We start from the raw sequence: 69581 nt of genomic DNA on the forward strand, positions 1-69581 counted from the left end.
ACTATCACCTTGCCAAGTGCTTTTCTGCTACCAGTCTTGGGGACCTGACTTTTCCTGCTTCCCCTTCTTTTGCAGGATACTTCCCTTACCCCACACAGGCAACAAAACACACAGGGCTGTAACACAGCCATCTAATAAGAGAGTGAGAAAAATCTAAAGGTACAAAACATACTAAAAATGGTATACCTCTGTGATATTTTGTAATCCTGTGATAGCAACAAGCAGCTCCTTCCAGGCTCTCCCTGGGTTATCCCACATGACCAGGCTCCTTCTCGAGCGCCATCCCTCTGGGCTACCCTCTCTCCTGGAGCATCCCTTTGCCACCTTCAGTCCAAGGGGGAGCTTGGGAGGCAATCCCTCTGACCCCCATTTCAGAAGGAACGTCTACTCTGGGCCCACGCACACCACTCAGGTCCCTGGTCATGTGTTCTCCTTCTCGTTACTTCTTCCTTCATTTGTCCCTCGCCTCCACTGCTTTCCTCCCTTCATCCAGGCCTTTGATCCTCCTCCCCCAACCAAGCTTTAGCTCTGACAGCTTCCTCTCCTCTGAGCCTCACATCACCCCATCTTTCTGGGGAGCCTCTGACTTGAGAAGGCAACTAACTTCCTATTGAACTTGGGAAGCTGTATTGCTCCCAAGTAATAGGGGTGCAGTGGAGATGGTGCCCCCAAATATCATGGTCAGAGCATTTGTCTTCCTTATATCACCCCCAGGGAAGGGGTGCTGTGGGCCACAAATTCCAAATCCCCTCAAGTTAATTGAACTTGGGGTTAAGCTGCTTCCCCCTGTTTCTTTTTCCAGCTCTTCCCACAAGGCTGATTCCTATCTTTACTGGGCAAGGATTCTTGTTATTTCAAGTGATCACGGACCCTTGGGGCACCTGGGTGGCTCAGTTGGTTAAGCATCCTGCTCTTGATTTCAGCTCAGGTCATGATCTCACAGTTTGTGGGATTGAGCCCCATGTCGGGCTCCATGCTAACAGTGCAGAGCCTGCTTGGGATTCTCTATCTCCCGCTCTCTCTCTGCCCTTCCCTTGCTTGTGTTCTCTTTCAAAATAAATAAATAAACTTAAAAAAAATCATCACAGATCTTTAAAAAGAGTTTTTTTTTAAGTTTATTTATTTTGAGAGACAGAGAGAACATGAGTGGAGAGGCTCAGAGAGAGAGAGAGAGAGAGAGAGGTAGAGAGAGAGAGAATCCCAAGCAGGTGTCACACCATCAGTACAGAGCCCAACTTGGAGCTCGAACCCAAGAACTGCGACGTCATGACCTGAGCCGAAATCACGAGTCAGATGCTCAACCAGCTGAGCCACCCAGGTGCTTGTCAAATTATCACAGACTCTAAAACTCTTTGAAAAAGAAATTGAAACAGAGAAATGGGATTTTACCTTTATGCTTGAAAGGACAAGAGAGTCCCAAAGGTCTAACAAACAAACAAACAAACATCAATCTCCCAAGTATTTATGCCTTTGAAAACCGAAGAGGTTAATTTAAATATTGTTTTCAGAGTAATAAGTTATCAACGGCCAACCAGAGTTGCAGACTTTTAAGATTTATAGATTACATTGTATTGGTCATATAGCAATCATCGCTGATGGCTGAATGTCTTAAAAGATTCCTTTGCACAAATTACACTTCCAAAGATGATATAAATATAACATAGAACAGAATTGCATGTTTTCACACCAGTGGGACTGAATGTTCTTGATTTACCACCTTATCAGAATCAACTCTATGAGGCAGAATCGTGTCTGATTTTCTGCAACTCTAGGATAAGAGGGAATATAGTCTTCTCATCTTGCCGAGATTTATTTTGTTAGTATTTGTGGGGCTTGCTTTTTAAAACCAGGCATCAGAATTTCATTTTAGGGTATTTAGAGGGTAAAAAAGGCAGGCCTGAGAAGCTTAAAATGTACAAAAGAGAAAGTTGACAAATGGAATATGAAATACTTTCTGGTTTTCATCTACAATTGGAAGACAGGTCCATCTTACTCCAGGACAAGTGAGAAGGTTTGGCCCAAGTGAGGGCTGTGGCCTGGAGAAGCAGGAGGAACAGAAGATCACTGGAAATACAGTAATTCCCAGAATGACTGTTAAAAAAAATCTCTAGAGTAGACACAACTTACTACCTGGCTCAGGAATGGCTAAAATATTGGAGAGAGTTTTTGCCCAAATTGAGGCTTGATATCTCTGAGATTGAGAAGACCTCTTATCCACCAACACCCAGACTTGACTTGAAGGAGAAGCTGAAGGAAAGTTCTGTGGGGACGATGCCAGGTGTTCACTTTTAAAAGCTTCTCTATTTCAAAGACTATTTCTATTTCTTTATGCTCCTGGTTCTCTGTTAATCACTCCCCAGACTGTGGTTGTCTCTCTCTGTGCCCTTTCTTTCCATACCGGGTGCTCTGGGGAGAAGAGCAATGGCCATGTGGAGGCCCCAGGATGCCACCTCACAGTGGAGAAATGAAGACTCTGGTGGAAGTGAGTAGAATTCACCTCCATGGACTCCTCCTCAGATCCTTCTTTCCACCTGGCCTTGAAGAGGAAATTTTGAGATACAGCCGCTGTCTGAGGTCCTGCCTTTTCATTGGATGTCAGAGTACGTAAGGCAGCTGACTGTGGCCTGCTTGGCCCATGGGCAGGAAACATGATGGGCCTTGGATGTCCAGATTGGGTCACTTGGTGCCAATTGCAGCAGGAGGCAAATGGAGCCGCAGAAGAGGAAGCCTTCTACTGCCCTCTGCAGGTAAAAATCTGGGACCTGCAGCAACTGCCCATGAATAAGAGGGACTATGGCATGAGCCCCAAGAGACCTCCTCTGGGAGGAAGGGGACCATGGCATGAGTCCGCAGGGATCTGCCCTGGAAGGAAGGGGTGCCCAGCCAGCCGCTGGATCATAAGGCTTACGGGCTGGGTACTGTGTTCTTTGTCTCTGACGTTCTTTTGGTCATGCTTCACTATACCAGTCCTTCCTCATACACCCATCTAACCACCTATCAGCCCTAACAATACTGGCCACTTTAGCACTTGTTTTCACCCGCCCTGATTCACTTTATTGCCTCTAAGAAATTCTTAGAGGCAAGAGTGTTCTTACCTCCCCATGATGGTCATCAGCAACCTGAGTGAGTCTGATAGGCCTAATAAGATTGTTAGTGCTTTACCCACCAGGGTATTAACTCTCTCTCTCTCTCTCTCTCTCTCTTTGTAGCTTTGGTGGACCAACTTTATCCAATCTTCCAGAACACTCTTTAGGGTCACCCATTGGGAGAGCATATGTCCCCGTTTGGTTGGAACAGTCCCAGTTTACACTGGTTGTCCTGGTGTAATTATTAATAGCACCCTCCTTCTCTTTCAAAGGAGTCCTGGTTTGGACAATAAGCTATATCGTCATCCTTGTGCAATAGTGCTTTGCAGCTACTTCAGTATGCTGCATGAGACCTTCCTCTCTCCAGCCCCACTCACTGTCACTTGTCACTGTGGTCACTACCCCAGGCTGAGCTCTGGGTACCTGAAGCACTTTCTGGCAGCTCCACGCCCACTGCATCGGTCAGCATGTTTTCATGAGCAACACAATACTCTCCTGGAATAACATGTGGGAAATGTGCTCAGTAACATATCTCTGCTCTCTTCTTCTCCACCAAAATCAGAGCCTTCCTTTTTTTTTTTTTTAATACTTAAAAAAATGTCATCTTAATGTACTCAGGCCTGAAAGGTGTTTGTGGATGGGTTTGTCCCAAAGTTCTGAGGTCTGTCTACTAGCCTCTAAGAACTCATCATGAGAAAGAGGCTGGGAATATCCCCCAAAGGACTCTTCTATTTCCACCCTGCCAAGGTGGCTGGAAGGAAGGGCGGGGGGGGGGGGGGGAGTCCTCAAAACAGAAAAAAAAAAAAAGATCATGGAAGAGATTTTCAATGTGTTTGGAGTGAGGTCCAATGTGGTGAAGTAGTGTTGTGCTTCATTCTGCCTGTCGGGGGCAGTATAAGCTGCCCTGTCCAAAACAGTCATCGGAGAGTGGGGGTTTGAGGCTGAAGCCTTCCACCCACAGATTACTCAGTGAAATAATTCATTTGGAATTTGGGAATTGTTGTAGAAGGAATTCTTCATATGGATGGGAGAATATCAGGCCTAAGAAGAACTTACCATTCAGGGGTGCCTGGGTGGCTCAGTCAGTTAAGCATCCAACTCTTGGTTTTGGCTCAAGTCATGAGCTCATGATTTGTGAGTTCAAACCCCTTGTTGGGCTCTGAGCTGACAGCATGGAGACTGCTTGGGATTCTCTCTCTCTCCCTCCCTTTCTGTCCCTCCCCTGCTTCTGCTTAAAATAAACAAAAAATAAACAAAAAAAAAAAAAAAGAACTTACCATTCAGACCCTGAGACATGCACATGTAAACACGTTCATTTATTCAACCCATATTTCTTGAATGTCTGCTATGTGCCAGGTGTAAGTATGTGGAATGTATGGAAACTCTTACATTCCATTTGGTCCTACATTGTACACACACACACACACACACACACACACACACACACCATTTCATAGAAGACTCCATTGTTTCTTCCATTTTGCAAGCAGTAATGTGAATCCTCACAAATGTAGTAAGTTATAGACCCAAACAGGGTATATTCTGGATCTTTGGCTTTCCCAGGTTGGAAAGTTTCAGGAGAACTATGGTTCATGGTTCTGAAAGGGATGACAGAAGGGAGATGGCCAAGTCATACACAATTTCCCAGACACAGTCCTGGTATCAGTCTACCTGTCTTCCATACCCAACACCTACCACACCTGGGAACAATCTCCCATATCCATATTTTGAGGAGTAGGCCCCTCTGGCCAGGATTTCTCCCCATCCCTGGGAGCACTGACACCTGCCCTCTTATATAATAACCCTTAGGATCACATGGAACATCTGAGAAGCCAGAGACACATCCATAGGAGTGAACAGCGGTCCTAGTCTATGACCCATCTGGTGGGAAGAAATCAGATAAGGCTGCAGCCAGAGCTGGGAGTCCACCCTCGTTTCCCTTCAGAGCATCATTCCCTATTCTCTTTGATAGTCTGTGATGGGTAGGATTGTACTGTGCCCCTAAGCTTGCACTCCATTCTAAGAGGGGCACATACCAGAGTCCCTAGGTTAGCCCATCAGAGAAGACTTTCTTGAGATGATCTGGAGGAAAGGAAGAGAAGAGCCTTAGAAGAAAACTCCGGGGCACATCAGATGACCAACTGTTCAGACTTGCCTGGAACTGAGGGCTTTCCTGGGATGGGGGCCTTTCAGTTTTAACACTAGGCAAGTTCTGAGGGAACCGGGATAATTTCCACTAACGGACAGGGGTTCAAGTGCTGGGTGGAGGCTGGGTGGGAAAGAGGCAGGGAGCTAAGAGTGTTAGGAGGCAGTGGCCACACTGCAGCTGATGCCTGGAGTGGTCTTGAGCCCAGAAGTGGTCCCTGTTTTGAAAAATCTGACACTTTGACTATAAAGGCTTGCCTTGGTCCCATATAGGTGGTGTGGCTGCAGTGAGCATTGGGGTCAGAGGACAAAGCCTCCAGGGATGTGGGACTGGAGAAGGGGCCTGATGGTTCTCTGTGCAGCTGGTTGATGCAGGCCCATGTGGAGCTGGGATTGGGTAGCTATGCCCCCATCCTGCTTTCAGGACCATCTCTCCTGCACTGGGACCCCCTCTCTGGCTGGAAGAGAGAGATAGAAGTGATGTTGCTCTGCAGGTTGTAGCCTGGCAGGAGGAGCAGAAGTGGCTACCAAGCAATTATGGCATTAACACAGGTACAGGGGCTCTTCAGGGCTGGTGCCATGTGGGATGCTCCCTTGTTCACATCTGGGAGTAGGGACACAGAGAGAATGCCAGGAGTTGACGACTTGGGCTCAGGAGCCTTGGGGAGGGGAACATGTCTGAGGGAAAGCTAGCACTATTTTCTTAATTTTGTCATCATGAGACACTTTTGCTTCCCTTACTCTCTCTAGGGGCACAGGTGTTGGGACTGGCTGTGGGGCTATAGCCCTGAGCCTTTGAACCACCTCCCTGAGCTTCTGGTTCGACAATGTGTTGTTCTCTCATTTTGTGATGTCTGGCTCATAATCAGGTTGTCAGCTACTTGAGTGACTCAGAGATTTCTACCTTCGTATCCCTAAACAATGAGTGCATGGGTCAGACTCCAGGCAGCTTAGCTAAGACAGAAAGAATTCAACTTAAATTTGAACTACTCCTCTGTCAAGAAAGCCTGCAGTTTGAGTTAAGCCAAATTAACTGCCTACTTGAAAAAAAAAATCAATACTCTTTGGAAGAACATCACAGAATCCACAGTCTTTATAATGTATTATCGCCATGTCCAGGATACAATCCAAAATTACTCCAAATATGAAGAACCAGGAAAACACAAACCACACTCAAGAGAAAAGACAACAGAGAGCATTTCCCAGGATGACCCAGATGTTGGAATCAGTACACAGGCTTTTGGCACCCAAAGATGCAAAGAGGAATATGCTCATGGTACAGAAAAAAAAAAAAAAAAATAGGAAACATAAGCAAAGAAACAGAAACTTTAAAGAAGAACCAAGTGTAAATTTTAGAATTGAAAGATGCAATACTCTATGAAATTAAAGAAAAATCATTGGAGGGGCTTAACAGAAGAATGGAGATGGCAGAAGAAAGAGTCAATGACCTTGCAGATAGATACATAGAAATGATCCAATCTGAAGATCAGAAGAAAAAACTCAGAAACTCAGGGACCGGTGGGACAAAAACAAAAACAAAAACAAAAACAAAAAAACCCCTCTACTATATGTGTTCTTGAGTACCAAAAGGAGAGGAAAGAACGAGGCAGAAAAAAGTATTCAAAGAAATATGCTGGAAATTCCCAACTCTGGTGAAAAAAACAAACAAACAAACATTTTTAGATCCAAGAAGCTTGGTAAACTCAAAGCAGAATGGAAAATTAAAAACACACAAAAGGCACATCTAGGCAGGTCATAGTAAAACTGCTAAAAACCAAAGGTAAAGAGAAAATCTTGAACACACCCAGAGCAAAAAAAAAAACAAAAACAAAAACAAACAAACAAAAAAAACAAAAACAAAAACAAACAAACAAACAAAAAACTAAAAAAAAACCCCAAAAAACCCCAAAAACAAAAAACCACACTGCACACAGAGAACAACATTTTCAATGCCCCTGTTTTCCCATCAAAAACAACGCAGACTGGAAGTGAGTGGAGCAACATCTTTAAAATTCTGGAAGAGGGGCGCCTGGGTGGCTCGGTCGGTTAAGCGTCCGACTTCGGCTCAGGTCATGATCTCATAGTCCGTGAGTTCGAGCCCCACGTCGGGTTCTGTGCTGACGGCTCAGAGCCTGGAGCCTGTTTCGGATTCTGTGTTTCCCTCTCTCTCTGCCCCTCCCCTGTTCATGCTCTGTCTCTCTCTGTCTCAAAGATAAATAAACGTTAAAAAAATTAAAAAAAAAATAAAATTCTGGAAGAAAAAAAAATCGTCAACTCAGAATTGCCTTTCCGATGAAAATCTTCCAGAATGAAGATGAAATAAAACCATTCTCAGATAAAAGAAATCTTGGAGACTTTGTCATCAGCAGACCTACAGGATGAGAAATACAAGAGACAGAGAGAGAGAGAGAGAGAGAGAGAGCGCAAGCGAGAGCACCTGGGGCAGAAGGGAAAGGAATCCAGGTGGAAGAGGAAGCTGCAAGTTGCGATAAAGAGAAATGGTAAGTTTGTAGCTAAATATAAAATCTATGTTTTATTCTTAAGTTAAAAATGTATATACCTGTTGAAAGCAAAAATTATAGCATTGTATCATGGGTTTTATAGCATATGTAGATGTAACATACATGAAAACCATAGCATAATGGAGAGAGTTGGACTACAGTTCTTCATGCAGTATTAATTCTAAGGAGATGAAAAAGCTAAGGATGTGGAGAAGAAATTCTCTCTGGGGCAGTGGCTCTCTACTCTACCTGTGGTCTGGCAAGCCCTGGGGGTCCCTGAGATCCTTTCAGGGTGGTTGTGAGGTCAAAATTATTTTCATAATAATTCTAAGATATTATTTGCTTTTTTCTCATGAGAGTGCCATGGAGTTAGCAGAGGCCACGTGAGGTGTGGAGACATCATCTCCTGACAACTAAAGGAAGATGTATTTGTGTATCCTTGTGTTTTACAATGTTCTCTGTTTTGAATTGCTCAAAACAGATATAAACAATATATCTGGACAAGAATTTTGAATAACAGTTATAAGACTAATAGTTGGGCTTGAAAAAAGCATAGAAGACACCAGAGAATCTCTTGCTGCAGAAATCAAGGAACTAAGAAATAGTGACGATAAATTAAAAACTGCTATAACTGAGATGCAAAATAAACTAGATACAGTGACAGAGAGGATGGAGGAAGCAGAGGAGAGAATAAGCGAAATAGAAGAAAAAATGATGGAAAATAATGAAGCTGAAAAAAAGAGGGAAAGGAAACTACTAGATCACAAGAGGAGAATTAGAGAACTAAGTGATTCCATGAAATGAAACAACATCCATATCATAGGAATTCCAGAAGAAGAGTGATAGAAAGGGGCGGAAGGCTTATTTGAACAAATTATAGCTGAGAAATTCCTTATTCTGGGGAAGGAAACAGGCATCCAAGTCCAAGAGACACAGAGAACTCCGTTTAAAATCAACAATAACGGGTCAACACCATGACATATCATAGTGAAACTGGAAAAATACAAAGATAAAGAGAGAGTTCTGAAAGCAGCTACAGACAAATGGTCCTCAACCTACAAGGGTAGACACATAAGGTTAGTAGCAGACCTGTTTACTGAAACTTGGCAAGCCAGAGGGGGTGGCAGGAAATATTCAATATGCGGAATAGGAAAAATATGCAGCCAAGAATCCCTTATCCAGCAAGGCTGTCGTTCAGAATAGAAAGAGAGATAGACTTTCTCAGACAAACGAAAACTAAAGGAGTTCATGACCACTAAACCAGTCCTGCAGGAGATCCCAATGGGGACTCTGAGTGGAAAGCAGCACTTTGTAGTGGAAAGACTACAAAGGACCAGAGATATCACCATAAGCACGAAACCTACAGATAACACAATGACACTAAATCCATACCTTTCAGTAATCACTCTGAATGTAAGTGGACTAAATATCCCAATCAAAAGACATAGGGTATCAGAATGGATAAAAAACCAAGAACCATCTATATTCTGCCACAAGAGACTCATTTTCAACCAGAGGACACCTGCAGATTAAAAGTGAGGGGATGGAGAACCATCTATCATGCTAATGGACATCAAAAGAAAGCCAGAGCAGCCATACTTTTATCGGAAAACTAGATTTAAAAAAAAAGACTAGGGGTACCTGGGTGGCTCAGTTGGTTAAGCATCCAACTTTGGTTCAGGTCATGAGCTCGTGGTTCGTGGGTTTGAGCTCCATATCGGGCTCTGTGCTGACAGCTTGGAGCCTGGAGCCTGTTTCAGATTCTGTGTCGTCTTCTCTCACTCTGCCCCTCCCCTGTTCATGCTCTCTCTCTCTCTCTCAAAAAATAAATAAATAAACTAAAAAAATTAAAACTACAACCAGAGATGAAGAAGGGCATTATAAAATAATTAAGGGGTCTATCCATCAAAAAGAGCTAACAATAGTAAATATTTATGCCCCCAACGTGAAACACTCAAATATATAAATCAATTAATCACAAACATAAGCAAACTTATTGATAATAAATTGTAATTGTAGGAGACTTTAATACTCCACTTACAACAATGGACAGATTATCTAGGCAGAGAATAAGTAAGGAAATAACAGCTCTGAATGACACATTGGAGTAGATGTACTTAACAGATATATTCAGAACGTTTCATCCTAAAGCAGCAGAATACAATTCTTCTCAAGGGCACATGGAACATTGTCCAAAATAGATCACATTTTGGGTCACAAAACAGCCTTCAACAGGTACAAAAAGATTGAGATCATGCCATGCATATTCTCAGATCACAATGCTATGAACCTTGAAATCAACCACAAGAAAAAATGGAGGTTAAAGAACATCCTACTAAAGAATGAATGTGTTAACCAGGAAATTAAAGAATAAATTTAAAAATACATGGAAGCAAATGAAAATGAAAACACGACAGTCAAAAGAAAAGGAGCAGCAAAATAAAGCCTAAAGCCAGTAGAAGAAGGGAAATAATAAAGACTAGAGCAGAAATAATACAGAATCCCAAAAAAACAGTAGAACAGATCAATGAAACTAAGAGCTTGTTTTTTGAAAGAATAAACAAAATTGATAACCCCCTAGCCAGACTTTGCAAAAAGAAGAGAGAGAACCCAAATAGATAAAATCACAAATGAAAGAGGAGAGATCATAACCAATAACACAGAAATACCAACAATTATTAGAGAATACTATGAAAAATTATATGCCAATAAACTGGACAATCTGGAAGAAATGGAAAAATTCCTAGACACTCACACACTACCAAAATTCAAATGTGAAGAAATAGAAAATTTGAACAGATCCATAATTAGCAAAGAAATTGAATCAGTTATTAAAAATATCTCGACAAATAAGAGTCCTGGGCCAGACGACTTCCCAGGGGAATTCTACCAGACATTTAAAGCATAGTGAATACTTATCCTTCTCAAATGGTTCCAAAAATAGAAATGGAAGGAAAGCTTCCAAACTCATCCTAGGAAGCCAGCATTACCTTGATTCCAAAACCAGACAGAGACCCCACTAAAAAGGAGAATTACAGGCCAATATCCCTGATGAATCTGGATGCAAAAAGTCTCAACAAGATACTAGCAAAATGAATTCAACAGTACATTAAAAGAATTATTCACCATGATCAAGTGACATTCATTCCTGGACTGTAGGGTTGGTTCGATATTCACAAATCAATCAGTGTGATACATCACATTAATAGAAGAAAGGATAAGAACCATATGATCCTGTCAATTGATGCAGAAAAAGCATTTGACAAAATACAGCATCCTTTCTTAATAAAAACCCCCAAGAAGGTTGGGATAGAAGGAACATCCCTTAACATCATAAAAGCCATATATGAAAGGCCCACAGCTAATATCATCCTCAATAGGGAAAAACTGAGAGCTTTCCCCCTAAGATCAGGAACATGACAGGGATGTCCACTCTCATCACTGCTGTTCAACATAGTGTTGGAAGTCCTAGCCTCAGCAATCAGACAACAAAATGAAATAAAAGGCACCCAAATTGGTAAAGAAGAAGTCAAACTTTCACTCTTCACAGACGATATGATACTCCACAGGGAAAACCCCAAAAATTGCTAGAACAGATACATGAATTCAGCAAAGTCGCAGGATATAAAATCAATGTACAGAAATTGTTTGCATTTCTATATACCAATAATGAAGCAACAGAAAGAGATATCAAGGAATTGATCCCATGTACAATTGCACTCAAACCCATAAAATACCTAGGAATAAACCTACCAAAGAAGTAAAAGACCACCTGTATGCTGAAAACTATAGAAAGCTTATGAAAGAAATTGAAGAAGACACAAAGAAATGGAAAAACATTCCATGCTCATGGATTGGAAAAGAACAAATGTTGTTAAAATGTCGATACTACCCAAAGTAATCTACACATTTAAGACAATCCCGATCAATATAACTCCAGCATTTTTCACAGAGCTAGAACAAACAATCCTAAAATTTGTATGGAACTGCAAAAGATCCCAAATAGTTAAAGTAATGTTGAAAAAGAAAACCAAAGCTGGAGGCATCACAATCTCGGACTTTAACCTGTACTGCAAAGCTGTAATCAAGACAGTATGGTATTGGCACAAAAACAGACACATAGACCAATGGAACAGAATAGAGAACCCAGAAATGGATCCACAAATATATGGCCAACTAATCTTTGACAAAGCAGGAAAAAGTATCCAATGGAAAAAAAGACAGTCTCTTTAGCAAATGGTGCTGGGAGAATGGGACAGCAACATGCAGAAGAATGAACCTGGACCACTTTCTTACACCATACACAAAATTAAACTCAAAATGGATAAAAGACCTAAATGTAAGACAGGAAACCATCAAAATCCTACAGGAGAAAACAGGCAGCAACCTCTTGACCTAGGCCACAGCAACTTCATACTTGACATGGCTCCAAAGGCAAGGGAAATAAAAGCAAAAATGAACTATTGGGATAAAAAGCATCTGCACAGTAAAGGAAACTTTGAACAAAGCTAAAAGGCAACTGATGGAATGGGAGAAGATATTTGCAAATGACATATTGGATAAAGGGTTAGTATCCAAAATCTCTAAAGAACTTACCAAACTCAGCACCCACCCCCAAAAAAACCCCAAATAATCCAGCGAAGAAATGGGCAGAAGATATGAATATATATTTTTCCAAAGAAAACATCCAGATGGCTAGCAGACACATGAAAAAATGTTCAACATCACACATCATCAGGGAAATACAAATCAAAACCACAATGAGATACCACCTCACACCAGTCAGAATGGCTAAAATTAACAACTCAGGAAACAACAGACATTGGAGAGGATGCAGAGAAAGAGGAACCCTTTGGGACTGTTGGTGGGAAGGCAAATGGTGCAGCCACTCTGGAAAACAGTATGGAGATTCCTCCAAAAGTTAAGAATAGAACTACCCTATGACCCAGCAAGTGCACTACTAGGAATTTATCCAAAGGAGACAAAAATGCTGATTCGAAGGGACACATGTACCCCCATGTTTATAGAAGCTCTATCAATAATAGCCAAGTTATGGAAAGAGCCCAAAATGTCCATCAACTGATGAATGGATTAAGAAGATGTGGTGCATATACACAATGGAATACTATTTGGCGATGACAAAAAATGAAATCTTGCTATTTGCAGCAACGTGGATGGAACTGGAGAGTATTATGCTAAGCGAAATAAGTCAGTCAGAGAAAGACAGATATCATATGATTTCATATTTCATGCATATGTGGAATTTGAGAAACTCAACAGATGAACATAGGGGAAAGGAGGGAAAAATAAGATAAAAAGAGACAAGACGCCTGGGTGGCTCAGTCAGTTAAGCGTCTGACTTCAGCTCAGGTCATGATCTCGCAGCCTGTGAGTTTGAGCCCCACATTGGGCACTGTGCTGACAGCTCAGAGCCTGGAACTTGCTTAGAGTTCCGTGTCTCCCTTTCTCTCTGCCCCTCCCCTGCTTGTGCTGTCTCTCTCTGTCTCTCTCTCTCTCTCTCAAAAATAAATAAGCATTAAAAGAAAACAGAGAGGGAGGCAAACCACAAGACTCTTAAATACAGAGAAAAAACAGAGTTGATTGGGGTTGGGGTGGGGGTGGGTTAAATGGATGACAAGCATTAAGGTGGGCACTTGTTGGGATGAGCGCTGGGTGTCATATGTAAGAGATGAACCACTGGGTTCTATTTCTGAAGCCAAGACTACACTGTATGTTAACTAACTTGAAAATAAATTAATAAAAAAAAGTTCTGTTTTAAATTCTTTAAAATTAAAAAAAAAATGTTTATTTTTGAGAGAGAGACAGAGACAAGCAGGGAGGGGGCAGAGAGAGAGGGAGACACAGAATCCTAAGCAGGTTCTGTGAGCTGTCAGTACAGAGCCTGACTCATAAACTGCGAGATCATGACCTGAGCCGAAATCAGACGCTTAACCGACTGAGCCACCCAGGTGCCCCTGTTTTAATTTCTAATACAGTGACTATGAATAGCTATAACCTACATAAACAAAAGTCCTTTGGGGTTCTCAATTTTTAAGGGGATAAAGTTTAAGAGGAACTTCTCTAAACCAACCCCTAAAACTGCTCTACAATAAATACAATACAACGAATACAATATATTATCACACACTATAATAGTTTTTTAAAAAGAAAGACACAGAGGTATAGCTGAAAGGTCAATCTATCAATTAAATTGAAATTGGATTCTGAACTGGCTTACTTTGCAGGACTTGTTTCTAACAGGGTGACCTATTAGAAATTGTTTTGGTTGGTCTGGGACCAAGCGGTTTCCTGGGATGCAGGACTTTCAAAACTAAAACTGGTTCAGCCCCATGCAAATTGGGACAATTGGTTATTTCTAGCCCTTCAATCAGCTACTTTGTCCCCCTTTCCCTTGGCCAAACGTGAGTCTCTGAAGAGCAAAACCACATCTGTGCTATGTGTAGGCCCCTGACAGGTAAGAGGATAGAGGAAGGAAGGGAAGCAAGCTACAAAAGTATAAGCACACCATGTTCACAAAAGTAGGAAACACTCACAAGAACAAGCTAACATAACTGTGGCCATCTTAGAGTAGAGGGATGTGGATAGTTTAAGAAATGTTTCTCTGTGTAGTGAAATTTCTGTTACATTATTGAACCACTTTAATAATTACAGAATAAATGTATTTAGAGTTATAGCTGTAACCAGATGGCTCTTTCTAGGCCAGGCAAAATTAGAAGGGTGAGGCCATGGATCCTGAAGATGATGCTAGACCCTGGCTCTGGGGGCATCTTTAATCCGTGTGATTAATGAAGAAGGACTTTCTGTCCTTGGATACAAACTCAGGCCAGGCACAGATCCTTTCAACCTTGGGGGGGCTTCTGTCTAAGCACAGGTTGATATCCTGTAGTCTCAACACCTTCCTGCATCTCTGTCTCACTTATATCTTCTGAACCTGCTTCTGGGTCCATTGAATTTTGTTTCTCCTTAACTGAGGAGGGCAAAGTGCAGAAGCAGAGTGGGGCGCAATCTGCAAAGTTGTGAAAGGATTCGAGAGAAAGCAGAGGGAATACATGGTGTGAGTGCAGGAGTGCGGGAGTCCATTTTCAGTTTGGAGTTGTAGTTTTAAGTTTTGAAATTCCTGTTCGTGATGCCACCTGCTGTCCAGCATTGGGAAGGGCCTGTGAGGAATAGTGCTGGGTTTTCCAGACCAGGGAGGATTTCCTGCAGCCTTCATTAGACCCTAGAATTTAGAGAGGAGTTTGCTCTCTCTTGGAATCCAAACAGCCATGGGAGACCCTGGGCTGAGAGAGTGGGGGAAGTTTCCTGTCTTTAGACACCTTGCCCTGGGCTAGGACACGTTGGGCCTTTTATGCCCCACATCAGGTAAGGAGAGAGATACAGGAAAGAGGTGGAGAGCAGAGGGAGTGAAAGAGGCCTGAGTCAGTTGCGCTGGGATCCTGGGCTTCTATCCTTAATGGACACTAGAGATGTGGACAGAGATTTAGGGGATGAGAGTGACTCTATCAAGAGTTGGGTCTGTCCTGCAAGCTCCACTATCCCCAAGTCATCTCAGGTATGCAAGTTAGGACATTGATATCCATAGGTTAGGGATATTTGGGCAGAGGCTAAATCAATGCCAAAGGAGTGCCAGCCACCTCTGTTGGCCCTCCAGTCTACCTTCCCTACTCTGCCAGCTATCTGTCTATGGCATCTTGCTCCTCCCCAGCTTAAAACCTTTTAACGACTGCACCCTCTGATGCACAAGATGGAGCCCAAGCTACTTGGCCATCATGGCAGATTCTTCATTGGTAATTGGGCTCTGCTTGCCTTATTCCATGCAGTTTCCTCCTCTCATATGCATTCCAGCCTCACTGGTGATCTTGCTATTTCTTAAACAACACCTTGCATTTGCACATGTGACTCTTTGGCCAATTCTGTGTTTTTCAGTCATCAGAGACCAAAAGGTAGCATAACACAGTGGCTAGAGGAGTGGGCTCCTAAACCAGACTCGCCAGGTTCAAATCCAGGCACTGCCTCTTAGAAGCTTTGTGACCAGAAGCAGCTCATGCACTTTCTCCTTGCCCATAAAGATCCTCACCTATAGAAGAAAGGTGAAGACAGTGGTACCCACTTCCATAGGGGTGTTGTGAGGATTAAGTGAGCTAATCATTTAATTTCTTTGGAGAGTGCCCAGCCTTTGGTAAACCCTCAATAAATATCACTACTTGTTTAGAAAGGCAGAATAGCAAAATGGTTAGGCCAGTGGTTTTCAACCAAAAGCAATTTTGCTCCCCAGGAGATGTTTGAAAATATCTAGAAATTTTTGGTTTTCACAGCTGCAGGGATGCTACATCACCTCCCATAACAAAAAACTATCTGGCCTGAAATGTCAACAGTGCTGAGGTTGAGAAAGTCTGGGTTAGGTGGCCAGGTTATTCTGGAACCAATTTGTTTGGGTTCAAATCCTGGCTCTGCCTTTGATATGTGACCTTTGGCAAATTACTAAGGAACTCTGTGTTCGTCAGTTTTTGTGATGGTGAGCTTTATGTGTCAACTTGACCAGGCCAAGGGATGCCCAGATAGCTAGTTAAACATTATTTCTTGGTGTGTACATGAGGTGTTTCCAGAAGATATTAACGTTTCAATTGGTAGACTGACTAAAGCAGATGGGCCTCCCCACTGTGGTAGGCATCTTCCAATCCATTGAGGACATGAACACAACAAAAAGCAGAGGAAGGGAGGATTAGTTGGGACACTGGTCTTCTGCCCTTGGACTGGGATTTACACCATCAGCTCCCCTACTTCTCAGGCTTTCAGACTGGGACTACAATTACACCATCATCATCCCTGGATTTCTAGCTTGCAGCTGGCAGATTGTGAGGCTTCTCAGCCTCTATAATCGCTTGAGCCAATACCTTATAATTAATCTCTGGAGAATCCTGACAATATGGTTTCCTTACCTGTAAAGTAAGGATAACAATATGTCATAGGATTCTTGGGAGGAGTAAATGAGTTGAGAGGTGAATGTCTGGCATGCAGTAATCATGCCATGGATGCCATCCATTATATGATGCCTTCTCTCCTCATGTGTCCCCTCCTCTGGGAAGCCCTCTTTGACTCGGGGTTAGATTACTTTCCTGTGCTTATCAGCACATTAGCACTTATCTTCATATATGACAATCACCTGTTCGCTTGGCTATCTTTCTTCTAAGACTGTGAGCTCCTTGAGGGAGGGCTGGTTCTATAGGTTTCAATATCCACAGAACTGAGCATGATGCCTGGTACATGTATCCATAGGATGAATTCATGGGATGAGGTAAAGAAGAAGAGTATGGATGAGGTATTGGAGTTTTCAAGGAAGGTGCCCAGGGAGGAAGAGAGCATGTGAGTAGAGAAAGCAGGCGTATGAATACAAGATGCCCTTGAGAGGGCTTGGCTGGTCCTAACCTGGGCGACCTGGCTTCTACCTGCTCTGATCTTCACTAAGTAATGGGGCTTCTGGCAGTGGTGGTAGATCTGGGCCTGGTGAGTGTCCTGCATCTGTTGGGTGAAAGCAGAAGTTATTATATGGCAGGCTCAGGGGCTGCCCATAGCCTATGATTGCTGGGGAGAGTATAGCAGAGCAGAGAGCCATTAAAACACCTTCCCTGGTGTCCCTCTCTTTCTAGCCATCAGATTTGGCTACACCTGGTGGCCTCTGCACAGAGCCTTCTGCTATCTATGTTTCTCCATTTCACCCTCTTTTTCAACAAAGAAATCTTTGGCTCTGGTATTGCTGTGCTGGCCTCGGAAGGCTGGGGAAGACCCCAAAGATTTCTTACTCTGTGAGGGATAGCTTACCACGCAGGCGTGGCTCTCCATTGCATTGTATGTCTGGACAGCAACTTCCCCTCATTACTGCTGGTATTCAGGACCCTGATGCTCTGCCATCATAGAATTTGTCAATTAGCTTCCTGCCAGTAAAGATCTGATGCTATCTGAGATAATCTCCCTGCCCCTGGATATGCACTCTCTCTATTGACATGAGGTTTATTGAGTTGTATTCTGCTGCATTTGTCCTATTAAAGCCACAAGGTAAACTTATACGTCTGTGAAAGTGGGGGGGGGGTGGTATTATTTGAAGATTTGGACATTCTTTTTAACAATTACCTAGGGAAAAGGTGGGTTCTCAGAAAGTACTCCGGCAGGTGGGCCTAAGAGAAGAAGGAAAGGGGGCACCTGCCTATCTCTGAACTTCACTTTCTTTAGACTTCTAGGGGGACACTGAGATGTGGGTCCCTGGTGCTGGACACGCAGATGGTGTCTGGGCTTAGGGCTAGGATGGAAGGGCCTATAACGCCCTTGGGTGTACAGCCATATCTTTTTGTGGCTGGACAGGTTTATACTGCCCTAAGTCACTCATCTACATCCTTTTGCCAGCTTGGCAAATACTAAGGCTATGGTGCTAGGAGGAGGGTCATTTGTGTGTAAATTCAAAGCTGATAATATGTGTTGGTTACCGGTTGTATAATAAGTCACTCTTACATTTGGCTGTTTAAAACAGCGAATATGTATCACTTCACACAGTTTCTGAAGGTGAGAAGCAGCTTAGATGAGTGATTTTGGCTAAGTCTCTCACAAGGCTTCAATCAAGGTGTTGGCCATGGCTGCATTCATCTGAAGGCTTGACTGGGGCTGGAGGGTCTGCTTCCAGGATGGCTCCCTTACAGGACTATGGGCAGGAGGCCTCAGTTCCTTCCATGTGACCCTCTTCACAGGACCCTTCCCTGATACAGTGTAGGAGGAGAATGCACAAGGAAGGGAATGCCAAGAAGTGGGGATCATTGGGGGCCACCTTGGAGGTTGGTTGGGTATCACAGAAATAGACATATTATTTTAGTACAATAAATCAGAAGATCAGTTAGTAAGATGTTATTTTTGCTAGGCATGGTTGTATTTCAGATGCATTACCCTAAAGCCAGAGTGCCTTTGGGGGCTTCTGACCCTCTCCTTCACCTTAGATCTGAAGGGCTCCTTGACTTGTCCCCATCAAGTAGCAGGACCATACAGACCAAAGTAGGACCTGCAGGAGAACAAACACAGAGGAGGTGAGGCTTTGGAAGGATAGCAAAGAGTTAAAAAAGGACGAAGAAGCTGTTGAAAAGGCTAAAGGAAGAGAAGCAAGGAGAAGCCCTAAATAGAATGCTTTTTCCAACGTAAGGGAGGGTAACCATAGCACGAGTCTTAAGAATCTAGGACAATGGTCCCACACCAGCAGCTTGTCTAACAGGACAAGTTCAGAGGCTGGAGATTCCAGTCCCGAAATCTCCCATACCCGATGGGCTTTGCGTGGACTTTCAAGCCTGAAATAAAGTCCTCTAGTAAAGAACTCTTTAAACATACCGTGTATGTGCTTTGCTTGTGAATAGGAAGGCAGTTCTGCTGTATCCTGCACCATCCCTGCCATTCACAATGAGTTTATGGGTGAGGCTGCATTTGGACCTCAGATAATTGACTCATATATTACTCTCTGTTCTATTTGGCTTTTGCTTTCTCCAAGACTTTAATAAACCCTTGTTCAAATGATGCCTCCTTGTCCTGTCTGTGCTACTCAGTAACAAATGAGTGGGGGGGGGGAACAAAACAGGATGGTGAGTGGCAGTAGAGATTAGGGGAGCCACCTTAAGGAAAGAGAGAATGCTCTGTGATCTAGCCGTTCCTTCCCATGTTGGGGTTCTCTCTCCAGTGGGGACGCTGCAGGCTAGACTTCAGTTACATTAAGGATGACAATTTCTTTACTGCTGGGTCAAGGGCAGGGAGCAAAGCTTTTCTAAAAACAGTGGCGGAAAAGAAAGGAATCCAAGGGGAGGGTGTGGGTGTGCAAGGCGAGATAGATCAGTCATAGAATACTGAGGCTGAACAGGACCAGTCCTGCGGCACAGAGAAGTGACATAATTTCCCTGAGATCATGCAGCGAGGCAGCAATAATGACTCCTCAGGCAGTGCTTTTAGCTCTGCCTTGTGGTCTGATTAGGTCAATGAGTACCCACAGCTATTGTGTGCGTGAAGGAACAGAACACTGGATGAAAAGGCCACGTGGACAATACACACACCTCTCCCCACACACTGTACGTGGAAGAGACGAGTGTGAGACAGACTCAGGAGCGACACGCACATTTCCATGGGAGGAAAACTGTAGTTGATACTTAAGTAGACCCTCCTCCTCCTCCTGGCTCATCTGTGGGGTCAGCAGGGCTGGTGAAGCCCAAACTGGGGCCTGAATGGGGGGTTGCTGAGGACAGGGGATATTCTGCAGGGGATCAGGGGCGGCGGGGTCGGGGAAGGCTTCTCAGGCATGAAGGAAGCATGAGAAAAAAAAAAACTTACGAGGAAGAAAAAAGGGTGCTGGCTGGTTTTGGCATTCATGCGGAAGATGAGTGAGGACCAGGAGGGCCAAGGGTAAGTGGCCACACCTGCAGCTGGTAACTGACGGAGCTCGTGCTGGGGGTCCAGTCCCTTAAATGGTGTGGCTTCAGTGTGTGCTGTGGGGGAGAGACCCCTGAGGAACTCGGGGGTGCTGCTGGAGACTGATGGCTCTGTGTGAGCTATTGCTTCAGTGGCAGTGGCGCCGGGGCTGGGCGGCTGCCCGCCATCGGCTCCCTCTCCCCTGCAGAGAAGTCTTCTCTTGATGGGAAGGCAAGAGTGGCTGTTGCTCCTGCAAGTCTAGCAGGCAGGAGCAAACGTAGCTTTCCAGTTTCCAGCACAGGGGCTCTGCAGGGCAGCACTGTCTGGGACAGCACACTTGTCCTCATGGGGATGAGGGGACCACAGGATACAGGGAGAGGTTCTCTTTCTGGAAGCCTGGGGGAGGCAACACCCCTCCATCTCCCCACTGGCCCCTGGCAGACATTTTATCTGCCTGAGTAGCCAAGGTGAAGGCTATACTGTCTCTGAATCTCTGATCTCAGTCCCTTAACACTTGGGTATAAATATAAGGCACTGTGTGACTTCACAGGCATTGGCAGGGATGCCTTATCCTTAACGGCAGAGTACAAGGCTTTGCTTCCGGTTAAGAGAATTGCAATCATCAAGTCAAGATGTAAGAGAGAATAGAAATAATAATAGCTAATATTCACCAGTTCTTATTCTGTTCCAGGTATTATGCTGAGTGATTTCACATGGAATTGTCACAAAATTCCCTGGCCAAAGGAAATACTTGGTATTGCTTGGTATGACCAGCAAATGGGTCTTATTTACTGAAGGTTAGTGGATGGATATGCTCACACAGCTGGTAAGATGTGGCAATTTGACACCAGACCCTACTCACTTGACCACTATGGAATACTCCTTCCCAATTTTGGTGTGATTTTAGGTTGATCTAGAGCCTCTGAGGCAAGTGATTTATCCGTGAACCCAATGGCTTGGCGACGCTGGTGACCCTCTGCTTGGGCACTGGCCATGGGGGACAGAAAAGAGGCTCCTAGGGATGCCCCCTCTCTCGAGGAGCCAGAACAAAAGTGAGGGCAGAAGGAAGTGAGGCGTGGGACTGGGTGGGTGGAGGAAGGCAGGAGCCCCAGCTAGACAGTGGGCCAGGAAGTCCTTGAGAGAACAGCGGTGCCCTTGTCTTGCTGGAAGGTCAGCTCCATCTCATGCCTTTGGAATCTAAATGGCCTCTGGTGAGAGCGGGTATACAGTGTGGAGCTGTCCCAGAGCCATCCTGTTGGCTGAGATCTAGGGGAGGAGGAGGCCCTGATGGATGCAGATCCTGGCCCCTGGTCAGGCAGGGCCACTGCTTGCATGCTTGGTCTCAGAGACTTTGGCTACCTTCTTTCTTTTTTCCTTCCTTCCTTCCTTCCTTCCTTCCTTCCTTCCTTCCTCTTTTTCTTTCTTTCTTTCTTCTTTCTTTCTTTCTTTCTTTCTTTCTTTCTTTCTTTCTGGCAAACCCAGGTCGCAGAGCCCCTTTGATTTAGCCGTCATCCCCTCACCTGCTATCTTTTCCCCTTCTGCTATACCTACAAGGTTTCCCCATCCTCACCTGACCATAATCATGGACACAGCCCTGGGATGGCTCCAGATCAGTCCCTGGGGACCCTGATGGCATGGGTGCTGCTGTGATTGAGGGGGTTAGAGCCAGGGGGAAGTGGGGGGAGACATGTCAGAGAGCTGGATGGAGGTACCGGAGGTGGTCCCCAGGCTGGGTAGGAGCAGCGAGTTCCAGAAGAGGAGGAAGAGCCTGTGGAAGAGCAGGGAGAGGCAGGAGGGGAGGGGCAGGTCATGGTCAGGGTCAGCCATATCAGCAACTGCTGGCCTCTTACTGGCCTTTGGGTACTGAAGTCTAGACCAGATGTAGTTTTTGCCTCTTAGGGGATAACATTTGGGTTGGGGAAAGGAGTCAATATGGCCAAGCCTCTGCTGTCTCTTGGGCTCCCAGGATTTGCAGTGCCTTTTAAGGGTTCCCTTCTGCTAGTAAGGGATCCAACCCTGTTATAGAATGGAGCTCCTGGCTGCGATGGCCTTTGTGCTTTAAGAGTTGAGGAATTTCCTGCTTTTTTCCTGAGCTTTCTTTTCAACATGCGGGTCTGGGCATGTGGAGTGGGGGGTCACATGGGAGGTAGTGGCTGAAGGGAGGGGGCAGTGGGGAGGAGTGTCTGGCTAGACTTTGCTGCTCCTGCCTACTCTCTGGTCCCCTACCAGAATGTAGAGCCCGAGGCCTCGGGCAACACGTGGCTCTCTGCTTCGAAGACACACACCTGCTCTTGGCGTATACGCTGTTGCTTACTTTCTTCTGAGATGAGGATCTGTATTGATATAAGGGATCAAGACTAAAGGACCATCTGAATTTCAGGCCAGAGGTTGTTTGTGACCATATGGTGCTATCTGGGCCTGAGGAAGAGGGAATGGGGTAGGGGCCCTGCATGGGGCTGGCTCAGAGGGATGCAGTTATTCCCTCTCACATGGAAATAAACATTTTGGATTCCTGATCACCTCCCTGGGGGCGAAGATTCTGGTCAAAAAAGTCAAAGTTGGTCCCCTGGATTCACAGCTTTGTGTGCTCCAAGACAGGCGGGTGGTGGGACTTTCCTTGAGGGCTATTTCCCTCTGGCCTGGTTTTTCTTCTTTCACAGTTTGGTGTCCCTCCTAAACATCTCTTCCATCTGAAGACAGAGGGAGCAGCCTGATCTGAATGCAGGGTTGGGGTTTTGTCAGGGTGAGTATGTGGGTTCAAAATTGATGGCGGTGGGGGTGTGGTGTGTATGTGCGTGCGTGCATGTGTGCGTGTGTGTGTGGTGGGGGATGGAATATTCAAGAATGTGGCAGAAGAGGGAAGATTAAACTTGGTGCCTCTTCAGCTCCCACTGCACTGAGTGGCGCCCCCTGCTTCCCACAGGGGAAACAGCAGCCCCAGCTTCCCAGTCTCAGGTACCTGCTTTCACCCACCCCCTTTCCCACCGACCCCCTTGGTGATGTTTCTGAAGCTGCTCAGTCATCCTCTGACTGCTTGTGCTCTTTTGCGGATCTCCAGGCTTCTTGTTGGACTCTGGCTCCTGAAGGGGTGAGGTCAAGTGAAGGATTTGAACTTGCAGTGTGGATGGCTGGATATTCATGTCACACGGGTTTTGAGGGGTTCAGCTTGGACCTGTCAGTTGCCATGGAGGACTCCAAGCTACTGGGTCAGGCCCTCTGGCAAGACTGCAGTGAGGGGTGCTGGACCAGCATGCAGAGCACAGGGGACTGTCCTGTGGGGAGAGGCTTGGACATGCACTGTAAACTCAGAGTGACTAGGATGTTGCATTGCCCTGGTGACTTAGGCAATGGGTGTCTACACGTGGAACATCTTCCTTTGCCTTCGCTGTTCCTTGGAAAGGGACAAGGTAGGATTCAGCAGTCCTCAGAGCTTCTGCTGGTTGGCTTTGCCCAGAGGAGGGCTTTCTACATCCTACTTTACTGGGGACATTTGCAGAGAGGCTGGCAAGGAATAAGCTATTCAGTTCCACTCAGTTCTTTCCCAAACTCATTCCAGAGTGTATAGTAGGATCAGTGTTTCAAAACTAGTGACTGTCTTGAATGTGTAGGGGCTTAGCCATTGCAGGAAGAAGGGGCAGAGGTGATCATCTAATGAGCCAGGGACTTTCCAACAAGCCCTGCCTCCCACACAGTCAGGCTCTGTCCCCACCCCATACAGCCCTCTGGCCCCATGGGACTTTTATTCTGAAAGGACCAAGGCCCCTGGAGGTTTGGGTGTGTGTGGGGGGGTATCCAGAGGCTGGAGCTGGCCCTGACCCTGAACAGGCCCTGCCCTCTGGGCTGTTTTCCCGGTAGTGATTCCGGGACCCTAAAGGAGGGGACTTACTGTCCTCACTTCTCCCCCTTATCCTCTGTCCCGGCCTTGCTGGCCTTCAAGCAAAGGGTCCCGATAGCCAGGCGTGTTGGTCTTCTCCCTACTGTTGCCTTCACGCCCCTGTGTCCTCATCTTTCTAGCCCTTAGCCTTATATCTTCCATTGGTTTCTAGCCTTCTTGCTGCCTTTCCTTCCCAAAGCAGACATGCAGGCCAGGTCACTATTCTGAAGTTTTGTAGCCTCCCCCAGCACTGAACAAGGGTCTTACTCTGTCCCATCCCTCTTCCCCAAAGTGTAGGATGGAAATATAAGATAGCTAGGATTCATTCAGACATTGGTACGTGTGGTCTGTTGAACTCTGTGTGGGTGAGGCTGTGCCTTGGGATGGGTTCTGTTGAGCACATGAGGCTTTCTTGAGAATAAGGACAAGGAAACAGACAACAACAACAACAACTCTACCAGTAGCTCCTGTTTACATTCTTGAACCCAACTCAGTTTTCCAGAAGTTTCACCAGGAAGAGTTCTTACTAGTCTTCAAATGCTCAAAGCTTAGTTCTTTCTTAGATGGAAAAGAAGAAACCAAATGAAATGAAGAGAGTTGAGATCCACTGTTCTCAAGGGGTCTTTCCCCTTTGCCTGTTTCTTTCATCCAGGAGGCCAGACCTTGAACCAGATGTGAGGCAGTGGAGTGTGACAAAAGACTTTGGCCTGGGGGCTACAAGTTATAGATTAACATGGGGAGGAGGGAGGAGGGACCTGGAGGGAGAGTAAGCGGCCCAAAAAAAGGGACTGCTGACCTGGAACAATCTGGCTTGCAGGGGTACAAGGCCTCCTCTCCAGGAGGAGCCTGGGGACCGGTGCAGTCTGGCTATTTGACCTTCCTGAAGACCTGCTCGCACACTGCATCCCTTGCAGTCAGTTCCTGGGGACACAGTAGGAATAATGAGGAGAGAGAAAGAAGGTTCTTGCCAGCCAGAGTTCCTTTCTTGAGGTCCTAGAGCCCCATTTAATCCTTCAGGATACAGCAGTCGGAGTGCTTGATGTATGGGGAATTGTATCATTGTCCCAAACCTTCAACTTTTCACCCCAGAGGAAGGAAGGAAGCTGGGTCACAGAATGTGAAACGGCTAAGTCTCCATCTCTCCAGTCATGATTTATGGACATGCATCTGATTTGTAGCCAGGGGCCCAACTGGCCCCTCTATTTCTTCTCTCTACTCTTCCCAGTGCTTTTGTTTTCCTTTCTTGCTTGCCTTCCTTGGAGGGGGGTAGGGAGTGGAGTAGGAGACTGCTTTGATTTGGGCAAGGGGATGTGTCTTAGCCCAAACAGGGGGATGAAACCCCTCTCCCAGCCCTCACCGAGCTTACCAGATACAGCTTCTCTCCCTCCAGCCAGTGTCTCCAGCCTCGGTTGGGGACCTCCCCTTTCTGCACACATACTAGCTGCTCCTCCTCCCAGGTTACTATGGTCTATAGGGAAAGCAAGAATAAGGGAAGATTTGGAGGCAGAACACCCCAAATGCATCCAACTCACTCTGGGCTGCCCCGCTTCACACTGCAGCAGATACTGTCTTGCTCCAGCCTCTTCATTCTGAGTGAGAGGGTGGTTTTGATTCAACATGACTCCCCCACCCCCACTGCCAACTCCTACAGGCTACTGAGGCCATAGTTTGTCTATGGTGACTATTAGGGTAGGGCAGGGATGGAACAGGATAAACCAGGGGTAAAATTGGGTGGTGGGTGATGAAGAACAAAGACTTGGTCCTTGGGATACTTCCAGTTGGCCTGGAAGGTCATTTGGGAAAGAAGAGAGATTGGTTGGGAGTCCCACCTGGGAATCTCTCCTCTTTCTCAGTTTCAAGGACAGCTGAAGTGTCCCTGAGAGTAAAGAATCACCCCTCCTCCCCCATTGGAGTGGGGCGGGCCTGGCATTCCAATCAGCATTTCTTAAACCCTCCTATAGAATAGGCCTTGCTAACCAAGGTGCTGAGAATCTTGATCAGATTGAGCAGGAAACAGGTGTCTATGATGCCAGGCAAGCGTTGGGGAAGAGCTGAGTCTTCAAGAAAGCGAGGGGTTAGTTAGATTGGAGATACTGGGACATCTCCAGCAAGGAAAGGAACAGATAGAGGTAAGAGAGAAGGTCAAATAGTTGTAAGAGGCTCTAAACTAGGGTGTTTGTGGAAAAGACCCTTGTATACCATGGACCTCATCTGGAACATAATGGATTGTCACCGAAAGGGTTTAATTCATGGTCACTTTTGCATTTTAGATGAATCCTTGTGGCTATAGCATGCAGAGTAGATTAGAGGAGGATTAAGCCTGGGGGCCAATTTTGGGCACCAGGTGAGAAGTGAGGGCTTAAATAAAGGTAGTATCGCAAGAAAGACTAGGAAGGATCAGTGATGTTCAGTGAAGTAAAATGGGCCATGAACGTAAGTCACATATGTAACTGCAAGATTTCTAGAAGCCACATTAAAAAAGGAAGAAGAAACAGGTGAAATTAATTTTAATGACATATTTTATTTAACCTAGAATATCCCAAACACTAAAATTTCAGCACGTGATTAAAATAAAAATTACTGAGATGTTTTACATTTTTTTTGTACTGTCTTAAAAAACTCACTATGTATTTATACTTATAACACACCTCAGTTTGGACTAGTTACATCTCAAGTGTTCAATAACTGTATATGGCTAGTAGCAACTATATCAGACAGTGTAGATCTTATAAGGATTTCTTGACCAACTAGATGTGGGGTGTGTGTGTGTGTGTGTGTGTGTGTGTGTGTGTGTGTGTGTGAGTGTGTTGGGGCAAAGGGGTAAGGGAACAGAACATGTTGACTGTGATTCCCAGGTCTCTGGTCTGCCTGGTTATCACCATTAACAAAGGCGGTAAATATAAAAGCAGAAATAGGTTTGGGTAGGAAGATAATGAATTTGGATTCGAGCTTGGCGCGTGCAGATGGAAACATTGTCCGACAGATGAAAGCTTCACCCTGAAGTTCGGGAGACAGATCTGGCTGGAGAATACAAGTTAAGGACAGCTTACAGATGGTAGCAGAATGCATGGGTATAGATGATTTAGCTGATGGCTGTGTACAGACAAGAGAGACAAAGTCAAGAACAAAATACTGGGGGGGAATCCCAGATAAAGGGGTTAATAGGGGAACTAGGGTCTGCAAAAAAGACCAAAAAGACGGCATGAGAAACAGAAAGAAGTAGAAGAGAGTGGAGTCAGAGAGGCTAAGGGAAAGGAGACTCTGCATTGACCAACTGTGTCACAGGCTAGAGGGTGAGCAAATATTTCTTCTTTGGACTGAAGGTGACCTGCTCTTTTTGTACTTTAGCTGGTGATAAGAGGGGGCAGGAGAGAGTGGTTTGGGGGAAGCACCCGGAGACTGTTACCTTAGGGATTCTGCAGCCTGCTGTGGTGGTCACTTTCTCTGGCTGGAAGAGGTCCCTTAGTTTTGCCTCAGACTGTTAAGAGGCACGCACCTATCTGCTCTCCCACATGCCCTCCCCCAACCCCCCGGGAAAAGTACCTGGCATTTTCGTCCATCCACGATCCTTAGATCTTCTTCAAACTCAACTCCCACATCGAATTCCAGAATGTAGTTGCGGAAGGTGCTGAGGGTCTTGACTATCACGTGGTTGCCCTGATGGTCAATCTCCTTGTCTGGCTTGAGCAGCAGTGCTATCTTCCGCAAGGCCATGCCGATGTCTGTGGGGGGCTAGCTCTTAGCAGGGGTCCCACCAGCCAGCCAGGAACTTCCCTCCTGCAGCAGTACCTTGGGGCTGTGAGCTTCCCTTTAGCTGGGTGTAAGACTAGAGATTGACTCTCCTACCAGTGCTCCTGGCTAGAAACGGATCCCAGCTCACCTGCCCCCACCTGAGCCTTTCCACAGCTTCTAACCCCAGCACTCCTCCTTCTCAGTGGGACAGAGAGGAAGGAAGGGAAAAAGGGGAGTGAATGGGGCCTGGGGGAGGGGTGAGGCCATTACTTAGGGCTTGCAGATAATGTTCCATGTTCTTCTGCGAGACAAAGCGGTAGTAGCCGGTGAGGTTGGGAGGCATTGTCTGGGCTGGCCAAGATGGAGATGGAAATTTCAGGAGAATATAGCAGACAGGATGAGGAGGGAGCAGATGTTGTCTGGCAGGTGAGGCTGAGAGACTCCAGACCAGCCTCTACACACACACACACACACACACACGCACGCACGCACACACACACACACAGAACACTCTCGAACACAGAGGCTGCGTAAAGGTCTGTGCTTACCAGGGCTTTTATAGGGCTGGGCCCTGGTGCAATAAGAGCTCCTACCAGACTTTCCCCCCTCCCCCCATGATGAGTTTGGGACTGGTGCCTGCAGCCTGAGGGAGGGGTAGGAACTTGGCAGCTTTGTGCCTGACCTCGGCTTTTCCTGAGGAAGGAACCTGAAGTAGTATCTGGGGCTGTCTGTCATCCAAGACTTGACCCTTTTCGAAGGTCAGTTTTGGCTTCCAGCCCATTTCTGGCAGGTTTGGGAACTGTTCCAGAGCTCTGAGGGGGGCAGTCTCCCCTGGGAGAGGTCTGGTCCTGCTGTGTGGTGGGGGCGGGGGGAGCTTCCAGACTCATCCAGGGACCAGTTCTAACAATATCCTGAGATCCTGGGATTGAGTCAGGGATCCCGAAAGGTATGAGGGGGAAGAGGTGGGGAAAGAAGGGGTGACAGTCAGCTGGCCAGGAGCCACCGTGAAGAGAATTCTCCAGTGCTGCCTCCCACAACTCCCTGACAGCTTCACCGAGTTGGGGCCCCAACTCTGGATTCCAAACTCTTTGTCCAATAGTGCTCTTCCCAAGCAAAGAGAGGGTTGTCAGTGCGAGGTATTGGGTTCAAAGTCCAGAGCAGAAAGTGAGGGAGGAGTTTGGTTAGCTATTTTGGAGAATTTTCTGCTCTTTAGCTTGGGACCCAGGGGTTTCCCTCTCCCTCTGAAGTCACTGATGGAACCATCACCCCCCAGTTCCCAGCCTTTGGACAGCCTATGCTTACCAGATGTAGTCCCGTTGCTGGGGCTGCCTAAATTATTGTGTACCTCGCCTCCACCCCCATCCCCTTCTCTCTCTCTCTCTCTCTCTCTCTCTCTCTCTCTCTCTCCCTCTTTCTCTCTCTCTCTCTCAGACCTACCAACTTCCCTGGCTGGCTTCAGAATCAGCTGGATTGGTTCATCATGGTTTAAGGTGGGAAAAGCAGGGAGAGGGAGGCAGAGAGCCTAGGCAATGGAAAAAAATCCCACCTGCTAGTGACTTGTTTCCACAGGTGTGTGTGTGTGTGTGTTGGGGGGTACACAAACAGCTCACTCTTCCTCCAGTCCCGGAACTCTTTCCACCTCCCTGCTGACCATCCCATGGTTTCCTCAGATACTGGGGCCAGAAACTGAAATGCTACAATCTCTCCGGTTTGGTCTGGGTTTTGCTTCACGGGCTCCCGGGAGGCACGCAGCAGGAACCTGCTGTTGGAAAGGGCTGTGAAAAGAGGTTAATGCAGAGCTGGTGGTGGTGGTGGTGGTGGTGGTGGTGGTGGTGGTGGTGGTGGGGTGACGTGAATAGTGCCCCTCCTCGCCTCGCTCAGGTCTTCGTTGACGTCTCCCCTTCCCTCCCCCGGGCATCTAGCTTCTCGATTCTCCCAATGTCCCTCTTATTTCCCACCCCCTCTACGGCTTTCCAGCTTCCTCCCCAGCCCCCGCAGTTCCCTTGCGCCCGCAAATTGCAGTCTAGGGAAAAAGCCCTAACACATTCTCCCGCCCCTGCTCCCCAGTCCCATTGGCTCCCTCCCCCGCCCTGCAGCACCTGGGCCCCCCCCGCCACCCGATTGGCCAGCGACCCCATCAATCCTCGCCTGGCTGTGCTGACGTCATCCTGCAGTAGCGGGGATGGGTTGGGAATGAGGGAGAGAGTGAGGACGCCCGGCTCCAGAGCAAACGAGAAGCCTCTGCAAGTCCCCCACCTCAGCCACCCGGGTTGAGGTCTGCCCAGGTCTGCTGTATGGACCAGTGTGGGCGGCAGGCTCTTTTCTGTCTGTGCCCTGCTGCCCCCTAGCTTCTCCCCCCCACTGCTTGGAGAGCCCCTGCCTCCCTCCCCCAAGGTGGAATCAGCCGGCTAGAGGCTCTCGGGGGAGAGCGATCGCCTGGCCCTGCCCTGCCCACACCACACCATGACCCTCCTGCTGTTGCCCCTCTTGCTGGCCTCCCTGCTCCCCTCCAGCTCCTGTAACAAAGGTGAGTGAGGTGGGGGAGGGGGCCACTGAAAGAGGGGTATGGGGAGAGCAATGTGGGGGTAGGGGTGGGCAGGGGCTGTTGAAGCTATCGGGCAAATGACAGGTGTGGGTTCTTGCCACCATCCCCCTTCCCACCCGTTTTCTCGGAGCTGCCCCCTTCTCGGCCTCACATCCCCTTCCCCACACCATCCTCTCTGGTGTGTTTCTACCCATGTGCTTCTCTTGCTCCCGTTTAGTCCTCATTTCTGTCCTGGGTTCTCTGCATCCTCCCCCCCCCCCCCCCCCCTTCAATTTCACCTCGGGGAGCTATCTCAGGTCTCAGAAGGCCTTGCCCCTGGAGGGTAATGTACATCTCTGGGGGGTTCTCCGTTGTCACTGGGGTGTGCCCGCACTAAGGGCGTGTGGCAGATCCATCTGGTTCATTTCCATCCCATCCTGGATGGAAACAGTTGCTTGCAGCAGCTCAGCAATTCGGAGCACGTATGTTTTGGCGTGTTCCTCTGCGTCCATACCCGGCATACAGCTGGGCTGAGGGTTACCAGAGCTGCCCTCTCTGGCAGACAGCAGATAAATTCAGCTGGGTGAGGCCGTCAGAGGGACGAGGGATGAGGGGCGAGGGGTGAGGGGAGAGGGGCTAAGGCTCAGGTAGGTGGAGGAAAGCAGGCAAGGGCAAAAGTGGGTGTGTAGGGGGTGCCAGATGAGCGGTGAGAGGAAAAAGCTGAGGACGACGGACATGAGGTGTGGGAGGGGGGTAAGAAGGAGATGGATGGAAGAGGGTAAATGTGGAGGCAAAAAAAGAGAGAGGATTGAAAGGGACAGAAGAGGGGGAAGGGGAAGTCGAGGAAGGAAGGGCAGGGAGCCAGCAGCGAGTGAAGGAAAAGAACACAAGGAGAGTCTGTGGCCAAGAGGAGAGTAGCAGGGAGACTGGGGGTGAGCTGTGGAGAAGGCGCCCAGCCCTGGCCCTACGGCACCACAACCCTTCCATCTTCAGGCTGTGGCTCCTCGCCTCAGTGTCTGACCTCAACCCAGCTTCTTAGCCTCCTGCCACTTCCTGTGCTGCCTTCTGAGTACCATCTTGTGGCTTCCTCCTCTGCCTTTCGAGAAGGGGGTTCTGGTGGTCATCTGCTAGAAAGAGGCAGGCATTCCGATACCAGAAGCCTTTTTTTTTTTTTTTTTTGTGGTGTAGTTGGAGGAAAGACTGGAAGACAGGATTTTTTGCTCACCATGATATCCTGGGGAAGTTTCCTTTTGGTGACTCAGTTTCCCTCTGATGATATGTCTTCTTCCACCCATGTTCCACTGATGGGCCATCATGAATGTGCTTTGGGAGTCTGGGGGCTGGCATGGTGGGATTAAATAAACGGTGGCAGCTGAGGTGGAGGTGATGTAGAAGGGAAGGGAGCACACTGTGCCTTCTCCAAGGCCCCTCACCGGGCTAGGGGGAGATCGGTCCCGGGGAGGAGACACAAGTGAGCTGAGTCTGGCAAGAGGTGGGGAAATCTAGAGGCTGAGTGAGTCCTGTATCCTTCCTGGCTTGGCTGGTGGTTGAAGGGAAGAAAGGGGTAAGCAAGAAGGAGGACTAACTCATGAGTCTGAATAAGAAGTGGGGGTCAGGGAGTGTGGGGTTTGGTGGCCTTGTGGGGGACGTAGCAATGTGCTGGCTGCGATTGTGCTCTCTTGGGTGTAGGGATGAGAGGCAGGCAGGAGATTTGTCGTGTTTCTAGGCCAGCTCAATAATCCCTTAGGATGTCGGCTGTGCTGGGTCCGGTCATTTGGCATTGATTCCTCACCTCCATCCCTGCCCCTTTCTGTCCCCCTCCTTCTGTCCTATATATTTTCTCTTCTCTTAGGTTGGATGGATTTAGGCTGGGGCTTGGCTTGGAGAAGGGCAGAGTGAGGGGATCAGGACTGAAATGGGGGTGGGGGTGGTGGTGGTGGTGGAGAAGATAAACACGCAGGATCTCAGGAAACGTCTAGATCTTTTTTCTCTAATCTCAACTCTGCCCTTTCCCAGGGCCTTCTGATGGCCCACCACTGCTCTCCGAATCTCCAGTCTCCACTCACTAGCACTTGAAATCCCTCAAGAAAATTCTTTACCCCCTGACCATGTTTCCCAGGGGAGATAGTGGTCCTCCTCCTCCTCCTCCTCCCCCAGGGTAGGCTGTTGCCATGGAAACGGTCTATCCTGCCATGGGCAGAAGGCTGTGACATCCCACAGACCCTCTGACTCCTTTAATGCTGATTTCTTGACCTCAGCCCTTCCTCCTGCACGTGCTTCTGCAGAGGGTGGAAAGGGGGATAATAGTGGAGTGTAAGTGGGTCGGGGTTGTGCAGGAGTGGAGGGCCAGCTCACAGGTGCGTCCTCTCCTCTCCCTGGGCGGGGGTCAGCCAACAAGCACAAGCCATGGATCGAGGCAGAATACCAGGGCATCGTCATGGAGAATGACAACACGGTCCTGCTGAACCCACCACTCTTTGCCCTGGACAAGGATGCTCCCCTGCGCTATGCAGGTAATTGGGGTTGGGGGATGGCAAGGTGGGTGGGACAGAGAAAAGTGGTTGGGCAGCCAGAGGGCGAGGTGGGGAGAGGGGAGGTCCTGGGAGAGGAGAGCAGAGGAAGTGGGGAAGAGGCCTCGGCAAAGTGGTAGAAGTAGGCTTAAGGATGGTGGCTGAGTACAGGGAGCCAGAGAGAAGGACGCGGGCAGGCAGAGGTTAACTGCATCACGATTTGGTCAGATCTCAGACCCAGTAGCTCTGAGAGGCTGCAGCTTGGGGACGCTGGTGTTGGAGCTATATGTCTGATAATTAACACTGTCACACGTACAAGAGAAGGGACGGGGGTTTGGGAGGAGAGGCGAAGTGGAACGGAGGCGGGGAGGCTGGGCAGAAGGTGCTGGAAGTGGTGAAGGAGAAGGAGCCTCATCCCTCCTTCCCCCCCTGGGTCAGGTGAGATCTGTGGCTTCCGGCTCCATGGGTCTGGGGTGCCCTTTGAGGCCGTGATTCTGGACAAAGCAACCGGAGAAGGGCTGATCCGGGCCAAGGAGCCAGTGGACTGTGAGACCCAGAAGGAGCACACCTTCACCATCCAGGCCTACGACTGTGGCGAGGGCCCCGACGGGGCCAACACCAAGAAGTCCCACAAGTGAGGAGACCCTTGTCCCCTGCTTCCGGCTGCTGAGCCCTCCCTGCCCCTCCCAAGCCCCTCACCCTCCTCTGTCCACGCTGTCATTGAATACCTACCCCCTCCCCTCTCTGTTCATCGGGGTCTTTTCTTCCAGGAGCTTTCGCTCTAGGCGACAGAAACATGTAGAAGAACTCATGGGATCTAATCCTAGTTCTGCCTCTTATGACCTTGGGCAACTTACTTAGTCTCCCTGGATCCGCTTTTACTGCTCTATAAGATGGGGCGAATGATGATCCTCCTTCCTTAGATTGCCGTGAAGAGTAAAGGCGATGGTTTATGTAAAAAGCAGGCACCACAGTGCCTGATGCACGGGAGAGGCTCAGTACATGGGTCATGAGGAGGAGGAGGGGAACGAGGAGGAGGAGGATGAGCACATCAGCACACATCTGGATTTCTTCCCCCTGCCCCACCAGTCTGCAGCGCGTCCCACACTCACATACTCATGATGTACACATGCGCGATGCTAGGTGAGGGTGTGCAGGAAATGGCTCCGGCATGGCCAAGCCTGGGGCCCGAGACTCCTATGTCTATTCCCAGCCAGCTTCTCATCAGAGAATGGGAGAAAGGTTGGCAGTCAGGGTTCCTGGGCCGCTAAGAGGCACCGGTGGTAAACCGCACCTTGTGACTCAGTTTCCCATTTGGAGATAGGACCCTGCCTTTGGGCCCCGGGTGCCTAGATCTTGGTGGGAGGCCGCGCTCCGCATGAAAGGCATAGCCCCAGGCCTGTCCGCCCCATGGGCCCCGAGTAGGGGGGGCCACACCTGTCAAACACGTTGCACACGTGTGCACAGAAGACAGCCCTCCGCTCACGCTCGTGTCGGATGACTTAATGGCTTTTATATAAATACCACTTCCCTTCCCCTGGTTGGTTTTAAAGATTTTATTTTTAAGTAATTTCTACACCCAATGCGGGGCTTGAACTCACAACCCCGACACCAAGAGTTGAATGCTCCACTGACTGAGCCAGCCAGGCGCCCCACCCCCAGTTGCTTTTAATTTGGCTTTTATTCTGTGTCTTCCTCGGTTATCCCGTTGGATCTGATTGTTGTGGAGGAACAACCAGCTGGACGCAAAATTCTGTCTTAGCCCTTGTCTTAGCACCGAACCTATAGGACTCTGTACAGGAGTTCTCCAAGTCAGCTGAGGGTGTCCTCTGAGGTCGTCCTTTACCCCTGACATCAGTCACCCCTTCCTGTGTGGTGCCTGGTGCCCTGGAGGGTGGGATGAGCATGCCCACAGCCCTAGGCTCGGGACACACTGGCTCCTGTGTGCTCTGACTCCCTGTCTGCATTCCCCTCTTTGAGTTTTGAGGCCGGCTGACTCTTGCTTGTCCCTCCTTCTGCTTGGGTACCGTGCAGGGCGACTGTGCACGTGCGGGTCAATGACGTAAATGAGTTTGCCCCCGTGTTTGTGGAGCGGCTGTACCGCGCTGCGGTAACTGAGGGGAAGCTGTACGACCGCATTCTGCGGGTGGAAGCCATCGATGGTGACTGCTCCCCCCAGTACAGTCAGATCTGCTACTATGAGATCCTCACCCCCAACACGCCCTTCCTCATCGACAATGACGGTGAGTGCATCCCCTGCGGCCCCACCCCTGGGTGCCCACATCCCTCCGAACACCCCGGGGGCTGAACTCTCCACTTGTGTCCCTCAGATCCTCTTTCCACACCCGCCTTCCCAATGGAGAGCCTTTTTCCCCCAGATACCTCCTTCCCTGTCTTCCTGCTGCCTGATTCACCTGTTGCCCAATTGGCTCACGAGTTCTCCCCTTTCCTCCCTAGCCTTTCCCTGGTGCACCTTACCCTCTTTGTCTTCCCCCCACACCTATCCCAGGAAACATCGAGAACACGGAGAAGCTGCAGTACAGTGGCGAGAGACTCTACAAGTTCACGGTGACAGCTTACGACTGTGGGAAGAAGCGGGCAGCGGATGATGCCGAGGTGGAGATCCAGGTGAAGCCCACCTGTAAACCCAGCTGGCAAGGTGAGGAGCTCCGCGCTGAGCTGTCACCCATCTTGTAAATCATCTCTCACCTGGGTCTCCCTTTTGTCCCTTCTGACAATCACAGGGCTAGGTTAAGAGCCAGGGGAGAGAGATTTGGGGGCAGGCTTGCAGCTGTCTACCTTGGCTGTCTACCCAAGGATGTCAGCGGACACGACAATGGCAGAATGGATAAGAGGGGCTGCCTTCCTCTCTCTCCGCTACCCTCTCCCTGTCCCCCGTGCAGGCTGGAACAAAAGGATTGAATATGCACCAGGCGCAGGGAGCCTGGCTTTGTTCCCTGGTATCCGCCTGGAGACCTGTGATGAACCTCTCTGGAACATTCAGGCCACCATAGAGCTACAGACGAGCCATGTGGCCAAGGGCTGTGACCGTGACAACTACTCAGAACGGGCACTGCGGAAACTCTGTGGTGAGTGTGCCCTCCTCTCCCCAGGCTTCTGCCTGACCCTCCTCTGCCTCTTTCCGAAGAATCTGCCTCACATCTTCCCTTGCCCACCCACAGGTGTATATGTATATATATATATCCACAGATGTTGTAGCACGTGGTTAATTCCTGTGGCCCCCAAAGCAAATCAATAGGTCATTGGCAATGATGCATAATCATAATCGTAGCACAAGACAGTCACCAGGTACATTGCGGAACAATGGTAGGGAGAGATGACGAGTTGAGATTGAGTTCATTGGAGAGCCATTTCTAGAAGAGAGGTCCACCCTCTGGTGTCTTTGAGGGGCTGGGAGAGGGGGTGAGACTAGCTGTGGGAAACCTCTCTCCTTCATTCGCTCTTTCCCTGGCTGCTTCCCATTTCCCCATCTGCTGTGTCTCAGCTCTGACACTTGTGCTTTCTGGGGCTTCTGCAGGTGCCGCCACCGGGGAGGTAGACCTGTTGCCCATGCCCGGCCCCAATGCCAACTGGACGGCCGGACTCTCAGTGCACTACAGCCAGGACAGCAGCCTTATCTACTGGTTCAACGGCACCCAAGCCGTGCAGGTGCCCCTAGGTGGCACAGCCGGGCTGGGCTCTGGGCCCCAGAACAGCCTCAGTGACCATTTTACTCTGTCCTTCTGGATGAAGCATGGTGTGACCCCCAACAAGGGCAAGAAGGAAGAGGAAACCATCGTGTGTAACACTGTCCAGAATGGTGAGCCTTCCCCAGGCCACTGGTCTGAGAGTGAGGAAACTGGCTTTTTATCCTGTTTCTGTCACCGTCCAGTTTGTGGCTGTGGACAGGCCACTGCCTCTTTCTTCATTTGTAAGAGGTGGTGCTGGCTTTGGTGCTCCCTGAAACTGTGTGGTTTACTGCCTGCATAAGTTGAGAGCTTGCTTACTCTCAGAGGGCAATGGGACTGCTCACTGCCCTTCTCACCTGCAGTTGCCCAATCCCCCTGCCTCCCACCATGTGGTAGGCTGCTCCCCAGTCTACTCCCATTAAAACCTGTTCACTGCAGTGGAGAAGCCTGGATAGTGGTGTGCCCCATTCTTCCTCTCCTACCACTATCCCGTCCTCCTCTTTGAAGGGCTAGTTGGCTCCATTTCCAAGTCCCCATCTTCCTTCAACTGCATAGCACGTCCTTCCTAGGAGGGCTCAGTCTTGACCTGACCTCTCATTTCTGCCACTTCTCCAAGCTCACTTCTCTTGAGCTAAGAAGGGTTGTCACCCATGTATTAACCAAAGGAGTAGTAGAAATCTGGGTGGGAACAGGCTGCCCAGTGTTGCACCTTGGCCGATCAGAATGCTCGAGAAGCCCTAGTTATCGCTTGGACTGGACTCTGTGCATGTGTCAGAGAGAAAGAGAAGAGACACTAGGGAATACGGGAGGGAGAGCGCGTAAGAGAGTAATGAGAGTAATGAGAACCTGTTCTTGCCTCAGGCCCTGTGTTTGACCCCTTTCTCTGTCCTCTCTCCTCAGAGGATGGCTTCTCTCACTACTCGCTGACCGTCCATGGCTGCAGAATTGCCTTCCTCTACTGGCCTCTGCTTGAGAGTGCCCGCCCAGTCAAGTTCCTCTGGAAGCTGGAGCAGGTGAGGCCAGTGCCAGGCTCCTGGGAGAGCTGGGTGGATGGAAGGAGGGTCCCGGGACCAGGGTTGGCATTTTCTGCATTGCCCTGTGCCCCTCTTCATGCTCCACCTTCAGTTCCTGACATTCTACTCCCAGGTTCTCTTGTTCTTTTCCAAGGCTTGTCTCCTGCAGGAAGCACTCCAAGATTAAAAGAAATTTGGGAGCACATTACTACTAACACCATATCCAACCAACTATCTTTTCTTGCTGTTTGATTTCATCTCTTTCTTACCTAGAACCTTAACAGTGCATATCCCTGACTCTCAAGCAGTTAGCATGCTGTAGTAAGCAAGAAAGTAAGTAATTCTGGGGGACGCAGCCAGGGGAACTCACTAGCCAAGAAATCTCTATTAGTATGTCTAAATCCCAGTTTCTTGGCCTATTAAATGGGAATAATATGAACTTTATTTTTTTTTAATTTTTTATTTATTTATTTTTTAAATTTTTTTAACGTTTATTTATTTTTGAGACAGAGAGAGACAGAGCATGAATGGGGGAGGGGCAGAGAGAGAGGGAGACACAGAATTGGAAGCAGGCTCCAGGCTCTGAGCCATCAGCCCAGAGCCCGACGCGGGGCTCGAACTCACGGACCGTGAGATCGTGACCTGAGCCGAAGTCGGACGCTCAACCGACTGAGCCACCCAGGCGCCCCAATATGAACTTTATTTAAAAAAAATTTTTTTTGAATGTTTTATTTATTTTTAAGACAGAGAGACAGAGCATGAGTGGGAAGGGGCAGAGAGAGAGGGAGACACAGAATCTGAAGCAGGCTCCAGGCTCTGAGCTGTCAGCACAGAGCCCGACGTGGGGCTCGAACTCACGAACTGTGAGATCATGACCTGAGCTGAAGTTGGATGCTTAACCAACTGAGCCACCCAGGTGCCCCAATAATATGAACTTTATATCCGAGGGTTGTTGCAGGAGCGAATGATGGACTAGACCTTGTAGGCAGGAAGGATGTCAATTTTCACTATTATTAGTGCATGATTATGCACTAATTTTCACTATTATTCGCATGATTATGAAGGATAAATAAAAACGAACAAAAAATATGTAAAATCCTCTCTTGAGTCGACAGTTACAACCTCTTCTTTACTCTCTCTGTAAGCTGACCGTGAGGACAAATGGGGACTAATTTGAGTTCCCATCTCCTTCTACTTTTCTTGCAGGCCCCAGTAGAGTGGCTGAGTAAGAAAATAGCTGAAAAAAGGCAGGAAGTGGAAGAGAGAGAAAGAGAAAGGAAAGGCCTAGAAAATCCACAGACTGGATAATTGAGGGCTGTCTACAAAAGCTTTTGCTTTCTCTGGTACTCTGTGAAGGAGACAGTCTGCTATTTGCTGCTTCTTGATCTTTCCCTCTTGTTGCTAATGTTAGTAACATCTGTTTTTCTTTTATTTTCCTTTATTTATTCAACACATGTTAAATATCAAGTACGTGTCTGCCATTCTGCTTGGTTCTAGGGATACAGTGGAGTATAAGGGAAAGAAAATATTTGCCTTCTTTGAGCTTACATTTTAGTTGGAGAGGTAGACTTTTAGAAAGTAGGGAGACATATGTAAATGGTAAATTGTGATGAATTCTCTGAAAGAACAAGCAGGGACTGAAGTAGAGAGTGGGGGAGGACAAAGAGGGGGAATTCACTTTAGATCTAATGCTCAGGGAAGTCCTGATGGAGGTGAAATCTAAGTTTTGTTCTAAAGGATGGGAAATAGCTGAGAAGGAAGTGTTCTAGGCAGAGGGAAGGGCTGATGCAAAGGCCCTGAGGCAGGAAAGCGCTTTGCCTGTTCCAAGCATGGGAAGAAGGTCAGTGGGCTGGAATACAATGAACAAGGGGGAAAGACTGGACATGAGGTTGGAGAGCTGGGCAGTGATCAGGTTGTGCAATGGACTTTGTCCAGCTGTAGTTTGTTTAGATTTTTTTAAGGTTAGGTTTTTTTTTTTAATGTTTTATTTATTTATTTTTGAGAGAGAGAGAGAATGTGAGCAGGGGAGGGGCAGAGAGAGAGGAGGACAGAGGATCTGAAGCAGGCTCTGTGCTGACAGCAGAGAGCTCAATGTGGGGCTTAAACTCAAGAACCATGACATCACGACCTAAGCTGAAGTTGGACGCTTAACCAACTGAGCCACCCAGGTGCCCCAGTTTGTTTAGGTTTTGTCCTGTAAGAGGTAGGGAGCCTTTTGAAGGGTTTAAAGCAGGGAGGTGATCTAATCAGATCAGATTTATATCTGCAACTCTAATCAGATGTGTATTTTAAGAAGATCCCTTTGGCAACTATGGGAGGAACTTATTGAAAAGACATAAAAAGGTAAAGACCCAGACAAGACTGTTGCCATGGTAAGGTTGAGGACTGGACTGATGCATGGCATTATAAAGAACTGCACAGAAATCCACAGCTTTTGGCTCTGTTTGGATCTGGGATCAACAACACTGCTGATGGGTCGGATGTGTAAGGTGATGGAAAGAGAAGGATCAAAGGTATCCTGTAGGTCATCCGTTTGAGCAACTGGATGGACAGTGGAGTGTTTATGCTGCCCCAGGGAAAAGTGAGGAAGTTGGGAAGGGGTGTGGGCTTCTGTCTTACACATGTTAAATTTGAGATACCTCTGAGACATCCAAGTGGAGAGCCCAGGGTTCAAAGGAGAGCTCTGGGCTGGAGATGCAGATTCTGGAATTAACAGCATAAATATGGTATCTGAACTCATGGGAACAGATGAGGTAACTCCTAGGAAGAGTGTGTAGAGAGAAAAGGGAGAAAAAGGGCCTAGGTTGAACCGTGAGGCATTCCAGCACTTGGAAGCTAATAAGGCAGAGAACTGGCTACCCCTCATTCCTCTGACCATCCCCCACACCCATCTTGATTGACCCTAGGAGAAACTGCCAAGGAGAGCGGGTTTGTTTTACTGTTGGGATACAAACGACTGTGGACCTTCCAGTGCCATGCATACATACAGTTTTGGGCAAAAAATTATTCAGAAAATAGTGTGTTACTTCTCTTAGGAATGTTTATAGTTTTAGAGATTTGCCTGAAGAACGGAATTTTAGGTACCTACTTGGTTGGTGCCTGATAGATTTTGGGCAGGGATGTTATTTCCTGAGCTGGGTAGGCAACAATTCACTAGTAAGCCCTGCTGATAGAGCTGAGAATATAAGGGACTGTACCCTGTCTCCCAGGAGAAGGGGCAGTGCCTTGTGTTAGTTCCCTGGAGATAAAGCACCTGAGGGTTCTTACCCTTACACTGCTTTGCCAGGTCTGTGATGATGAATGGCACCACTATGCTTTGAACCTGGAGTTCCCCACAGTCACGCTTTATGCCGATGGCATCTCATTTGACCCTGCCCTCATCCATGACAATGGTCTCATCCACCCGCCCCGAAGGGAACCTGCTCTCATGATTGGGGCCTGCTGGACTGGTAAGTCCCTCTGAGCTTCTCAGTGAAGACACTGAAGGTTGGAGCCTTTAGAAAGTTAGGATTAATGAAGGAGCAAGGGTAGCCTGACTTCATGCATCTCTCCTTGCAGTTGGGCATGGTGACTCAGAGAGATCTCTGTGGAGGAGACCACAGGACCCCCCCCCCCCCCCCCCCCCCCCAAGTATCTCCCACCTGTTCAACTAGTCATTACCTCAGGCATCACCAGAATCTCTCTTTCTGTAACTTTGGCCAATGCCCACATTGTTCCATCAAAGAGATGATGTCCACAGTGCATTCCCTTGCTGGAGGCCAGTAATACCAGTAATACCTCAGAGAGTTTTCAATCTTCCTTAAGCTATTTCTTTCATTTTTTTCCCTTCTGGGAACTTGGGTGCATGCCTGCATTTGTGTGTGTGTGTGTGTGTGTGTGTATGTGTGTGTGTGTGTGTGTGTCTTACCAAAGCCCTTGTGTTTTCTCAGCCATGTATTTGGGGGCTGGTTTTTAACAGAAGCTGGAGAGATTGAGATGTGAAATTGGTGAACAGGTTGCAAGGCCTACATTGGCAGGGAGAGAACAGGGAAGACCCCTTCTTCCTTGCGGTCAGTCTGTCCCCACAACACTGAATTGATTGCTACTTCTTTTTTCCTCCAGAGGAGAAGAACAAAGAGAAGGAAAAGGGAGGAGACAACAGTACAGACACCACACAAGGTACTCTGTGCATAAGAACTGGAGACCAGAGAGCTCTCACCTTAACTTTCTGTCCTATGCTCCTGACTCCACCCCAACCCCAAATCCCAGCCAGCCTTATAGTTACTGCTGCACATGCCACCAGGGGGCAGAGCCTCCATGAACTACTGCAGGGCAGGGCTCCTTTGGAGAGGTAAGGCCAGATGGAGCTTGGTGGCCTCCTGAGTGTCCCTTCCTGCTCACAGAAGGAAGTGGGAGAGTTCTCTTGCTGGCTTTCCACGTAGCAGATCGTGGGAGGCAGGAGGTGGTCCCACACAGGGAGATCTGGGCATCTGTGAAGCTCCACACGTTCCCCTGGGTCCCCTTGCATGCCCTGTGACCATGTCCTCTCGCCCTCCCCTTCTTTTCCTCCATGGGCTCCTCTTTCCTCCCTTTGGTCCCACTTTCCTCCTTCCCTTTCTCCCTCTCCTGGGGGGCTTTTCTCATTTCTGTTGCTTCTGTTTTTCACCCTTCTCTTCTCCTTGGATTTATTCCCTCTTCTGTCCTCTTTTCTGCATTCTCCAGTACCCCCCCACCCCCCTTGCCCCAGCCTCACTTCCTGGTCTCTTCTTTCCTTTTCATTTCCACATTTCTCCTTCTTACACTTTTACTCCAGCCTTCTGCCCTTTCTTTCTGCCCCATTTCCTGCTCCAGCTGCCTCTCCCCTCACCTGCTCTTACCTCCCTTCCATCCCTGTGTTCCTGCCCTAGGAGACCCCTTGCCGATCCACCACTACTTCCATGGCTACCTGGCTGGTTTCAGCGTGCGCTCAGGCCGCCTGGAGAGCCGCGAGGTCATCGAGTGCCTCTATGCATGTCGGGAGGGGCTGGACTATAGGGATTTCGAGAGCCTGGGCAAAGGCATGAAGGTATCGCCCCTTCCTCTAGCCCTGTCCTTCCGGGCATGCCCCCTGCCCCCTACCTCTGCCCACCTCTCTCCCTCTGCTCCCTTCCTCTCCCACCTCCTGGTCCTGCTCTCAGCTGTCTGTGTCTGGGGCCCAGGTCCACGTGAACCCCTCGCAGTCCCTGCTCACCCTGGAGGGGGATGATGTGGAGACCTTCAACCATGCCCTGCAGCATGTGGCTTACATGAACACTCTGCGCTTTGCCACGCCTGGCGTCAGGCCCCTGCGCCTCACCACTGCTGTCAAGTGAGTGTTGGGTGGGGCGGGCAAATCACAGCGCAGAGGTAGACGGTGTCAGAACTCCTTGGTCTCAGAGGTCACCCAGGGCTAGGCACACCTCCGTCACCGTATGGATGGGGAGATTGGGCCCCAAAGACAACTGACCTGCTCAGTTGACAGCCACGTTTGTAGAAGAGCCTGGACTAGACTCGGATTTAAACAACGGACTCATGACTCTTTCCACTAACCACCCTTCCAGGACCCTGGGGTTTTAATTTTCTCTGTGCCTCTTTGCTGATACGTAAAGTGGCACAGAGAAGGTACTGGATTGGGAGCTGGGAGATCTGATGTTGCTTCTGACACTGTCTTAATCGCCTGGATGACCTTGAGCAAATAGCTCTCGTTGTTTCACCTGTTTTCATCTCGATTCAGCAAGCCCTTGCAAGATCAAATGGGATCATTGAAGTCTAGGGATTGGTAACCTGTGGCCCTGGGGCCAAATCTGGCCTGTTGCTTGCTTTTGTAAGTAAAGTTTTATTAGAACACAGCCATTCCCATTCATTTGCATATTATTTCACAGTATGATGGCAGGGCTAGCGGTTGGGACAGAGTCTGTATGGCCCCAAAAGCCAAAAATATTTATTGTCTGGCCCTTCACTGAAAGTTTTCTGACCTTTGAATGCTAAGTAAATAATTTTAATTCTTTAAAAGAAAAGTTGTACATTATTTTCAAGGTTTAAGTATGTTGCTAAACATGCAGAATAACTGAGAGGCACCTGGGTGGCTCAGTTGGGTGAGTGTCTGACTTTGGCTCAGGTCATGATCTTGTGGTTCGTGAATTCAAGCCCCACATTGGGCTCACTGCTATCAGCACAGAGCCTGCTTCAGATCCTCTGTCCCTCTCTCTCTGCCCCTCTCCTGTTTGCACTCTCTTGAAAGCAAAGAAAACATTTTTAAAAATGCAGAATAACTGAGAGGTCATGAAAGCATAATAGTTATGGACACAGAGTCTGTTATGTACTGGCTTTTTGCACTGAGCAAACTCTATAAAACAGGGATAACGATAGAATCTAACTCCTGGAATTGTTTTGAGGGCTAAATGATACAGTCCAGATTGACCACCTAGCCCGGTGCCTATTCCGCCAATGGGGGCTATTTTCATCCCCTAGAATGTTTGCGGGGCAGTATTTAGGAGATACTGCTATCTGGTGGGCGGATTACACAATGCAGGAGACTAGATTCCTGAGCAAGCATGCCTTTCTCCCCTACTGTGCCTCAGTTTCTCCATAAGCAATCTGAAGATAAATATCCCTGGCTTGTTCCTATCCTGGGAAGGGTGGCTTTAGAGAGGAGAGAGAGGAGAGGGCTCTGAGCCCTACACAGTGACTGGGCATGATTATCAGGCCTCACAATTACAGCTCTGGAAGGCAGAGGCAGCAGCTTTTGGGAATCAGGCTGCTGGCCCACGGGGGTGGTCACAGTGTGGAGCTGAAGGCCACAAGTAGCTGGGGTCATGTGGGCACAGACCAGAGCTGAGCGTGTAGCCCACCACGTTCTAGCCAGAACTCAAGTTGTTAAAAGGGCAGTCGTGCGGCTATGAAGGGTTTAACCCACTAGAAACCAAGTAATTGCCTCCTCGCCTTCACTCCGCTCAGAAGCCACATCAAGGGAGGGCGCTGTCTTTTGGCTTATGGTGGAGCTTTGCAAGGGGAGGGGAGTCCCACAGTGGGAAGAGGTGACATCCTTTGTGGATGGACTCAGCTGAATTCCTCCTACCTCTTTCATGCCTGGGGAGAGGCTTATCCACCAGCTAGGAACCTGACTTTGATCCTTTAGTGGGGGAGGGGGCCTTGTTTTCTTTGTGAGAGCTCTCAGTTTTTCCGTTTGTAGAGCTATCATGTGGTTAGTGCTACCCTAATAGTTCCTTGAGGTCATTGGAGAAAATATAGGTGCGTGTGTGTGTGTGCGCGCGCGTGTGCACCTGTGTGCACGTGCACACACGTGCACCTGCTTATGCCCATGAGTGAAAGAGAGAGAGACCTCCTCTTCTCTGATACACATCCTTGCCCTAGTCCATGTGGCTTCCCCAAGTTCCAGGGTTCAGTTCTTGAAGCTCTGTCCATTGAAAGCCAGATTTATCTAACTATTTGGTCAACGCAGACTTTCCCTAAGGTATTTTGTCCCCCTACCTCTTTCTTGGAAAGCCCGTCTCCTTTGTGGCATTAGCCCCTGAACAAATGGTTACCACATCTTTTTTCTCTAGCTTTGTCTTTTTACCATAGCCCTTAAATTTCTGCTTGCTATAACCTCTATCTAGAAAGTTCTGCCAGCACCTCACAGAAACGAGCTCAAGACAGAATAATGGCCTTCAATATCCAAACTTGCCCTTCCCCCTGAATTCTCCATTTCTGTAATGGTGTCTCTGCCCTTGCGGTTATCCAGGCTTGAAACCTCTGAGTCATCTTGGATTTCTCCCTGTCTATCCTCCGCGCTCCGTCCTTTGCCAGGTCACCCTGATCCTGCCTGTGCTGGGTGCTGGGAATCTGTCTCCTCTTTTTCCATTTCTGCTGTTATTACTCCAGCCCCGTCTCTGATTACCTCTCGCCCAGCCTATTGCCATAATCTCCTAACAAGTTGACCTATCTCTAGTATTCTAACTTCACCAGAGGCTAGGTTAGTGGTCATAAATCAGAATTTTCATCCTCATTATTTTGTGATATAGAAGAATTTAATGACCTCCCTTTGGCCAGTGCTCAAAATTTGCACTCAAAGCCTTCAACCATCTGACCCCAGATTTCTGCCTCATGTTCCTTCGTTCCCCTTGGTGCACTCCTCACCATCCATTCTATGGTCTACCTTCTGCCTAGCAAAGTCCTACCCTCCTTCAAAGGTTATCTCAGTTTCTACTTCCCTTGATTATTCCTATCCTCCCTGGCCAAATGCCCCATTCCCATCCTAGCCAGAAATAACGTTTGCCTCTCTAAACCCTTGTGATTTTTTGTTTGTTCCACTTACACAATGGTGACCATATTTTCCCTTGTTTTAAGGTTGTGTGCCATATATAACTAAGCTCTAGACCAGATCATCAGTGCCTTTGGGTCAGGGCCAGCCCCCTGTTCCCCTTTGGGTCCCCTTTGGATTGCTCATTGCAGTGGGGATGTCTGTTGGAGTCTGGGCTCTCAAAGTCAGCTTAGGTGGTTTTCCAGGAGGCTTTGATCTGGGCCTCTCAGAATGACCGTGCAGATTCTTGGGCCCCACCCCTTGTGGCACAGGAACTCTGCAAGCTGTGGACATTGGCAGCTTCAGGGGCTTTGAGTTCATCATATCTGCTGAGGTTACCCCTTCCCGTTTTGGCTCCTGCAGTCAAGCTGGGCATTTCAGTTAGCACAAGCATATGGACCACAGGCCCTGCTCCTGTGCTACTAACTTCCTTGTGAAGGCTGCTTGTTCAAGGGGTGCTTCTTTTTTTTTTTTTTTTAATTCTTTTTTTAACGTTTATTTATTTTTGAGACAGAGCATGAATGGGGGAGGGTCAGAGAGAAGGAGACACAATCGGAAACAGGCTCCAGGCTCCGAGCTGTCAGCACAGAGCCCGACGCGGGGCTCGAACTCATGGACTGCAAGATCATGACCTGAGCCGAAGTGGGCCGCTTAACCGACTGAGCCACCCAGATGCCCCAGGGGGTGCTTCTTTATAAATAAATCAGACTGGTGCAAACCCAGGCCCTAAATAGTGGCTGTGGTTCAGCAGAAAGAGTGGGATCTTGGCATAAGAACTGTGGGTTTAAGCCTTGACTCTGATGCCTGTTTCTTTTTCTAAAAAAAATTTTTTTAATGTTTGTTTATTTTTGAGAGAGAGAGAGAGAGAGAGAGACAGAGTATGAGTGGGGGAGGGGTAGAGAGAGAGAGGGAGACACAGAATCAGAAGCAGGCTCTGGGCTCTGAGCTGTCAGCACCAAGCCCGATGCGGGCTCGAGCTCGTGAACCACAAGATCATGACCTGAGCCGAAGTCGGATGCTTAACCCACTGAGCCACCTAGGCGCCCCTGTTGCCTATTTCTTGTGTGGCCAAGATGCTTGATCATCTTTGGTTTCTTACCCCTTTTCCACAGGTTGAAATAAGGTTGCATGAAAGAGTATGTGTAAACGCTTCAGAAACCAGCAGGTGTGATGAGAAAGTGAGGTGTCATTCTGATCGATTGGCAAAGGATGGGGCGGGAGGTGACCCTGGGAGCGCCTTCCTGAGCAGCTGTGCTGTGCATTGGTTGGCCTGGCTGAGTGCTTGAGGGAGTCTGTCCTGGTGCCAAGGTCCACGAGGCTTCATGGGACCATGGATGCAGGTCCGAGATTGTCACATTAGCTCACCGACCAAAGGAGGTTTCTCTGATCTTGAAGGGAAGAAGCAGCAAGGAGGAGGACATCCTTGGATAGGCTCCCCCACCACATCCTTCCCCTCCACTTTTGTTGTTGAATATTTTTTGGGCATGTGTCTGCCATGTGTTTTGCTGAACACACTTCTTAATTCAAATCTCCTGAGTAAGGAACTGTGTATGTGTAAACATTTTGGCAAGTTCGGTTTGTGAAATGAAATTTGATAGGTGTTCCATAGTCTTAGGTCAGGGCGTTGGTGATGTGATCACCCCTGCAGGTCTGGGTTGCCTGATCTGTCTCTGACCCTTTCCCACAGTGGCATCTTCCCAGGAAAGGGTATCTCCTCTCCAGCTTTGCCCCGGTGGGGTAGTTGTGCTGCGACAGGGACACTATCCCTCTTTCCTCCCTTCCCCTCCCTGACGTGGGGTGCTCTGTTGTAGAGATGGACGCCCGGAGGGATGAAACAGAATAGGGATCATTAGACAGGAGGTTTTGGGGTCACAAGCTGCCTCTCTCCCCTCTGCTCTGCAGGTGCTTCAGCGAAGAATCCTGTGTCTCCATCCCCGAAGTGGAGGGGTACGTGGTGGTCCTTCAGCCTGATGCCCCCCAGATCCTGCTGAGTGGCACTGCTCATTTTGCTCGCCCGGCTGTGGACTTTGAGGGACCTGAGGGGATCCCCTTGTTCCCCGATCTTCAAATCACTTGCTCCATTTCCCACCAGGTGGAGGCCAAAAAGGATGAGAATTGGCAGGGCACAGGTAAGGATGACTCCAGGGAGTGATATCATCCCGAGAAAGGGCTCATGTCCGCAACTGGAGTGACTTCATCCCACATTCGCTTGTCTGGAACCACTTACATGGGACGTAGAGCCGGGAGGAGGCCTGGGGGTGTGAGGAAAGTATTGGGTAATGACGTTCTTGAAGATGCTGCCGACTGCTCTCGGGGAATGAGCCTGGAAAGGGAGGAAGCATGGCCATGAGGTGGGCCCTGTGGCTCTGATCCCGATCCCAACTCTCTCCCGTCCAGTGACAGACACACGCATGTCAGATGAGATCGTGCACAACCTGGATGGCTGTGAGATTTCTCTCGTCGGGGATGATCTGGACCCCGAGCGGGAAAGCCTGCTCCTAGACATGGCGTCCTTGCAGCAGCGAGGGCTGGAACTCACCAACACGTCTGCCTACCTCACCATTGCCGGTCAGTGGGGACTGAGTGCCTGTCCTCTTTTTCTGTGTGCGCCCCTCCCCACGATCAGGTATCTAGGAATTCCAGAGGGTCCTCCTCCCAGGTCCCCAGGGATAGAGGCAAGTGCCATCTTGCACCTTCCCAGACTGGAAGCTCCTCAGGCTTCCAGATTGCCCCTAGAGGAGGTGTGCTGGGGTTCAGGCTCCCGAGTGGTTCTTTCTCCCTGCTTCTCTCTATAGCTTGGCTCCCCTCTGCTGCTCCCTCCTCCTGTGGCTCAGTCTTCTCTGATGAGCCTTCGATCCTCTAGCTGTTTGGTCTTAGCCATCTTCTCTATACCTTCCATGTCTCTGATCTCATGTACATACCAGATCTTTATAAATTTTTTTTTAACGTTTATTTTTGAGACAGAGAGAGAGCATGAACGGAGGAGGGTCAGAGAGAGAGAGGGAGACACAGAATCTGAAACAGGCTCCAGGCTCTGAGCTGTCAGCACAGAGCCTGACGCGGGGCTTGAACTCACGGACCGCGAGATCATGACCTGAGCCGAAGTCGGACGCTTAACCGACTGAGCCACCCAGGCGCCCCCATACCAGATCTTTAACTCGCGTGCTCACATCGTAATGAATTGTGGCCGTGACTTGGTAGCTTTCAGAGGAAACCTGCTATTCTCTGAAGGAAACCTCCATAGGTGGGGATGGGAGAAGCTGGTCATAACCGCTTCCTCCTGTTTCCATCCCCTTCCAGAACCTCACCGAGGACTTCTGTATTTTCCCCTCTCTCCGTTTTCCCCCTTCTGGCCTCCTCCCTTCTGTCTTGCAGGGGGTCCTTAATGCCTTCTCTCCATCTCTACCCAGAAGCCGCAGAGTTTTTAGAGAAGAGCAGAGCAGGGGATGGACCCCAGTCACTCTCTCCCAATCAGTCAGAGCCGGGTTGGGGGCGGAGGGGTACATCACTTGGGAGAACTCAGGTCATTCTCCTGCTGAGGCACGGGGCCGACCCATTCTGTGGCTGCGTCTGCTCTCAGCTGGTGGGAGTCTGAGAGAGAGGGGCCTGCCGGGCCCTTTTGGCCGGCTCCCCGCCCTGAGCTGCTTCCTCGTCCCCCAGGGGTGGAGAGCATCACTGTGTACGAAGAGATCCTGAGGCAGGCTCATTATCGGCTGCGACACGGAGCTGCCCTCTATGCTAGGAAATTCCGGCTGTCCTGCTCAGAAATGAATGGCCGTTACTCCAGCAATGAATTCATCGTGGAGGTATTAGAGAGTCTCCTTCCCTCCCCTCCTCCCCCACTAGCGAGGAGCCCTGGAGGAGTGGACTGAGACCCATAGTTGGCGGGAATGGACATTGCAGCACGGAAGAGCCCAGAACCTGTCTGCTCAGAGGGGGAGGAGCTGTGGGGCATGGTTAGCAGATGGCCTCTAGTGAGGTGGGACAAGACTCTAGTGGATAGGAATAGGAGAGGCGGGTGCCCACTGAGCTCTCCCTCCCCCAGGTCAATGTCCTGCACAGCATGAACCGGGTCGCCCACCCCAGCCACATGCTCAGCTCCCAGCAGTTCCTGCACCGCGGCCACCAGCCCCCTCCTGAGATGGCTGGACACAGCCTGGCCAGCTCCCACCGAAACTCCAGTATGTAAGAGTGCGCGGGGCCAGGCAGGGCAGGGAGGGTGGCGGGGGGTGGGCTGGGCACGGGCATCCTCTCTCCTCTACCACTGGGAGTGGGGCAGGCCGGTGGAGCTATGGTTCTGTTCCCTGTGCTGACTTAACTGATCACTCTGTTCCAATCCCTGTAACCCCTGGACCATTAACTTTCCCTCCTGAAGAATATGAGTCAATGTCATTCATCGCTGGGGTGCTCATGTCTGGAATCATAAAGTCGGTGTGGGGTTTAGGCGCCTTTTTTGTTCCTGCTCCCTCCCCCAGGAATATCAAATTAGCCCTGGACCTAGTAAAGCCATCAAGTATTTATGAAGCACCTACGAATTATGGGTTAGATACAGTCTCTATCCTCAAGGAGAAAGTTGGGGCTAATACGTGTGTAATTATGTGCTATCTATAATGTCATAAGTCTTTTTTTTTTTTAATGCTTATTTTTGAGAGACAGAGAGAGAGAGAGAGAGAGGGAGAAAGAGAATGAGCGGGGGAGGGGCAGAGAGTGGGGGAGACTCCAGACTCTGAGCTGTGAGCACAGAGTCAGATGAGGGGCTCAAATTCACCAACTGTGAGATCATGCCCTGAGCCAAAGACGGATGCTGAGACTGAGCCACCCAGGCGCCCCTATAATGTCATAAGTCTTTCTAACGCCAAGTGTGCAACTTGGCAAAGTATTAAATCCAGATGGAGAGCTGCCCTCATGTTCCCTGGCCGTGGCACTTTACCAGTGATGCGAGTTTTAATTTCCAATTTAAGAGTTGGTTTATTGTAGAAAAACTAGAAACTACAAGTATGAAGAACAAAAATCAGCCATAATTCCACCCCAGAGAAGAAGCCATTGTTAATGTTCCTTTTTTTTTTTCCTATGCCTTATTTTTTTTCTTTTTACAAAGTTGGGATCAAACTATTTTACTTAACCTGGTATTTACACGTAATATTATGAAATGAGTTTTCTTCCACATACTAAACACTGTAAAATGATTCTGTTGATGCCAAAAATGATTTTTGGAATCCCTTTTAGAATTGCTTTCAAAGCCTATTTACATGATGCATTTATGTTTATTACTTCTTAGATATGCTTTGCTTTTGACCCGTTTCAGTTTTACCCAATTTCATCATCCACTTTTGTCAGAGTTGGCTCTGGATATCATTTTAAGTTCTTAAATATACAAACCCACAAAGGGCACAGGTTTGTCACTTTTGAAAAAAGCCAAAAGGTGTATCACAGGCTCTGAAGGCAATTCCCTAAAGAATTCTGAAAATGCTTCCTTGAAAAAGCTCATTTCAATACATACAATAATAAGAATATTGAACACATCAGTGTGTACCATGAGCTTTTCCACATATTGACTCATTTAGTCATTACAAACAGCAAATGAAATGGGTACTAGCATTATCCCTTTTAAAGGGGAGGGAATGGAAGCCCAGAGAGGTTAAGCATTTTTTTTTTTAATGTTTATTTATTCTTCAGAAAGAGAGACAGAGCACGAGCAGGGGAGGGGCAGAGAGAGAGGGAGACACAGAATCTGAAGCAGGCTCCAGGCTCCGAGCTGTCAGCACAGAGCCCAACGTGGGGTTTGAACTCACAAACCTGTGAGATCATGACCTGAGCCAAAATCGGATGCCTAACCGACTGAGCCACCCAGGGGCCCCATAATTTTTTTTTTACATTTATTCATTTTTGAGAGACAGAGGGAGACAGAGCACAAGCGGGGAAGGGGCAGAGAAAGAGGGAGACACAGAATCTGAAGCAGGCTCCAGGCTCCGAGCTGTCAGCACAGAGCCCAACGTGGGGTTTGAACTTACAAACCTGTGAGATCATGACCTGAGCCGAAGTTGGATGCTTAACCGACTAAGCCACCCAGGTGCCCCGAGAGGTTAAGCATGTTATTCAAGATCACACAGGTAGGAAGTGGTAGGAGCCAGGATTCAAATCTAGGTGGCAGGATTCCAGAGCCTGTGCATTACTGTGCATTAACCATTGACCTCCATACCTTCTCCATTTATGCTTAATGCTTGCCTGCTCTTCCTTTTCTTCCTTCCTCTTTCTTTCTTTCTTTCTTTCTTTCTTTCTTTCTTTCTTTCTTTCTTTCTTTCTTTCTTTCTTTCTCTTGTTAGTTTATAGTTCCATCTAATTTGGTGAGGGGGCTCCTGAGGGCTTCCTAGGGCTTTTTTGACTGAGGCTAGCTCCTTGGTATCCCCAGTGATTCCATCTGGCTTCCTCCCCTTAAGTGGTGGCCACCACTACAGAGTCTCTTGTGTTCCCTTTTCTCTGGGGCTGGCTCCCTTTTTCCTTCCTCTCTCTGAAAAGAGAGGCCTTTTTAAGTATTTACTCACTAAAGGAAAGCAGATGGGTGTAGGGGTATAGGGAGTAGGGAAGTAGGGGTGAAGAGGGGAGCATAATGCGTAATCAAGTTGCAAAGGTTCATAGAAACTTCATACAATTTTTAGAGACCTGTGAGCAAACTAACCCTGTTTGTTAAATAGACCCTTGGGGCCAGCTTTTTTTTTTTCCCTCTCATAATTTCCTAGCTCTTTTTCCAGTTCTTTCCTTTTTTTTTAATGTTTATTTATTATTGAAAGAGTGCAAATGGAGGAGGGGTAGAGAGAGAGGGGGACAAAGAATCCAAAGAGGGCTCTGTGCTAACAGCAGCCAGCCTGATGTGGGACTTGAACTCAGGCACCGTGAGATCATGACCTGAGCCGAAATTGGACGCTCAACCGACTGAGCCACCTAGGCGCTCCAGGCAGGCGCCGATGGTTTTTAAAGATCCCCAAGTGCTTCCAACGTGCAGCAAAGTTTGGGAACCGTTTCCCTACTTTGTTCCTTACAAGTACCTGAAGCTTTGCAGACAGACCTACAATGAAATAGAGTAAGCATAGAAAATGAACTCGGGAGTGGGGAGGGAAGGACGATTCTGAAAGAAGAATAAGATGTAGGAGGGGAATAAAGTCAGTTCATAAAAGACATACTCTGAGAGTTGCTAGAATGGTAGAATGGGCCAGCACGTTGGCTCTGAGCTTCCTTGCAGTTTAAGCAAAAGGAAACCTGAGCAGTTAGGAGAGTCATGTGATGAGAGCCAACCAGTATTTCAAGAGAAGCCCTGGGACTGAGAGTGGAAAGAAGTTTCTCCCCAGGGTCTTCATAAAGTGGGCACCATGCAGGACTGTGGATGGGGCTTTAACCGTGTCCTCACACCCACCTGAAACCAGAAGTTGCACAAGGGCCGTTTGATAAAACACCCCTTCATGTCGGCGGTGCCAGTCATTCAAGGCCACGGTCACCTGCTCGGGTCTCATGCACCAAGCGAGGGTGATTGCGCTTTTTGAAACTCTTGATTTTTGTCTGTGGCTAATTGAAAAATCCTGCCATCTCGCTGGCTTCCAGCCTCATTTTAATTTTTTTTTTTTTAACGTTTATTTATTTTTGAGACAGAGAGAGACAGAGCATGAATGGGGAGGGTCAGAGAGAGGGAGACACAGAATCTGAAACAGACTCCGGGCTCTGAGCTGTCAGCACAGGGGCCCGATGTGGGGCTCGAACTCACAGACCGCGAGATCGTGACCTGAGCTGAAGTCGGCGCTCAACCAACTGAGCCACCCAGGCGCCCCTTCCAGCCTCATTTTAAACTAATTACTCTACTTGTTTGCCTGCAGATAACAGTGTCTGCATTTTGTCTTTCCTGTGGTCATTTCTTATTCCTGGCAATCGACTTGCCATTTCCTTCACCAGGCTGGGGGCTCAGAAGAACAAATGCATTTGATCAAGGCACAAACCAGAAACTTTGGCCTGTCATCATCAGTGTGCTCCTAGAGTAGGTTCTCCTGCTGTGGCCTCCACTTGGAGGTGTGGAGGGGCGGGTCTCCATTCCTTCTAGAGCCTGAGCTTAGCTACAGGGGCCACCTGCTGGCAGGGTCACTGTTCCTGGATCTTGCCCACTGACATGGGGACCTGGGAGGGACCATTTCCTGCAGATGGTCGGGAAAAGCACCTCTGTCCCCTTCTTCCCTCCTCCCCCATCCCCAGGCAGTTGAGAAGTGCTGATCCAGCCAGGCCCATCTCTGCCCTAGAGCCCGTGCCCAGGGAGCCTGCCTGCCCTGCCAAACAGGATTGGCTCTCCTTGGCGAGCGGCCACAGGCAAGCTATGGGTTGGGTCAGGATAGGGACCAACTTGGCAGGGAGCCATCAGGGTGGCCTCAGGGAGGTGTGAGCCTAGTGTGCCTGCTCAGGCAGGGCCTTCTGCACACACCTGGTTGGCCCCGGAGCTTGTGACAGTCTGCCTTGCCGCTTGCCGGGGAGGAGTGGTGTGTGTGGGACAGGGTGTGTGTGCGGCTCCCGTGCTCTTGGCTTCTTTGCGTTCCACTCTGTCTCTCAACACGTCTCAAAGGCTGTGGGTAAATCGGGGACTGGGAGGTAGATGTATGGGCTGGAACACAGTGTGATTACACGGGTAATCACCCCTTAGCAACGGGACTCTCCAGATTCGGGGCCTCACGGGGCCTCTGTGGCTGGGAGAGCCGCTGCGGGCGCAAACAGTGAGCAGGGGTGTGCACCCATGTGGGGTGCAGTGACCCAGCTGCCTATGCGGGCCCTCAGCCTGGGGACACGTGTGCGGGGTCTCTGCCTCCACTTGCTGTCCCGGGGGCTGCGGGCTCTCCTGCTCTGCGTGCCCATGCTTCCCCAAGCGCTGTGTGCGTGTGTGCGGGAGGTGGCCCGCCCTGTGCTCACGGCTGCTGGCTCCGTGGCCCTCGCGGCGCACATCTGTGGCATTTACATCTTCCTTCAGGGGGTCGCCTGGTGTGCCCAGCTGGCGGGGAGCTGGGTGACGCTGCACGTGTGGTTCTGCCGTGCCTTGCTGGAGGCCCTCGGACGCAGCCCTTTGCTCCTGCTGTGTGAGCAGGCCGCCAGGCTGCTGGTGCGGGCAGGTGTGCAGACCGGCAGAGTCCTGGCTCGGGTGAAGGGGGTAGCCGTCCTTGTTCAGCTGTGCGCCTGTGGGGTCCTCCTGGGCACGTGCTGGTGCATGCACGTCTGCTTTGCCGCGATCAGCTCCACGGTCCGCGTGAGAGTGCATGCGCCTTTCTCTGTCTCACTGCCCTTCAGGGTCCTCGCTCCCCTGAGCCTAGGCATCAAAGTGAGGCCACGGGGCCAGAGGCATGACAGGACCGAGGGGGAGGTAGGTAATCCTCAGGGGGAGATTCGGGAGGAGCAGAAGCCCCAGGTGTCCAGGAGACCCAGGCCCTCGAGAAGAAGGGAGGAGTCACAGAACAGGAATGAGTGCGGTTCAGGTGGGTGAGTGAAGGGGCTGTTCCCGGCCCCTTGGACGTGTCCCCCCAGCCTTGGGTGCCAGCAGCTTCTTCTGGCTGCCAGGCCAGCTTGGGGCCTGTTTCTCAAGATGCGGGAGGACATTCTCTCCGATTACGCCGTTGAGCCTAAGTGGTGCCTTTCACCTTCCCCCACTGGGCTCGAGCTCCAACCTGGCCCTCTGCCTGCTGAGAACAGGGCTGCTCTGATAGCGTTGGGCCAGGAGCTCTTCTCCCCCTGCCCGTGCCCCCCTTTGCATACCTCCCTCCTTCTGCCTGTCTGTCCCTTTGGCCTTAAGGGCCCTTCCCTCCCTATGTCCTGTTCTTCTCAATAGGGGTCTCTTTCTCCTCTAGCTCATACAGGGCACTCCCTGCTTCGGGACCATCCCGTCTTCTCTCTCTCTCTTTTAAAATGTTTCCTGAACATTTATTTATTTGTTGTTTATAATAATGTTTATTGACCATTTAAAGAGAGAGCGCATGCTCGCAGGGGAGGGGCAGGGGCATGTGAGCAGGGAGAGAGAGAGAGAGGGAGAGAGAGAATCCCAGGCAGGATCCACACTGTCAGTTCAGAGCCTGCCTCGGGACTCCGTCTCACAGACTGCGAGATGGTGGCCTGAGCCGAAATCAAGACTCGGATGCTTAACCGACTGAGCCACCCAGGCGCTCCCATCCTTCTTCTTACTCCAGGACTCCCTCTTCCCCCGTGTCCCTCCATCCCGGCCCCCCCCACCCCCCCGCGGTGCCAAGTCCCTTTCCTCTCCCCACAGTGGTCCCCAGTGCAGCGACTCTCATCATTGTGGTGTGTGTGGGGTTCCTGGTGCTCATGGTCATCCTGGGCCTCGTGCGTATCCACTCCCTTCACCGCCGTGTCTCAGGGGCTGGCGGGCCTCCAGAGGCCTCCAGTGACCCCAAAGACCCTGACCTCTTCTGGGATGACTCGGCACTCACCATTATCGTGAACCCCATGGAGGTGAGTGGCAGTGGGAAGGGGGGAAGCCTAGAGTCCAGATTCAGCTGGAGCACAGAGTGGCCAGGCCCTGGGGCAAAAGGCTCCGGGCAGAGCTGCCATGAGTGGGAAGGAGAAAGGTTAAAAGGGAGGTCGGGGGTGGGGTAAGGGGCCTGAGGGGAGCATGGCCCCCAAAGGAGAGGCTCTGGGGTGCGTGCAGACCATTGAGCCCTGTGCTCTCTGCTCCTGCCTCATCCAGTCCTACCAGAATCGGCAGGCCTGTGTGGCGGGGGCTGCCGGTGGCCAGCAGGAGGACGAGGACAGCAGCGACTCGGAGGCAGCCGACTCCCCCAGCAGCAACGAGAGACGCATCATCGAGACCCCTCCACACCGCTACTGACGCTGCACCCTTCCCCGAACAGAGAGAGATTTCTGCCCTGGTGAGACAGAGACACCCCCAGAAAAGAGAGAAGGACCTTCTGAGAGAAGAGACCAAGAGGGAGAGAGCTCTTTGGAACGAGTCTTCCTTTAATCCCCAAATCCCAGTGGGCCGCGCTGGGGTCTGCCTCCCCGCCCCGGCCCCCAGCCCACCTCCCTCCTGTGCCTCTGGGCTCCTGTTCCCTGGAAGACTTTGGCTGCCTTCTCTGCCCCCCCCCCCCCCCCCCCCCACCCGGCAGTGGCCCCTTAGCTCGCCCATGTCTCTGTCTGACCCCCACCAGGCGTGCACTGCATGGAGTGGGGGTCACTACCAGTGGCAGGGGCCCGGGTGGAATTGAAGGGGGAACCCTTCCCTACTCTCCTGTCCACGGAGGCCTGTCTTCCCCAGGGCTTCTGCAGCTGGGAGGAAGCTTCCGTCCTCTCCTCCCTCTCTTTCCACTTCATTCTGGGGATCCCTGCTTCTTCACCTTGCCCACTCTCCTTCCTTTTCTGTCCTCTTTCCCCTCTTCTCCTTGCCTGAGGGCCTGCAGCCCCTGCCCCTTCCTACATGACCTGGTTGAGGCTGGGTTGTGGGGATGGCAGGGGGAGTGGGGGCCCCAGGTGTATTATATATAATGTATATTTTTTCATGTTGCTGTGAGCGCAGCCCCCGTGTTCTGTGTGCAGCTCACGGCCTTGTGTGTGTGTGTGTGTGGCATCGTCATGTCCTGGGAGGGGGGAGAGGAGGGAGGGGGATGGGTGTGGTGAGGGAGGGGATGCACCCTAGGGTTTTCAAATAAAACGACCAGAAAAAGCTCCGTGAGCCGCCTCCTGCCTGCCTGATCCTGTGTGGGTGCTACGGAGGTGGTAGGAGCTCAGGTCTCAGGGTCCATTTGGAGTTTGAGCAGGGCTGAAGTGAGGGGGCAGGGCCATCAAAGCAACCCCCCCCGCCAGATAAATCCCCAGAAGGCCAGGCCACTGGGTATGTGCGGCTATGGTGCCCACTGCCTTCTTCCTTCAGCACTGCCTAGAAAAGCACGGACAGTTCAGAGGATGCCACAGATGTCTGGGCCTTGCGGGAGACACTGTCAGTCCCTCCCCATCTCTTGGACATTCTGCCTGTAGCTTCTAGCCCCAGAGTCCAGGGCGAGAGGGCAGGAAACCCTGCTATTTGTAGCAAGAGAACGAGCTTTGGTTCATCTTCCCCACATAGTCGGGGGCAGTAATAAGACAAGCTCATTTCAGAAGAGGGAACTGTAGAGGGAGCATCCTTGTGGTGCCTTGCCGTCACAGGAAAGACCAGGGATCCACGTCTTAACCCCTTTCTGTTGAAGAGGGGGCTCCGACCATCAGTGGTTCTCCATGGTTCTCGTTAACACAGGTGGGGTGAAGGGGAAGCTCACTGGCCCTTCCCAGGCTCCATCCAGGACCCGGTGTTACTTCTGCCAGGTGCCCTATCCTGGCCCACGGCTTTGTCTAGCAGCTCTGTGCCGATGCGTCCCCATTTATGTCTCCCACCCAGACCTCTTTCCCCACCCCCGGTCACAGCTACATACTGGTGCCTCTGCCCAGGCAGCCTGTGCCTCGAAGCCAACCTTTGCCCAAATTCTGCTCTAGTACCTGTTACCTGTCCCTTTGCCCTTTCGTGAGGTTACCTAAGCCAGAATCTTGGGAGGCAGTCTTTCTCCCTCACCCTTAACCTCATGTCCAAGCGGTGAGTAGACCCTGTCCTTTTTACCCCTTAACATCTCTCAGATACGTCTTTCTTTCTCTTCCCCCTACTGCCGCTGCTGCCTCAGTTGATACTTCTTCAAGATACACCTGTTGCTGATCTGTTGCAAGACCCTTCTACCTGCCTCCTACCTGTTCTTGCCCCGGGTGTCTTGCTCTAGTCCCGCCCAACTCTGGGCCCGAGTCACCTTTCTAAAGTGGAACTCTGGTTACGCCACTCTGCTTTTTACAGCCGTCCCAACCTCCCCGTCACCGCCAGGGTTAAGTCCTGATACCTTGGGAGGCTCCCTAACCCAGTGGGTCAGGCCCCGCCTCCCTCCCTGGCCCTCTCTGCCTCCACCATCCCCATGTACCTGGGCTCCAGTGGCACAAACCACTGGGGCTGCTCCAAACTCACCCCGCTCTTCCTTTGCCTCCATGTCTTTGCACGTACTGTTCCCCCCGCGCCTGGCACACCCTTTCCCTCGGTGTGCCTCGTGGTCTTCCACGTATCCCGGAAGACTCAGTTGGGATATTGCCTCTTCCAGGAAGTCTGTGCTCTGGTGCCCCTTATTCACGCCTCCATCACAGCACTTCCTCCTGGGCTGTGGCAGATATCTGTCTCCACCACTGGGTCTGCTGTGTCCCCAGCAACTCGCATAGTGCCTGGCACGTGGTAGGAGCTCCATAAATAATGCGCAAGGTGATGTGTGTGGCTCTCAGGCTGAGAGAAGACTTTATTAGCTGGGGGAGAGGGGCTCTGGGAGCCTCTGGCCTGGGGCGTCAGTGCACAGAGGACCTAGCAGGTGCCCCGCAGCAGCCTGTCTATAGCAGGGCCCTCCCAGATGCCAAGCTGATGTTTCCGTGTCTGGAGCAATACCAAGTGGGAGGCGGTGCTACCTGTTCAGCCTGCAGACCCTCAGAGGCTCAGGCGATGGCTCCAAAGGTAGAGCCTTCAGACATCTGAGAGCCTTGTTCTCAAAGGGGTGCAAGAGAGAGTGTTTAGCCTGTGGTCTTGAATTTCAGTGAATTACCTCCTTCTCCTCCCTCTTACCATCCCTTCCAGTCTTCACCCAGCCCTAGTCTCAGGGGCTACAGCTTTCCATGCAGTGGAGTGAAAGCCAAGTAGATCCCATTTTTCTTGGGTTTGCCCTTGGACCCCCTACCGTGTGGCTGAGACTGGTGATTTGGGGGTCTGTGTTGACCTCTTGTTCAGGTCCTGGCCCTAAGAGCAGGGGGAGGAGAGGGCCACCTTGTTGTGAACTCTGTCCCCCGCTTGATGTGCATACACATGTGCAGCATGGAAAGCACGTGGCAGCACGAAGTCTTGCTCCTAACACCTGCCCAAATGTATCATTCTGCACTCGTTTCCTGGAGACTCCCTCCAGAATCAGAACCACTGACCACCGTGTCCTATAGGTGTAAGCTTTCCTCTCCTTTTTACCCTCAATGTCTGATACCATAGACCTCAGCCTTTGCTGACCATTATCTCCCTGTTTGACAATTGGGCAGGTAGATGTGTCACGGCAGGCTGAGCGTATAAGTAGGAGCCTGGAGGCCTGGAGAAGACCTTGAACTCCTTATGCCATCACATGCCCCAAACTGCTGCTCTTGCTTGCTGGCCTGCCTTCCCTCTCTCAGTCTCTCTGTCTCTGTTTCTTTGTCTCTCTCCTCCTCACTCTCCATTACACACACACACACACACACACACACACACACAGAGTAGGAATCAGGAGTGAGGCAAAATGCCACCTCCAACCATGTAGACAAAGGGCACCAGGCAGGAGTCCACATGGGTTTTTATTTTGTTGCTCAAGTTCTCCTGGAAGGATGTTCCCTAACCTCCCTCACAGCAGCTGGCAAAGCCTCAGGATGCCAGGCCTTGGACAGGGTTTCCAATTTGCCTCTTCTCAACTTAATTAGAAACAGCAAACACATCTCCTTTGGCCTAACTCAGATCTTTCCTTCTGCATTGGAAGGCTGTTTTCCCCTTAAGTTCACTCTCCACAGTGTAAATTGATTAGCTTCCTAAGAGTCGTGCGATGAAAAGCTATGCCCTTGGGAAAAGCCACGCTGTAGAAGCAGATATGGTACCGCTAGTTCAAGAATAGGTAGTGTGTGCCCTTCTTCCTGTTACCAGACCAGACACCTGAAAACTCACCTGTGCCTTCCAGGCAGGTGGACACAGACATACTGGTGGTATTTAAACACGGCACGCTGGCCACTTCAGGCGTCGCCGCAACCTTCGGGAGGATGCACTAATCAGCACCAATTTGGAGGCCTCTGTTTCCCCACCCACAAGCCCCCACCCCCGTGGGCTTTGTTGGGGTAGGTCAAGGATGACGAGTTTGCTGCCGGTCTTCTAGGAGCTATGGAAGATCTCCCATTCCCTTCAGATTTTAATCTCTGTGCTGGGCACTCCTTAAAGCGTATCCCCCAGATCCCTCAGACTTATCACACCTCAGGGCTCCTCTGGGCTGTGTGTTGATCCACATGTCCCTCAGACCCTGGGGGTGTTTGGTGGAGGTGTCCGTGAGCCTGGACCGAGGTGAGTTTGTGTCCATTATGTTTCTCTGTGGTACTGTGGGTACCGCTTTCCTGGTCTCCACCTCCTGGGGTCCTCTCCTCACCCAGTGCCCTGCTGAGGCTCTCTCCTGGGAGAGAGTCAGAGCAGGAGGCAGGGGGCTAGGTGCGGAGGGAGATGGGCGAGTCCCTGGTGGGCAGGTTCATCTGACAGACAGAGAGGAGGAGCTGGCACGCTTATTTTCACCGTGCTGCCATCACTGCTTCTCCTGCGGCCCCACGCTGTCACTCCCTTAAAATACCCACATCCGACAGGAAGAGGACAGATGAGGGTGTAAATTTAGCAACAGTGGGTAGGAGGAGGGGATACAGGCTCTGGGACGTGGTGGAGTTGGCTGTGTCAGAACAGGAGTAGGAAGCCCATGGTGCCCGGTGGGGATTCTGACTCACGAGGATAAGGGGACCTCTGTCCCGAATATCCAGTCTCAAAGACCTGACCCCAACTCTTGAAGTTCTCACCCCAACTCTACAGCCCTCTCCCATCTCCCCCGTCATATGTGGTCTTTTCTCCTCAAGTATGTGCATGTTGGGATTATGGCGACATGGGCTTTTCCCATGGGCTGCATTTCCCATGGGCTGCAGTGTGGCTGCAGTGTGGCTGGCTCTGGGGGTGGGGTGGGGAAGAGGTTGTTAACGGGCCAAAGCAATACTTGAGAAGACCTCTGATCTTTACGTAGGCCCCTGGAGGGGGAGCAGTCTTCCTTCATTCCATGGCACCACAGAGAGGGTAGAGTCCAAAAAGCACGAAGCAATGAAGAGAGTCTAATACCACCTTCACCCAACAACTGGACAAGGCCCCGGGGTACCAGGCCTAAGGTGGACTTGGGCTATTCATGCTATCGTGTCCCCTGAAAGTTCAGCCGTCCCCTCACAGACTGCTGGGCCAACGACCTTCTACCTCAGGACTCTACTTGTGAACGGCCATCTTGTTTGAGGAAATCCCAAAGCCCAGAAGGGTGTCTCTTGCCAACCTCACCTGGCAAGATGAGGTGGTGGGGAGGAGAGCTTGAGGTGGGCTTTGCTCTCAGGCTCCTATGTTCACATCCCAGACCCATAGTGGTCTTGGTCTTTAACTTCTCTAAGCTTTGGTTTATCACCTATCAAGGGGAATTGTTGCTCAAAGGGTTGAATGAGCTTAACTAAGGTAACTTTTTCTGAAGTAACTCAGAATCAGCATGTTGCGTTAGCTATCATTATCCCTGATTATCGGGAGATGGAAAAAACCATCCCCAGCCCCGGGGGGCAGTGGGGTCTTGAGAAACACAAAGTCTTGAGGATGGAATGATCCCCGAAGTTCCTTTCCTCCAAAGCCCAGGCTTATGGTTTTAAACACATACCTTGGAGTCAGGCACACCTGGGTTTTCTTTCACCTTAGCAGCTTGCAGAAGCTTAGTGTGGCTAACGCCCAAAGGAGAGCGACTATTTTTACAGTTGCCAGGCTGTTTTACAATAACAGGGTTATTTTTTAATAGATGGGGGCTTAAGCAACATGAGCTGCCAGGGTCTTAATAAGCAGGAGCTCACAGGCTTTCAGGTGCCGACTCCTGTGGCTGACCTTGGGCTAGATGGGCGACGATGACCTGGAACTGCGGTTAAAGCACAAACAGGGATTAGTTCACCAAAGGGAGGGTCTTTTGGTCTCACTTCAAAATGGGCAGAATTTTAGCTATGAAGTCTTTCCAGGTAAGGTGGTGGTGGATGGAATAGCTTTTTGTTATGCTGTGTTTTTTCAGCCAGGGTTTCAGGTTGGGTTGCACACCTCGAAGGAGGGAAGTGTGTGAACTTTGTGTAGGCCAGAGTAGGTCGCCACAGCCTCTTACTGTCATTGTGAGCTGTGTCATGGGACAAGGGGATGGAGTGTGGAGAGGCCTGGAGTTACCTCCTGTCATCTCAAGGGGGATCTGGAATTGTAACCTTTATACTCCTTTGGTTAATGATCCAGTCCTTGGCTATGACTTTGATTTCCCAGAATCCGGGACAATACACTTGTCTTGTAGGTAGACCCAGACTGCAGCTTTACCTACCAAAAATATTGGCATATTTTTTCCAATAAAGAGATAAAAAGAAGTGGGGATCCTTTATTATACAGGAACATGCCATTTTCTTAGTGAGGTAAATAACTGAACTTACAGCAAGCCCAAAGACTCAAGAAGGTGATTAAAAAGGCCTCTGTCTGGAACTTTCAGACTCTGAGAATCGCGTTTGCTCAAGTCGTCAGGAAGAACGGCTTAAAAACAACAGCTTCTTGGCCTCCTGGCTGAGATCAAGTGAGAAACGACACCAGCACCAGAACAATGTAGGATTTGCTTTTACGTAGGGTTTCGGAGAGGTAGAAAATTGAAAAATAGAAGGCTGATTAAGCTGGAGGAAGGGACAGATTTCACTGAAAGAAAGGTTTTATGGTCTTTCGAGACAGGCTAGACACATAGGAGAGGAGCAGGAGGTCTCAGAGGCCAGGCCAGGCAGGTATGAATGGGAAGAGATTTCTGTGGGACTGATGACCCTGAATTAGAGGGTTAGAAAAGAGGCCAGTGATGGGGCTCTAGAATTGGGTAAGACAAGAGAAACAGAGAAGGAGTGGAGGACCTGATAAGTAAAGGGAAGTTTGCTGAGAGCTAGGTGGGGGTACAGTCGCAGTTCATCTATCCAAGATGGACGAGGTGCCATGCAAAAGATGCCCTGATTTGAATTGCAAATTGTGAGCCGGTCCAGCTGAAAGCCCAGCCCTGTGGTCCACACAGGTTAACGCCACCAGGAGCATGCTCAGTGAGTTCACCAGTAAAAATTACTTTGGCATCAGGTAGCCCCTTACCACCGCCCCCCAGCCCCTGCCCCGCTGTGTGTTCCTGTCCTGCTCTTCACCGATAACAGTTTTATGGCACTGATTTTTTGACCTAATGATCTCAGCCTTCCCGAGACAGTCAAATTGATCTTCTGAGAAGGTATAAAATTTAGCATAGAGACAGTGAATCATAATATTTTGATGTGAAGTTTCAGGGAAGTTTAAAAATCTGTACGCAGTTAAGGTAAGCTTTGCATTTTCAACTTGGAGTATCTGTTGATTTTAGAGTTATGACTTTTAGTTGAAAGTTGTAAGGTATTTCTCAAGCTTATAAACAGGGTTAGAACAGTTAAGACAAATCTAACATCCGAACAAGGTAAATCAAGTAATTAGATTTACAAGAGTCGCTTATGTTATAAGGAAGATTTTGCATGTTAGGATTTCAACTCTACCTTGTCAGGCAAACGAAGTGAATGAGGAAAAAAAATTAAAAAAGTCAAGTATATTAAGCATATGAATGTGGTCTAAACCAGTTATGGAAATTTTAGTACATTTGTAGACGGAACTAATTGTAAGGAAATTTAAATCTGTTCAAGTTGAGTTAAACACCAATCAAAGAACAAGTAGGAGTGATTAAAATGTACCATTCAGTACATTTATATATAGCATTTCAGGATTTATAAGCTGAATTTAAAGATTTAAGCAAAATCAGATTTTATATTTACAAGGTTGATAAATTAAATACTAAATTTAAAACCCAGAGCACCGGAAGTAGTCTCTTCCACACACATTGGACATTGTAGCTATTCACAACGACGCCATGTGGGTGGGCCTCCTATCATTGTTGGATCATAAACAGTGATGGGGTCCAAAGAAATCTAAGATAGAGGAGTCCTGTACCACAGAAGACAGGAGATATCATGAGATGTCTCGAAATTACAAGATCGAAAGATTGAAACAGCTATACCAACCTGTTTATTGGAAAATTCTCTCAGTGGAGTTTAATTTCATAGTTCTACTGGTGAGCAAAAGGGTAGCCTGTCATAGAGATTGCCAGGTGCTCACCAAACCTTGGTCCAGCTCACCATGGGATACACCAAACTACATTTCCCAGCTTCTGGGCGACTGAGCATTGGCCCAAATGGAACGTGAGCATTCCACTACATCAACCTTGCTATTGGAGAATCCTCTCACTGGTGTTTAATTTCATGGCTATGGGCATAGCCTGACATTGAAAACACTATTTTCATTACTCTTTTTCTCTAGTTACTCCTAAGTCTCTACTATGGCTTTGGCTGCATCCAATTCTGAAATCCCCAAATCTCTGAAAAGCAAAAGTGTTTTTATTTTTTATTTTATTTTTAAATTTCCAACTCTTTAAAAAAATTTTTTTTAATGTTTATTTTTGAGAAAGAGAGAGAGAGAGAGAAAGAGAACAGGGGAGGGGCAGAGAGAGAGGGAGACACAGAATCTGAAGCAGGCTCCAGGCTCCAAGCCGTCAGCACAGAGCCTGACGTGGGGCTCGAACTCATTAGCTATGAGATCATGACCTGAGCTGAAGTCAGATGCTTAACCTACTGAGCCACCCAGGCGCCCCCCCAAAAGTGTTTTTAATAAGGCTGATGCCAAAACTCATTTGGGAGCAAAACCCGGCCTGAACAGGTGAGGCTCTTTATAGACTTCATCTCAAAGTAAATATTCACGTATTTTTGCAGAAAGAAGTATTAATGTGTTTGATTCTAGGGTGCTGGCTGGGGAAGGTATGTAATTCACGTACTGTATTTACCTTATTAAAATCCCAAAAGTTCTGAATAGTGAGACACATCTGCCTCCAAGAGTTTAAGATGAGGGACTGTGGACCTGAGAAAATGCAGGTCTCGGTTGTAAGTGTATTGTCCCGGATTCTGGGAAATCTTGCTTAGGATAATGACTTCTGAGTTAGAGACTCAGGTGCCTCTGCCATTTCAACACATGATTTCCAAGGTCACTATGCACGGATGGCTGCACCAAGCTGGAAGGAGCAAGAGTCAGATGGCCACATGGCAAGATTTCACAGGCCAGATCTCCAAGTAGTGCTTATCATTCTGCTCAGGTTCTGTGAGCTAATGTTTGGTCATCTGCCCCCCTCCCTTACAGTGGAGGAAGCTGGGAAATGTAGTTAGGTTGTGTGCCCATGATGAGGAGGAATGAGGTTTAGTAATCAGCCTGCAGTCTCTACAACAGGCCATCTTTCTGGTATTTTTGGCAAAATACCCATTTAATCCTTCTTCCCAGAAGGGTGCTCCAATTCATCTCTCCCTCCTCCCTGTCCCTGCTGGAAACCATTGATTTTTTTTTTTAATGTTTTATTTATTTTTGAGAGAGCGAGGGGGGGTGCGCATGAGTGGAAGAGGGGCAGAGAGAGAGGGGGACAGAGGATCTGAAGCGGGCTTTGTGCTGATGGCAGTGAGCCAGATGTCACGCTGAAACCCATGAACCGTGAGATCATGACCTGAGCTGAAGCTGGACACTCAACTGACTGAGCCACCCAGGTGCTCCAGAAACCACTGATCTTTTGTTCTTATTACTGTCTCCATAGTTTTGTCTTTTCCAGAATGCTACACAGTTGGAATCATACAGCACGCAGCCTTTTCGGATTGACTCTTTTCACTTAAGATTCCTTTATTTCTTTTTTAAGGGTTGATAGCTCATTTCTTTTTCTTTTTAAATTTTAGCCCATTTCTTTTTCTTTTTTTTATCATCAAATAATATTTTTTTAAAAAGTTTTTTTTAATGTTTATTTATTTTTGAGACAGAGGGAGACAGAGTGCCAGTGGGGGAGGGGCAGGGAGAGAGGGAGACACAGAATCTGAAACAGGCTCCAGGCTCTGAGCTGTCAGCACAGAGCCTGATGCGGGGCTCGAACCCACAAACCGGGAGATCATGATCTGAGCCGAAGTCGGACGCTTAACTGACTGAGCCACCCAGGTGCCCCTCAAATAATATTCTATTGTATGAATGTATCACAGTTTATCCATTCACCTGCTGAAGGACATCTTTGCTGTTTCCAAGTTTGGGCAATTATGCGTGAAGCTGCTATAACATTCATGTGTAGGGTTTCATGTGGACAAACGTTTTCAATTCATTGGTTAAATACCAAGGATCACTACTGCTGGATTGTTTGGTAAGAGTATGTTTAGTTTTGTAAGGAAATTCCAAACTGTTTTCCAAGTGGCTGTACCATTTTGCATTCCTACGGGCAATAAATGAGAGTTTCTGTTTCTCCACATCCTTGACAGCATTTGGTGTTTTCAGAGTTTTGGATTTTGGTTATTCTAATAGGTGTTTAGTAGTAACTTGTTCTTCTAATTTGCAATTCCCTAATGACATATGATGTTGAGCATCTTTTCATATACTTACTGGCCACCTGTAAATCTTGGTTGGTAATGTGTCTATTCAGATCTTTTGTTCATTTTTAAATTGGGGCTGTTTATCTTCTTTTTAAAAATTTTTTTAAATGTTTCTATTTATTTTTGAAGGAGAGAGAGACAGAACATGAGCGGGGGAGCAGGGAGAGAGGGAGACACAGAATTTGAAGCAGGCTCCAGGCTCTGAGCTGTCAACACAGAGCCTGATGCGGGGCTCAAACTCATGAACTGTGAAACCATGACCTGAGCGGATGTCGGACGCTTAACCACTGAGTCACCCAGGGCCCCGGGGCTGTTTATCTTCTTATTGAGTTTTAAGAGTTCTTTGTAAATTTTGGCTACCACTTTTTTTTTAAGTTTATTTATTTTTTTTTTATTTTGAGAGAGTGAGAAAGTGTGAGAGGGGGAGGGGCGGAGAGAGAGAGAATCCCAAGCAGGCTGCATGCTGTCAGTGCATAGCCTGACTCGGGGCTTGATCCCATGACCCTGGGATCATGACCTGAGCTGAAATCAAGAGTCAGATGCTCAACCAACTGAGCCACCCAGATGGTCCCCACAGTTTTTAATTTAGTGTTTCGCTGGAGCAGAGTGGCTGTCTAAAAGATTTTTGTCTTTGCAGGCCACCCTGTTCCTGGTCTTTGGCCAGGGAGAGCAAGGCTTTTATTGGAGCTTTTTAATTTTTTTTTTATCTGTGTATGTTGGTATTTCCAGGTTACTGACCTTTCTAGCACCCAGTCTGGCATATAAGAGGCAAAAAGGAAACCCATAGAATCCACTACTATGTTGTTTCTTGGGTACCGAGGTCCCTAGCCAGTCTGCTTTCTTTTTTCCAACTTTTGGAATCTCCTTATGTTTATTTTACATACAATGTCCAGGGTTTTTTTTAGTTGTACTTAGTGGGAGGAATAGAGAAAAGTAGATCTACTCCATTCTTCCTGAAAACAAACACATTGCTTATCTATGTATGCTACAGATTTTTGGTGAAAAGTGCTGAGGAAGGAGCAAAATTCATTTGGGGAAAGACCCCCAAGTCAAAAACCTTGACTTCTTTTTTCCTTCCTTCCTTCCTTCCTTCCTTCCTTCCTTCCTTCCTTCCTTCCATTCTTTGAGGGAGAGGATCAAAAGGTTCCCAGTTGGATTTTGGCAAGGGTGACCTATTCTGACACTTCTCCGGATTTCCGAAGGTGGTAAAATTCTGCTATAAGCAGGGATAGAGGGAGTATGTATTACAGTCCTTGTTGTTACCTGGGGAGTTCCCTGCTGTGTGGCCAGGAGATGGAGTTGGGTACTTTGCACCTAAAGCTAGGTTGATAGCACTGGATACACCCAGCTATATCTAGATCTCACTATACTGAACACTTGAAGGACACTGAGATTTTTATCCAGGTATATTTAGATGGGCCCCGCTTTGGGATTTGCTGTGTCTCACTACACATACAGCTTTCTTTCTCTGCCGAGTTATTTCTGCCAGCGATGGCTACTGAGAGGAAGGGAGGATGGGCGAATCATAGCCAACAAGCCCTTCCAAATGTACAGGTGTAAAGACTGTACCTTGATATGCAACTTCCAGAGCGTGGACAGTGGCATAGCACTACATCTTATAGCATTAAGAAAGCAAAGAATCGAACCAGAGGAGGTGGTTCCCATTTCCAACTCCTCTTCCAACCAAAAGGAATATAGAATTCAACACTTCTACAATAATTTGTTTACTCAACTTCAGTCGAGTAAAGAAATTAGTTGCACCTAAAGGAGACAACGAAAAAACAGGTAAAACTGTAACCTGTGAGTTGGATGCTGCGTTAGTTGAAGGAAATGGCCTTAGGGACTATGACACAGCAGACAGAACTCATCTCTAAAATTGGGTTGAGAGTGTTTACTCGTGATTCAGATAGCACTGTCTTGGGAATATGGAGCTTCTAAGGTTTGTGCCTTGGTCTCAAATATGACTTTTAAAGACCTTTACTGTGATTCCAGATTTAGCCTAGTAATCTTGACCTACCTGAGCCAGTAAGTTTGCTTTCCAGAGGTATAGGTAAGTGACTTTACGAATTAAAATATTTGATGTTGAAGAGAATCTGATGTATTAGCCTGCAATTTGGGAAGTAAAATTTTGGACTTGAGATTTTAGGAGGATTAAAAGAATTGGATAAATGTTTATAAGTTTAATGTATTAGATGCACAGGGTTGAATAAGTTTAGAAAAGTTTTGCCTGAAAAGGTTGTTGGCCCTGTTAGGCATTTAAAATGCTTAGGGGCCCCTGGGTGGCTCAGTCGGCTGGGGGTCCTGACTTTGGCTCAGGTCATGATCTCACGCACTGGTGAGTTTGAGCCCCGTGTCAAGCTTTGTGCTGACAGCTTGGAGCCTGGAGCCTGTTTTGGATTCTGTGTCTCCCTCTCTCTCGCCACCCCCC

General features: G+C 48.8%; 2 protein-coding genes across 4 annotated transcripts; one reads left to right on the top strand and one right to left on the bottom strand.

Annotated features, from left to right (window-relative positions):
- Positions 1-24509: 24509 nt before the first annotated feature.
- Positions 24510-28387, bottom strand: RBP5 (retinol binding protein 5). Of its 3 annotated transcripts, none has more exons than XM_042948404.1 (4): positions 28331-28387; positions 27594-27772; positions 25417-25518; positions 24510-24971 (listed from the first exon to the last, which is right to left on the bottom strand). In XM_042948404.1, the coding sequence occupies exons 2-4, from the start codon at positions 27762-27764 to the stop codon at positions 24918-24920; spliced, it is 327 nt and encodes a 108-aa protein (XP_042804338.1). In that variant the 5' UTR covers positions 27765-27772; positions 28331-28387; the 3' UTR covers positions 24510-24917. The 3 variants fall into 3 exon arrangements, with proteins under 3 accessions (XP_042804338.1, XP_042804336.1, XP_042804337.1); XM_042948402.1 differs by lacking the exon at positions 28331-28387 and adding an exon at positions 28053-28278; XM_042948403.1 differs by lacking the exon at positions 28331-28387 and adding an exon at positions 27931-27994.
- A 1584-nt stretch (positions 28388-29971) lies between these two features.
- CLSTN3 (calsyntenin 3) lies at positions 29972-56928 on the top strand. Its single transcript, XM_042945705.1, has 18 exons — positions 29972-30309; positions 32697-32819; positions 33255-33450; positions 34851-35059; positions 35326-35475; positions 35720-35905; positions 36355-36636; positions 37406-37518; positions 40805-40967; positions 41620-41676; positions 42405-42562; positions 42696-42844; positions 47720-47946; positions 48215-48385; positions 49478-49623; positions 49863-49998; positions 56094-56296; positions 56532-56928. The coding sequence occupies exons 1-18, from the start codon at positions 30246-30248 to the stop codon at positions 56670-56672; spliced, it is 2874 nt and encodes a 957-aa protein (XP_042801639.1). The 5' UTR covers positions 29972-30245; the 3' UTR covers positions 56673-56928.
- The last annotated feature ends 12653 nt before the right edge of the window (positions 56929-69581 follow it).

Source organism: Panthera leo, chromosome B4 (genome assembly GCF_018350215.1).
Source record: "Panthera leo isolate Ple1 chromosome B4, P.leo_Ple1_pat1.1, whole genome shotgun sequence".
Classification (NCBI taxonomy): domain Eukaryota; kingdom Metazoa; phylum Chordata; class Mammalia; order Carnivora; family Felidae; genus Panthera; species Panthera leo.

Excerpts from the sequence above, each read along its gene's own strand:
- RBP5 (XM_042948402.1), bottom strand. The coding sequence starts at position 28,125 with ATGCCTCCCAACCTCACCGGCTACTACCGCTTTGTCTCGCAGAAGAAC. Across the intron at positions 27,773-28,052 it reads ACATTATCTGCAAGCCCTAA|ACATCGGCATGGCCTTGCGG; the intron begins GTAATGGCCTCA and ends AGCCCCCCACAG. Across the intron at positions 25,519-27,593 it reads TGGATGGACGAAAATGCCAG|ACCATAGTAACCTGGGAGGA; the intron begins GTACTTTTCCCG and ends CTTTCCCTATAG.
- CLSTN3 (XM_042945705.1), top strand. The coding sequence starts at position 30,246 with ATGACCCTCCTGCTGTTGCCCCTCTTGCTGGCCTCCCTGCTCCCCTCC. Across the intron at positions 33,451-34,850 it reads AACACCAAGAAGTCCCACAA|GGCGACTGTGCACGTGCGGG; the intron begins GTGAGGAGACCC and ends GGTACCGTGCAG. Across the intron at positions 49,999-56,093 it reads CAGCTCCCACCGAAACTCCA|TGGTCCCCAGTGCAGCGACT; the intron begins GTATGTAAGAGT and ends CTCTCCCCACAG.